At 40.6% G+C, this 60,948-nt stretch overlaps 1 protein-coding gene, 1 non-coding gene and 2 pseudogenes across 2 annotated transcripts; all 4 read left to right on the forward strand.

Annotated features, from left to right (window-relative positions):
• The first annotated feature begins 18,124 nt into the window (after nt 1–18,124).
• Nucleotides 18,125–18,257, forward strand: LOC127491212 (small nucleolar RNA SNORA66). Its single transcript, XR_007919802.1, has one exon. It is a non-coding gene; the product is annotated as a small nucleolar RNA SNORA66 (small nucleolar RNA).
• A 16,812-nt stretch (nt 18,258–35,069) lies between these two features.
• LOC127487424 (olfactory receptor 6C2-like) lies at nt 35,070–36,008 on the forward strand (annotated as a pseudogene).
• An 11,120-nt stretch (nt 36,009–47,128) lies between these two features.
• On the forward strand, nt 47,129–48,058 carry LOC100345228 (olfactory receptor 6C4). Its single transcript, XM_008256715.4, has one exon. It carries the CDS (start codon nt 47,129–47,131, stop codon nt 48,056–48,058), a length of 930 nt encoding a protein of 309 aa, XP_008254937.1.
• Nucleotides 58,609–60,236, forward strand: LOC100339975 (selenoprotein T pseudogene; annotated as a pseudogene).

A 60,948-nucleotide genomic window follows, 5' to 3' on the forward strand; every position in this document is an offset into this window, starting at 1 on the left:
GGCCCAAGTCCTTGGGCCCTGCACCCACATGGGAGACCAGGAGAAGCATCTGGCTCCTGGCTTCAGGTCAGCACGGTGCGCCACCACAGCACGCTGGCCCCATAGATGTGATGATTCTGTTTTTGCTCATTTCTCCACTCAATTTCTTCTGAAGGAGTAAGCCCAAGGCTACCTGAGACCTTGTCTCTGGGTTTCTTCTGAGAGAACCCATCTGAGTTCATTTTGAAAGGTATAGTAAACAGGGGCCAGCACCGTGGTGCAGCGGGTTAACACCCTGGCCTGAAGTGCCAGTATTCCATATGGGCACCGGTTCTAGTCCTGGCTGCTCCACTTCCACCTGCTCTCTGCTATGGCCTGGGAAAGCAGTAGAAGATGGCCCAAGTCCTTGGGCCCCTGCACCCATGTGGGAGACCTAGAGGAAGCTCCCGGCTCCTGAATTCAGATCAGCGCAGCTCTGGCCATTGCGGCCAATTAGGGAGTGGAACTGCGGATGGAAGAACTCTCGCTATCTCTTTCACTCTATCTCTCTCTCTCTCTCTGTCTCTGTGTGTGTGTCTCTCTCTCTCTGTCTCTCTCTCTCTCTTTCTCTCTCTTTCTGCCTCTCCTCTCTCTGTGTAACTGACTTTCAAATATAAATACATCTTTTTTAAAAAGGTATAGGTAAGAATGTGGCCTGCAAATAGGAGAGCTCAGGGCTTGAGACACATGTTAGCCATTGAACAGCACTCAAGCCTTGGGAAGTTCAGAATTGAGCTTCACTTTCTGACACATGAACTGCAAATACAACTATGTTTCATGAAATGAATATGAGAGGTGTGTGTTATTCTTAGCTCGCAGTGAACTAATTCTTTTGGGCTTTTTGCATCAAGCCTAGCACCAAGCAAATATTAAATAAATTCTACTTAATATTTCTAATTATTTCTTGGACTTGCTGTCCCACTCAACGTGCACGGGGTTTGCATACTCTTCCATATCTTCTCTTACCTTAGGCCTATATGTGCCTCCTTTATTGTATCCATGCACATCTTTTGGGTTTTCTGTTTGATTAAGATCAAGTGCAAAATTATAGGGTACTCTTAAGTCCTAAATCTGTCCATCATGAATATAATTGAACTACGTAGTTACGGAACATGTGCCTTACAATTTTCTCAATTCTTTTAAATTTGTAGTCTACAGCGATTACACATTCCTGTGAAATTCCCTTCCCACACCTCTCAGGTCAAACATTTTTCCTTGGATCCGTCACTTCCCACCCTCAGCAACCATACCGGGCATAGTCTCTCCTGAGCTTGTCATAGGACCTGCTTCCTTTATGCCACAGAAAATACTTCCCTTTTGTTCGCCCTAGTAATTTATCAGACATCTCCTCTGTATCCTGGATATGTCACACTGTCTGGTACAGACAAGAAAGGAATCAATCTGTAGCCAGTGTCGCGGCACAGTCACCACCTGCAGTGCCAGCTCCCATAGGAGCATCAATTTGTGTCCCGGTGGCTCCGCACCTGAACCAGGTCCCTGCGAATGTGCAAGCATCCGAGGATGGCCCAAGCCCTTGGGCAACTGCATCCATGTGGGAGACTTGGAAAAGTCTGGCTCCTGGCTTCAGTCTGGCCCTGCCCCAGCATTTGTGGCCACTTGGGGATTAACTAGTGAAGGGAAGATCTATCTCTGTTTCTCCTCCTCTCTCTCTCTGTAACTCTGCCCTTCAAATAAATACAAAATAAACCTTAAAGGAAGAGAGGAAACCATCTTTGTCAAATGGGTGCTAGGTTACTATAAATACAATGATTCAGGCCTGAAGAAGGCTATGTGAATAGAGACTTGTAAAGACGCTTACAGATTATTTTAGCCAGTCCTCTAATTAGGAAGATGTCAGTTAGAGAATCAGTGGCGACCAGGCTTATTAGGAACAAAATCAACAGAAGTAGCCAAATTTCTAAAATACAGAATTCATGCTTCTCCCCCACTGTGACAAGAAGAGAATTGTATGAATTTTTTCTTGGTTTCCTTGGTTTATACTCCCCCATTAAGAAGCTTCTTTCTCCCACTGTGTTTCCTCGTCTCCCAAGGACACCAAGTCAGTGTGTTTCAGCCCTTTTCCTTAGTCCACATATTTTGTTTAGCAAAGCTTGCTCTCTGTGCTATGGGAGATCTGGAAAATCCATTTCCTTAATGTCTTAGAAGCTGATAATTGTATTTATATACTCAATGCAGGCATATTTCTGCTGTTATGGAAAACCTAGTGAGGAACTCTAACAACAGAATAGCAGGTTTGCATGGCAGGTCCCACTTAAAACAACATGCTTTTGCAGTGCTAAATTCTCAAACCTTCTCAGAGAGTAGCAGTGACATCTATAAGGCGATTGTTAACTGCCAGACACTGTAGTATTTAAACATGTTAGGGTACCACATGTAATTCCCAAAGCCGCCCTCTGGGGCTGCATATGACTGAATCCTCCTTTTACAGATGAAGGAACTGAAGTGCAGAAATGTGAAAGATCTTGCCCAGGGTCATCAATTGAGGATTTGGGCAAACAGGATTATGAGATATGGGACTCTCAGGCACTGCAAAATGCTGCCTCCCTAACTGTAATTTGACTGATTCTGCCTTATTTTTGAGAAAATGGCCAACATCCTCTTTCTGATGCCATCAACTCACCACCAGGGGACCCCATGAGTCACTGTCCAGGGCTTTCTTATGGTTATTATTTCATGGTTTCCAAAACAGACGTGGAAAATGAGTATTATGAAAACACTGCATAGTGTTCAAAAGTCTTTATTTTTGCACTAAAATTAACTAATATTTTAATTAACTGGGAGGCAGAGAGAGACAAGATCCCCATCTGCTGGTTCACTCCCTAGTGCCTGCAATGGCGAGGGTCAGGCTGGTCCAAGGTCGGGAGTCAGAACTCCGTCTCAGCCTTGTACATGAGTGTCAGAGGCGCCATCATTTGAGCCACACCACCTGCTGCCTCCTCTCCTCAAAGGAAGCTGGAATCAGGGCGTGAGCAAACCGACAGTGTCTGAACCACTAGGCCAAATGCCCATTTTCCATACACTTTTGGAAGTACCTTCATAGGTATTTGCTTCCTTTTTTCTTTTTCTTTTTCAACTTCTGAAAATTACATAAAGGGAATCTCATGTATTTCATATATACAGATTAAAGAGCAGAATATACTTCCAGATTTCCTTATTCTGAGTGAGAGACTGTTGCAGATGTAGTTATTCTTTCAACATAACAAGTGGGGATCGTGATGCGGTGCAGCCAATAAAGCTGCTGCCCATTACTCCAGCATCCTATACGGGTGCCAGTTCTAGTACCGGCTACTCCACCTCTGATCCAGTTCCCCACTAATGTGCCTGGCAAAACATTGGAATTGGCCCAAGTGCTTGACCCCTGCATCCATGTGGGAGACCCGGAAGAATCTCCTGGCTCCTGGCTTTGGAACAGCATAGCTTTGGCCATTACAGCCACTAGGGGGAATGAACCAGTGGTTAGAAGATTTCTCTCTCTCTTTCTCTCTCTCTCTCTCGCTCTCTCTCTCTCTCTCTCATTTTCTCTCTCTCTTTCCCTCTCTCTCTCTCTCCAACTAAATAAATCCAAAAAAAAAATAGATCTCTCTATATAAATAAATATTTTAAAAAGAAAATAACAAGTAATTACATTTCTTAGTAACTGAAACATTTTTCCACTTTCAGTCCTTAACTCTAGGGCTTCCAATCTGCCTTATTATTGAGATGTAATGCAGCCTTCCCAGGAGACCCCATATGAAAACTGTTCTGCAGTCTTTCACAGCACATTCTCCACAAGCTTGAAGGGCAGTGCTCCTGACACTGGAGTCTCCTGTTGAAAGTGCTGTGCCCATTTCCAACATGTTCCTAAACACACTTCAGAACTAGCCAACCCTGAATCTACTGAAAGGAAACTGACTTGCATGTTTAATAAGTGGTTAGAATACTGGGTACTTCCCTCCCAGGTACTGTAGAATCACTCAGCAAATGATCGATCACACTAGACCAAATGTTGAAGTCGAGACACATTCCTATTGCCCTTACTTGTCCTCTGATCCAGCCTCCAAATGCCTCACTAAGTGCCTCCAATGTGTCCTCAACCTGGCATAAGGTCTGTGCATGATAACACTACTATGACTTCTACTTTTACAAAAGATCAATAGTGATTAGTGTTCCAGTCGTTTTGGAACATACAGAATGAACCCGTGCAGGACAGCATATTAAAGTTAACTGATTTATTATGTTGTCTTACTAATAAAGGAATATTTTTACCCTGTCAAAGATGTTTTTGTAGTACTGTGTATTAAAAAGACCCAGCTATCTCTCCTGGTCTTCAAGTTGCATAACCAAACATAAACATTAGGCAGATATTTTTGTTAGACTGAGACAACAAGAACATTTTCTCAGAATATCATCCACTGGAGACTATAGTCCCTTCCTAAAAGTGTATTTTCCTATCCTTGTAATTTCTTCCAAGAGTACCTTTTAAAAGTCTTGCTCAAATTTGAGTATCACTGCTTAGAGAATAGATTGACATCCTATTGGTTCCTATAGAGTTAGTCCTATGAAGAAACATAGTTCTTCATTATTTAGGACCTGGGTTTTGAAACACATAAGTCAAACCCTTCTGCCTGCAACTTCCAACTACTTGGGCTCTGGATGTGGGACTAAGTAAATCATACTTACCACTCAGATCAGGTTGCTGTCCATGGCTTCTGTGAGCCATCTGATCACAAAATACTGAAGGTATTTCAAAGTCGAGTAGCAGCTTTTCTAGTTATGATGTGTACAGTGTTTCTCACGTAGCCCCCCAGTGCATGCACTGTCTGTGAATGGGCAGAGAACTCTCGGTTTTCATTGCCTACAAAGCTTGGGGACTTTCCCAAATGACCTTCACCTTCAACAAGTCTCTTCAGGATGCCAAATAAAGGGTAATGTCTGACTTAGCACTAGGAAAAATGCTCATTCTGCTTAGTTGAGAGAAATGCAGATCGTTGTCGAGGAGAAAACTCTTTGTTTTGGGCAAAGGCAGTATCCTGACCTGTGTAGGAAGACGGATGTCCCTGAAAATTCTATATTGAAGAGTGGTGTAAGTTATATCTGCTTGGTCCCAGTAGATGGTTAGGAATCATTGATTAAAGAAACAAAAGGTACCCCTTGGGATCCCAGGTTCAACTGTCCCTAATTAACCTAGCGTGGTGTGAACTTGAAGAAATTTTGTGAGGAAAAACGAAACTGCTACCCTTTGGGACTGTGTCCTTGGGGAAAGGACAAGGCAACAGTACAATCAGCAACTGGTCAGGTGCAGAGCCATGTGTCCGATGAAAACTCAGGTGTAGCTCTTTTGCACTGTTCTCCTTGCTTGAGGGATGTTTTAACAGAGATCAAAGAAGTATCATAATTGGAATGTCCAGTCCAACCAGCTACCATAGCACAAGTAATTTCTCCCTGGGCTCTGGTGCTTGATGTACCTGACGGGTGTTTTGTCCATTCATGTGATCCACTATTCTTTTTTTTCCCCCCACTGGGATCTCACTCACAGAGATCTTTCATTTAAGTTTTTTTTTTTTTCCAGAGTGTCTTGGATTTCCATGCCTAAAATACTCTCATGGGCTCTTCAGCCAGATCCGAATGCCATAAAGGCTGATTCTGAGGCCAGAGTGCTGTTTAGGACATCTGCCATTCTGTGACTATGCTGTGTATCCCGCTTCCCATGTTGGATCATTCTCATGACCCACTATTGTAAATACTTCGGAGATTGGGTGCTCATTCTTCTACTTATTGCCATAAACTTTATTTCCAGATCGTTTTATGTCTTAACATATGAAACCAGTAGGAGTCAATTAATTAGAGTCCACTTAGAAACTTCAAGATTAACTTCTGTGCATAGATTTCTTTTTTTTATTTATTTGACAAGTAGAGTTATAGACACTGAGAGAGAGACAGAGAGAAAGTTCTTCCTTCCATTGGTTCACTCCCCAAATAGCCGCTAAAGCCGGCACTGCGCCAATTCGAAGCCAGGAGCCAGATGCTTCCTCCTGATCTCCCACTGTGCATAGATTTCTAAGAGTTACCATGAATGGGTGTTGAATTTAACATGCAGTAAATCATCATGTCTAGTAAATAAAATGCAGCATATATACTAAGCACACAATTTATCTCCTTTTTTCTCTTAGAGCAATAAAAAGATATGAATAAATTTGCTGATATTTTAAACAGATAAAAGTTCAATTTGCAAATGTTTTATTTAATTTTGGCATATGATTTTCCAAAATTCGACTATCTTCAAGTTTTCCATTTTGTGCTTATGAGACATGGTTTGGAGTTGGAGGAAATGCTAATTTTATAAATCAAATTAAGGAGTACTCAACTTTTTCCTGGATGAAAATATTTTTAGTTCCTTGGAATTATCTGTTCTTTGAGAATTTGGTAGGACTTGAAACCGGTGTTGGCTTTGTTGAAAGGTTTTAATGTGTTGATTAGTTATCTAAGTCTTACAGCACCATCTAGGATTTTATTTTTTACCATCAGATTATTTTACTGAAATTGATTCTTTTACTAAAAATGTAGAGTTACTTTATAAGAACATTTTATAGTGTTTTGTCTATGTGATCTCAGCTCTATTTACAAAATTGCATTCCATTTTTAATATTATTTCCTCCTTTATTTTTGAACAAATTTATCAGAAATGTTAACCTAGTTAGTTCTTTGGAGCAAGAGCCTTTCTAAATTCCCCTCATATTAAGTCTTTCTTTTCCATTTTATTGTTTTCTGCCCACATTATTATAGATTAATTTTGTGCCTTCTTCAGGGTTTGTTTTACTCTTCTAAAGCTGAAAGTTGAGCTTCAAAAATCGTTTGCAAATGCATTTACTTATGAATATACAACTGCTCAAAATTATCATTTTCACTGTATCGTACATTTCAACATGTGCTACTGGCATTCACTTTATGATAATGTTTTGTAAGCTCATCTCCTTCTTTATTTTGTATAAACTATGAATGTGTGTTAAATACGAGTCTGAATGAAATAATATAAAATGTGAATATGAGTGAGAGCTACTTTAAATCCAATAAGACTTCATTATTGATGAATACATAATTTGAGTTGCAGGTATACACTATTTGTATATATTTATATGATGAACACATATTTAAATATGACTTTTTTAAAAAGAATGATTTATTAGCCGGCGCCGTGGCTCACTAGGCTAATCCTCCGCCTTGCGGCGCCGGCACACCGGGTTCTAGTCCCGGTTGGGGCGCCGGATTCTGTCCCGGTTGCCCCTCTTCCAGGCCAGTTCTCTGCTGTGGCCAGGGAGTGCAGTGGAGGATGGCCCAGGTGCTTGGGCCCTGCACCCCATGGGAGACCAGGAGAAGCACCTGGCTCCTGCCATTGGATCAGCGCAGTGCGCCGGCCGCGGCGGCCATTGGAGGGTGAACCAACGGCAAAGGAAGACCTTTCTCTCTGTCTCTCTCTCTCACTGTCCACTCTGCCTGTCAAAAAAAAAAAAAGAAAGAAAAAAAAAGAATGATTTATTTCAAAAACAGAGTTAAAGACAGATAGAAGGTAAGGCAGAGAGAAATCTTTCATCTGCTGGCTCATTCCCCAAATGGCTGAAATGGATGGAACTGAGCCAAACTGAAGCCAGGAGCAAGCATCTTCTTCTGGGTCTCCCACGTGGGTACAGGGGCCCAAGGATTTGGGCCATCTTCCACTGCTTTCACAGGCCATCAGTAGGGAGCTGGTGCAGAACTGGAGCAGCCAGGACATGAACCAGTGCCCGTATGGGACGCCAGCGCCACAGGTGGGAGCTTAACCTACTACACCATAGCACCAGCCCCTTAAATATAACATTTTCAAGTTTTCAAATTGAAAGTACTCTTTTTTCACTTTCAGATCTTCATTTTCTTAGTCACCTATGTTTGTGTTTTATGAATCATAAGCATTCACAAAATTTTATTATATATTTTAAGTTTTTAAACAGAATTCTATTACATGTATTTATATATATATTATATTTAATGTTCTACATTTTCCTTTTTTTCCAAAATATTTAATTACATATTTATCAGAGAAACTATTTCTTAGCCCATGAATTTCTTGTTTCATAGTTTAGGAACACAGGTCAGTTACAAACTTCTATGGAACTCAATCTGAAAAAATTTTTCATTTCCCCATATCACTGGGAACTCTGAAAGATACCAGCCTTCTTAAAATCCTTCATGGGATCACAATTTCTGTAGAAATCTGCATATGCCTTCTTTCTTGGTTTAACCACAATAAAGCTACATGGAGTTGCAGCCTCCAAGGAGGCTGATCCAGCCTCAAAATGCCTCCCTAAGTGCCAATCAAGGTGCGGACTCACAGCACAAACATGGACACAACACACAACTCCAACAGCTGAGAGGCAGAGAAAGCACTAGCTTATGAGACTGAGTTGAAATTAGACTGCAGCAGCCCATGCCACTTGCAGTACAGCTGAGAGGAGAATCTGGAATGAGTCTAGCCTGGAGCCTCAGAGGGGACAGGATAACTGCTAATGTAGTGGGTGAACGGGCACATTTTTGTGGCCCCGTTCCACTTCCACAGTGCCCGGTTAACAGGCTGAGAGAGGGTGTGGGCCATTTTGAACATATATAATGCACGCCTGTTCTTATGTAAATACCCAGTAACAGGCAGAAACAAGGCAGATACCACCTTGTCAGCAGCTGTAGCAGTGGCTCAGGACCACACGCCAGGCAGCTGAGGGGAAGAAAGCACCACTGTGAAATGAGAAGGGGCTGTGCCCTTGGCTCTTTCATATTGTGTGATCCAGGAGTTTTACTAAGGGAAAAATCCACATTCCTCATTGACTTTGAGTTTGGCTGGGAGGATTGACAGGAGACTGGACACCCACAGTCTCAACATATCACAGGTTCTGGGGCTCAAAATACCTAGGGGGAGCACCCACAGGCAGCTGGCTCTGGCAAGAATGTGGGGGGAAATGTACCTTAATCCACTGTTGATGGGAATGTAAACTGGTACAGCCACTGTGGAAGACAGTATGGAGATGTCTCAGAATTCTGAATATAGACCTACCATCTGACCCAGCCATCCCACTCCAAACCAAAAGAAATCAGCATATGAAAGAGTCAGCTCTACCCCCACATTTATTATGGCTCATTTCACAATAGCTAAGATATGGAATCAACCCAGATGTCTATTTACTGAAGATTGGATAAAGAAATTATGGTACACATACACTATGGAATACTATACAGCAATAAAAAAAACAATGAAATCCTGTCATTTGCAACAAAATGGATGTAACTGGAAACCATTATACTTAGTGAAATAGCCAGTTCCAAAAACACCAATAGCATATGTTTCCCTGATCTATGGTAACTAATGGAGTACCTATAAGGTAATCTACAGGACTGAAACTGACACTTTGAGATGCTATGATTTTGAATGGCCTTTGTCTCAATTGTTGAGGAATAAGGTTTTTTCTTCATGCTATTTGTTGAAATTTTGATGTAATGTAGAGTTAAACTTATGAGTATAAAGTTAACTGAAAATAGATCTTTGTAAAAAAATAACAATGGGAATAAGAGAGGGGAGAGGAAGAATGGTGGAAGTGTGAGCATGAAGGAGGGTAGGTTGGGTTGGGCCACTATGTTCCTAAATTTTTATATATGAAATGCATGAAGTTTGTGTACCTTAAATAAAATTTTAAAAACAGTGTTAGATGTTTATGGGATACTATCAATCAACCCAACATAAGAGTGTTAGGAGTTTCTGAAAGAGTGGAAAGAGAAAATGGATTATAAGGCCTAGTCAGAAAAATAGAAAATTACAAAAAAATAGAAATTACAAAAAAACTTCTCCAATTTGGAGATTTAACATCAAAATACACAAAGCACACAGACCTTCTATTAACAAAAGCAAAAAAGACCTTCACCATGACACATTGTAGTCAAACTTTCAGCATAAAACAAATAAAAAATATTCTAAAATGTGTAACAGAGAAATGCCAGATTACTTTCATAGGATCCCCAATGAGACCCACAGCTAACTCCTCATCAGAAACCCTACAGACCAGGAGAGAATGAAGAGACATAGTCTAAGCCTTAAAAGACAAAAGCTGTCAACCCAGAATACTCTATCCTGAAAAGCTCTTAATTATGAATGAAGGTGAAATAAAGACCTTTTGTAACGAACAGAAATTGAAAGAATTTGTCACCATCTTTCCAGCCTTACAAAAGATGATTAAGGATGTGCTACTCACAGAAACACAGAAGGATAGTCAACATTATGAAAGAATTTGAAAGCAGAAAAATCACCCAGTAAAAGTACAAAGGAAATCCAAAGCAAATAATGAGGAAATGGCATGGCCAAGTCATTACTTATCAATAGTTACCTTGAATGTAAATGGCCTCAAATTCTCCAATTAAAAGACACAGACTGGACGAATGGATTAAAAAACAAGACCCATGTATTCGCATCCTACAAGAAACACATCTCACCAACAAAGAAACATGCGCACTGAAAGTGAAAGGATGAAAAAGATATTCTGGGGCCAGCACTGTGGTGCAGTGGGTTATTGCCCTGGCCTGAATTGCCTGCATCCCATGTGGGCACCAGTTCTAGTCCCTGCTGCTCCTCTTGCAATCCAGTTCTCTGCTATGGCCTGGGAAAACAGTAGAAGATGGCCCAAGTCCTTGGGCCCCTGCACCCACATGGGAGACCTAGAGGAAGCTTCTGGCTCCTGATTTCAGATCAGCACAGCTCCAGCCATTGCGGCCAAATAGGGAGTGAACTAGTGGATGGAAGACCTTTCTCTCTCTCTCTCTGCTTCTCCTCTCTCTGTGTAACTCTGACTTTCAAATAAATAAACAAATCTTTTTAAAAAAAATTCCATGCTAACAGAATGCAGAAATGAGCAGGTATAGCCATCCTAATATCTGACAAAATAGCCTTTAATACAAAACTTGTTAAAGTAGACAAAGAAGGGCAATATTTAGCAATTAAGGGATCAGTCAACAAGAAGATGTGACTATTATAAACATATAAGCACCTAAGCAGACACAGAGGATTCCAAGATCATGGAATAAGAAGTGGCATGCAGTGCTAGGTGAGGGATTATGGTTTCAAAAAAAAAAGTGTAGGAAGTACACTCTCAGGGGGAGAATTAGAGAGAAAACTGCAGTGGAAACTCTAAGGAAGGAAGAGGAATTCCATGGATCTATGTACAATGTGTGGACACGCAGCACGAAAGCAGACACAACACGTGACTCCTGCAGCTGAGAGCCAGAGAAAGTGCCAGCTTTGGAGACTGAGGTGAGATCAGACTGCAGCAACCCATTCCACTGGAGAGATAGCCAGAAAGAGAGCACGGCATGAGTCTGGCCTGGAGCCCTGAAGGGGAGAGGGTACTCTCCGACTCAGTAAAAATAAGAGCACATTTCTCTCTCACCCTGTGCCCACCTAAAAGACACAAGATTCAGGGCAGAAGCAGCAGCTGTGGAAGCCCTTGTGTGCGTGCACAACAAACAGCTGAAACAAGATGCCATCTTCTCAACACTACTGGCAGTGGCAGCTCCAGTGCAACTAGCAGGGAGAAGGCAACACTTGGATAGCAGCTCTTGGGTCTGCATTTGATCTTCGGATTGGAGCAGCTCTAACCATTGTAGCCATCTGGGGAGTGAACCAATGGAAGGAAACCTTTCTCTCTGTCTCTCCCTCTCACTGTCTGTAACTCTACCTCTCAAATAAATAAATGAAAAATCATTTTTAAAAAAGAGAGAGAGAGAAATCAAAATGAAATCTTGGAAATGAAGAATTCAATAGAACAAATAAAAAATACACTGGAGAGCCTGAAAAACAGAATCAATGAAGCAGAAGAAAGAATATCCAACTTAGAAGACAAAGCACAGGAAATTATACAACCATACCAAACACAAGAAGAAGAAATTAGAAAACTAAAATTCACTGTTGGGAATCTACAGGATACTATCAATATACCAATATATATACCAATATATGGGTTCTAGTAGTTCCAGAAGGCATGGAAAGAGAGGAAGGATTATAAGGCCTTTTCAGTGAAATAATAACATAAAACTTCCCTAATTTGAAGAAAGAAAGGGACATCCAACTACATGAAGCACACAGAAATCATAATAGACACATTGTAATCAAACTCACCATAGTAAACATAAAGAAAAGATCCTAAAATGTGCATGAGATAAACACCATATTACTTTCAGAGGATTGCCAATTAGACTCACAGCGGACTTCTCAGCAGAAACTTTACAGGCTAGGAGAGAACAGCAAGATATATTCCAAGTCTTAGAAGAAAAAAACTGGCAACCCAGAATACCATACCTTGAAAAGTTCTCATTTGTGAATGAAGGTAAAATAAAGACCTTCCATGACAAACAGAAATTTAAATCAGCAATAAAGACCCTCACAAAAAAGAAAAGCACAGAACCAGATGGCTTCACTGCTAAATCCTTGCAGACATTTAAAGAAGAACATCAATTCTTCTGAAGTTATCCAAAACAATTGAAAGAGAGGGAATCCTCCCAAATTCTTTCTATAAAGCCAGCATCACCTAAATTACTAAACCTGAAAAAGATACTACAAAGAAAGAGAACTACAAAACAATTTCCCTGATGAACATAGACACAAAAAAAAACTCAACAAAATTCTAGCCAATCGAATTCAACAGCATATCAGAAAGATGATCCACTCAGACCAAGTGGGATTTATCCTAAGTGATGTGCAGGGATGGTTCAACATTCGCAAATCAATGAATATGATACATCACATTAACAAACTGAAGAACAAAAAAACATATGCTTACCTCCATATATGCAGAAAAAGCATTTAATAAAATACAACAACCTTTCATGATGAAAACTAACTCTAAGCAAATTAGGAATGGAAGGAACATTTCTCAACACAATCAAGGTAATTTATGACAAACCCAGAGCCACCATCCTATTGAATGGGAAAAAATTAGAAGGATTACTGCTGAGACACAGTACCAGACAGGGATGCCTACTCTCACCATTGCTATCCCAAATAGTTCTGGAATTTTTAGCCAGAGATATTAGGAAAGAAAAAAAAATCAAAGGGATACAAATTGGGAAGGAGGTAGTCAAACTATTCCTATTTGAAGATGACATGATTCTATACATAAGGGATCCAAAAGACTCCGTCAAGAAACTATTGGAACTTACAGAAGAGTTTGGTAAAATAGCAGGATATAAAATCAATACACAAAAATCAATAACTTTTGTATACACAGACAATGGCAAGGCTGAGAATGAACTTCTAAGATCAATCCCTTTCAAAATAGCTACAAAAAATAAAATACCCTGGAACATATTTAACCAAGGGTGTCAAAGACCTCTATGATTAGAATTACAAAACATTAAAGAAGGAAATAGAAAATGACACCAAAAAATGGAAAAAATCTTCCATGTTCATGGATTGGAAGAATCAATATCATGAAAATGTCCATTCTTCCAAAATCAATTTACAGATTCAATGTGATACCAATCAAAATACCACAGACATTCTTCTCACATATAGAAAGAATGATGCTGAAATTCATATGGATAAACAGGAGACCTTGAATAGCTAAAACAATCTTATACAACAAAAACAAAGCCAGAGGCACCACAACACCAGATTTCAAAATTAACTGAAATGTGATCCCTGTTAAACATAAGAGTGGGAATAAGAGAGGGAAGAGATGTATAATTTGGGGCATGCTCGGGCTGACTTGCCCCAATTGGTAGAGTTGGAAACATACCAGGGGATTCCAATTCAATCCCATCAAGGTGGCATGTGCCAATGCCATCTCACTATTCCAAGTGATCAATTTCAGTTCACAATTGATCATAATGAAAGGACTAAGAGTCAAAGGGAGCACATAAACAAGTCTAGTATCTGCTAACACTAACCGATAGAATAAATAAAGGGGAGAGTGATCCAACATGGGAAGTGAGATACTCAGCAGACTCATAGAATGGCGGATGTCCTAAATAGCACTCTGGCCTCAGAATCAGCCCTAAAGGCACTCGGATCTGGCTGAAAAGCCCATGAGAGTATTTCAGGCATGGAAAGCCAAGACACTCTGGCAAAAAGATCTCTGTGAGTGAGATCCCAGTGGAAAGAACAGGTCTTCAAAGAGGGAGGTGCCTTTCTCTGAAGGGAGGAGAGAACCTCCACTTTGACTATGACCGTGTCTAAACAAGATAAGAGTCGGAGAACTCAAGGGGCTTCCATAGCCTTGGAAACTCATGACTGGTGCATAGGGAGATTACTGATGCCATAAACAGGAGTGTCAATTTGTAAAGTCAACAACAGGAGTCACTGTGCACTTACTCCTCATGTAGGATCTCTGTCCTTAATGTGCTGTACACTGAGGCTTAATGCTATAACGAGTACTCAAACAGTATATTTCACTTTGTGTTTCTATGGGGGTGCAAACTGTTGAAATCTTTACTTAATGTACACTAAACTGATCTTCTGTAAAAAAAAAAAAAAAAGAAAAAGAAAAAGAAATTATCAATTCCCAACTTGACTCTCACTGGGATTAAACATGACAATAGGTCTGATCTGATTTCATCATCATTTAAAAAAAATCATCTATTATTTTTCACTTTATGTTTCTGTGTGGGAGCAAACTGTTGAAATCCTTACTTAAGGTATACTAAGCTGATCTTCTGTATATTAAGATAATCGAAAATGAATCTTGATGTGAATGGAAGGGGAGAGGGAGTGGGAAAGGGGAGGGTTGTGGGTGGGAGGGAAGGTATGGGGGGGAAGCCATTGTAACCCATGAGTCGTACTTTGGAAATTTATATTCATTAAATAAAAGATAAAAAAAAAGACATACTACAAGGAAGTTACAAACAAAACAACCTGACATTAGTACAGAAACAGATGGATAGACCAATTGAACAGAATAGAAATGCCAGAAATCAATCCAAGCACCTTCAACAAACTTATATTTGACCAAGGTGCTAAAACTAATTCCTGGAGCAAGGACAGTCACTTCAACAAATGGTGCTGGGAAATCTGGATTTCCACCAGCAGAAGTATGAAGCGAGACCACTACCTTACGCCTTACACAAAAATCCAGTCAACATGGGTTGAAGATCTAAACCTACAACCCAACACCATCAAATTATTATAGAACACTGGGAAACTACTGCAAGACATTGGCACAAGAAAAGACTTCTTGGAAAAGACCCCAGAGGCACAGGCAATCAAAGCCAAAATTAACAAATAGGATTACATCAAATTGAGAAGCTTCTGTACTGCAAAAGAAATAGTCAGGAAAGTGAAGAAGCAACTGACAGAATGGGAGAAATTATTTGCAAACTATATAACTGATAAAGGATTAATAACCAGAATATATAAAGAGATCAAAAACTCCACAACAACAAAACAAACAACCCAGTGAAGAAATGGGCAATGGACTTAAGCAGACATTTTTCAAAAGAGGAGATCCAAATGGCCAACAGACACATGAAAAAATGCTCAGGATCATTTGCTGTCAGGGAATGAAATTAAAACCACAATGAGGTTTCACCTTACCCCAGTTAGAGTAGTTTACATACAGAAATCAACAAACAACATATGCTAGCAGGACGTAGGGGAAAAGGTGCCAAGTGCCCTTTACCACTGCTGGTGAGGATATAAACTGGTAAAGCCACTATGGAAGACAGTATGGAGATTCCTCAAAAATCTGAATATAGACCTTCCATCTGACCCAAACATCCCACTCTTGAGAATTTACTCAAGGGAAATGAAATCAGTAAATAAAAGAGTTATCTTTACCCCCATGTTATTGCAGCTCAATTCACAATAACTGAGACATGGAATCAACATAAATGCCCATCAAACAAAGACTGGATAAAGAAATTATGGGATATGTACACTATGGAATACTACACAGCAGTACCGTAAAAAAATGAAATCTGTTCATTTGCAACAAAATGGATTAATCTGGAAAACATCATACTTAGTAAAATAAGCCAGTCCCAAAGGGACAAATACCATGTGTTCTCCAAGATATGTGATAACTAATAAAGCACCTAAAAGGAAATCTGTAGAAGAGAAACTGACACTTCAGGAAGCAATGACTTGAGCTGCCCTTGTCTTGACTTTCGAAGACAGTTTTCTGGATTGTTGTTGTTGTTGTTGTTGTTCATACTATTTGTTGAACTCTTTACTTAGCATAGAGTTAATCATATGTATATAAAGTCAATTGAAAGTAGATCTCAATAAAAAATAAGAGTGGTAATAAGAGAGGGAGGAGGAAGTGTAACTGTAAAGCTGTATAGCTCTGCATGCATTCCTGAGGACTTACTTCTAATGGCACAGTTTAAAAACTTGTCATGGGATCCCAAATCCCATTAAGCTGCATGGTACAAATGCCATCTTATTTGTTAAAGTGATCATATTAAGTGTTAAAGTGAACATATAGATAGGATTAAGTGTTAAGTGATCATATAAATAAGATCAAGTGTCTGGTAATAATAATAGAATTATAAAGGAGAGAATGTTCCACATCAGAAGTAGTCCACACAGTAGACTCATAGAATGAAAATCTCTTAAAGTAACACTCTGACCTCAGAATCAGCCCTTAAGATATCTTGGTCTGGCTGAAAAGCCCATGAGAGCATTTCAGACATGGAAAGCCAAGACACTGTGACTAAAAATGTTCTACATGATGGATCTCTGTGAGTGAGACCCCAGTGGAAAAAAGGTGCTATCAAAGAAGGAGGTACTTTTCTTTAAAGGGAGGAGAGAACTTCCACTTTGCTTATGGCCCTGTCTAAATACTGATGGAGTTTGTGGATTCAAAAGGCTTCCATAGCCTAGGCAGCTCATGTCAAGAGCCTCAGGTGGTCACTGACATCATACATAAGAGTATTCATTGTTAAATTAACATCAGGGGCCGGCGCCGCGGCTCACTAGGCTAATCCTCCGCCTAGCGGCGCCGGCACACCGGGTTCTAGTCCCGGTCGGGGCGCCGGATTCTGTCCCGGTTGCCCCTCTTCCAGGCCAGTTCTCTGCTGTGGCCAGGGAGTGCAGTGGAGGATGGCCCAGGTGCTTGGGCCCTGCACCCCATGGGAGACCAGGAAAAGCACCTGGCTCCTGGCTCCTGCCATCGGATCAGCGCGGTGCGCCGGCCGCAGCGCGCCGGCCGCGCCGGCCATTGGAGGGTGAACCAACGGCAAAGGAAGACCTTTCCCTCTGTCTCTCTCTCTCTCTCACTGTCCACTCTGCCTGTCAAAAAAAAAAAAAAAAATTAACATCAGGAGTCACTGTGCACTTACTTCCCATGCAAGACCTCTGTCCTCCATGAGTTGTATTATGAGAGTTAACTATAAAACTTGTTCTCAAACAGTTTTTTCCTTTGTGTTAGTGTGTGTGTGTGTGTGCAAATTGTTGAAATCTTTACTAAGTGTAGAGTTGGTCTTCTGTGTACAAAATTAATTGAAAATGAATCTTTTTTTGGTGTTTTTTTCTTTTTTTATTTTTTTAACTTTTATTTAGTAAATATAAATTTCCAAAGTACATTTTATGGATTACAAAGGCTTTCTCCCTCCATAGCTTCCCTCTCACTCGCACCCCTCCCATCTCCCGCTCCCTCTCCCATCCCATTCACATCAAGATTCATTTTCAATTATCTTTATATACAGAAGATTGATTTAGTATATATCAAGCAAAGAGTTCATCAGTTTGCACCCACACAGAAACATAAAGTGTAAAATACTGTTTCAGTACTAGTTATAGCATTACTTCACATTGGACAACACATTTAGGACAGATCCCACATGAGGAGTAAGTACACAGTGACTCCTGTTGTTGACTTAACAATTTGACACTCTTGTTTATGGTGTCAGTAATCTCCCTAGGCTCTAGTCATGAGTTGCCAAGGCTATGGAAGCCTTTTGAATTCGCCAACTTCGATCTTATTCAGAAAATGAATCTTAATGGAGAATGGGACCGGGAATGGGAGAGGGAAGAGGAGGAGGGGTGGGAGTGTGGGTGGGAAAGCAGGTATGGTGGGAAGAATTACTTTATTCCTAAATTTATACTATGCAAACTCGATCACTGGCTCTGTGTGATGAGGCAGAAGCAAAGGGAACCAGGTTTGCTAAAATAATTGTGGTGATAGAAATGTTTTAGCCTCAGAAGCTGCTGAGGTGGCCCATTCTAGCCCAGTACAGTGCAAGTACCAGCTACTGCATTTTTATTGGCTACCTAAAGATCATTCCTGTTTTGGTTTTTGGATGGAATAAAATATGATACTTAACAAACATCTTAGCACTATACTAACAAGTCTTATTTATTGGCCATGTGATAATAGGCCATCAGATAATAGGCCAACAGAAGCTGGGGTTTAGAAAGTTAAAGATCATAAACAAGAATAAATATTAGAACTTGGATTATTCAGCTTTCATCTAATAATGTCATTTTCAGTTGAAATTAAATACTGTGTCCTTTTTAGCCATAGATTTAAAATATATATTCCTAACTTTTTCTTACTTCTACTTCATTTTTCAGGTGGAACCTTCCCAAAATGTCCCTTGCCCAGAAGAAAGATGGGGTAGCTCAAAAGAAAGCAAGCTTACTCAGAGCTCAGAAGAGGGCTGCTGAGAGCTAAACCAAACAACTTTCTATGAAGATTTTTCTGATAAAGACAATAAACTTATTGACCAAGCAAAAGAAAAATTCCTAAAGTTATACTTATGAAATTTGTATTCCTGAAATAAAAGGTTTCTTTGGGGAAAAAATTGATATACCAATGGCCCAACTAAACAAAAAAAAGGGAGAAGGCCCAAACCAATAAAGTCAGAGTTGAATCAGGAAATAAAAAAAATAATAAATAGAATAAGGAATAATAAATAAACAAAAAGAAACAGAAATAAAAAGAATCATCAGGAATTATTACAAATTGCTCTATGACAACAATTTGGAAAATCTAGAACAAATGGATAGATTCTTGGACACGTAAAATCTATCAAAAGTCAGTCATTGAAAACCTAAACAGAATAAAACAGAGATAAATCAGTAATAAAGACCCTCCTGAGGGACGGTATTGGGGGGGAAGGCATTGTAATCCATAAGCCGTACTTTGGAAATTTATATTCATTAAATAAAAGTTAAAAATAAATAAACCATTGCAGTAAGGCCCACAAAGAAAAAAAAAAGACCCTCCCAACAGGGTCTGGCACTGTGGCATAGCGGGTAAAGCCATTGCCTGCAGTGCCGGCATCCCATATGGGCGCTATATGTCCCGGCTGCTCCACTTCCAATCCAGCTCCCTGCTAGTGTGCCTGGGAAAGCAGTAGAAGAGGGACCAAGTCCTTGGGCCCCTGCACCTTCATGGGAGACCCAGAAGAAGCTCCTGCCTCCTGGCTTCAGATGGGGACAGCTCGGGCCATTGCGGCCAACTGGGGAGTGAACCAGTGAATGGAAGACCTTTCTTTCTCTCTCTCTTTCTCTCTCTCTCTCTGCCTCTCCTCTCTGTGTGTAACTCTGATTTTCAAATAAATAAATAAATCTTAAAAAAAGACACTCCCAACAAAGAAAAACCCAGGTCCCAATGGCTTCACTGCTGAATTCTACCAGAATTGCTAAAACAATATTATACAACATCATAATACCAGACCTCAAGACATACTATGGGTCAGTTATAATTAAAATAGCCTGGTACCAGCACAAAACCAGATGTGTAGGCCAATGGAGCAGAATAGAAACCCCAGAAATCAATCCACACATCTATAACCAACTTATCTTTGAAAAAGGAACAAAACAACTCCTGGAGCCAAGACAGTCTCTTCAACTAATGGTGCTGGGAAAACCGTATCTTCACATGCAGAAGTGTGAAACAAGACCCTTACCTCACACCTTACACAAAAATCCACTCAACATGGATCAAAGACCAAAATCTATGACATGATAACATCAAATTACTAGAGAACATCAGGGAAACCCTACAAGACACTGGCACAGGGAAAGACTTCTTGGGAAACACCCCAGAAGCACAGGCAATCAAAGCCAAAATTAACAAGTGGGATTACATCAAACTGAGAAACTTCTGCATTGCAAAAGAAACACTCAGCAAAGTGAAGCGTCAACCAACAGAATGGGAGAAAATATTTGCAAACAACGCGACTGACAAAAGATTAACTTCCTTAATCTATAAAGAGCTGAGAAGCTTAACAACAAAACAAACAATCCAATTAAGAAATGGGTGACCTGAACAGATATTTTTCAAGAGAGAAAATTCAAATGGCCAACAGACACATGAAAAAATGCTCAGGATTGCCAGCCGTCAGGGAAATGCAAATCAAAACCACAATGAGGTTTCACCTCACTCCTGTTAGAATGAGTCTCATACAGAAATCAACAAACAACAAATGCTGGTGAGGATGTGGGGACAAAGCTACCTTAATCCACTCTTGGGGGGAATGTAAACTGACACAGCCACTGTGGAAGATAGTACCGAGATGTCCCAGAAAGCTAAATATATACCTACCATATGAACCAGCCATCCCACTCCTGGGAATTTACCCAATCCAAAATAAAATGCATATGAAAGTTATCTGTACCCCATGTTCATTTCAGCTCAATTTACAATAGCTAAGATATGGAATCAAACCTGATGTCAATCAACTGAAGACTGGATAAAGAAATTATGGCATATATACACTATAGAACACTACACAGCAGTAAAAAAAAAATGAAATCCTGTCATTTGCAATAAAATGGATACAACCAGAAACCATTATACTTAGTGCAATAAACCAATCACATAAAGGCAAATACCATATGTTCTCTCTAATCTGTGGTATCTAAAACAGTACTTAAAGTGTAATCTCCCACCCGCAACCCTCCCCTTTCCCACTCTCTCTCCCCTTCCATTCACATCAAGATTCATTTTCGATTCTTTTTATATACAGAAGATCAGTTTAGCATACATTAAGTAAAGATTTCAACAATTTGCTCCCACACAGAAACATAAAATGAAAAATACTGTTTGAGTACTAGTTATAGCATTAAATCACAATGTACAGCACACTAAGGACAAAGATCCCACATGAGGAGTAAGTGCACAGTGACTCCTGTTGTTGACTTAACAAATTGACACTCTTGTTTATGGCATCAGTAATCACCCTAGGCTCTTGTCATGAGCTGCCAACGCTATGGAAGCTCCCTGAGTTCACTGACTCTGATCATATTTAGACAAGGCCATGGTCAAAGTGGAAGTTCTCTCCTCCCTTCAGAGAAAGGTACCTCCTTCTTTAATGACCCGTTCTTTCCACTGGGATCTCACTTGCGGAGATCTTTCATGGACGTTATGGGGGGGAAGCCATTGTAATCCATAAGCTGTACTTTGGAAATTTATATTCATTAAATAAAAGTTTAAAAAAAAGTGTAATCTATAGGGGCCGGCGCCATGGCTCACTTGGTTAATCCTCCGCCTGCAGCACCGGCATCCCAAATGGGCACCAGTTTCTAGTCCCAGTTGTTCCTCTTCCAGTCCAGCTCTCTGCTGTGGCCTGGGAGGGCAATGGAGGATGACCCAAGTGCTTGGGCCCCTGCACCTACATGGGAGACCAGGAAGAGGCTCCTGGCTCCTGGCTCCTGGCTTTGGATCGGCGCAGCATGCCGGCTGTGGCAGCCATTTGGGGGGTGAACCAATGGAAGGAAGACCTTTCTCTCTGTCTCTCTCTCTCTCAGTCTATAAGTCTCCCTGTCAAATAAAAAAAATGTAATCTATAGGAGCGAAACTAACACTTTAAGATGCAATGATTTGGAATAGCCCTTGCCTTGACTATCGGGGATCAATGTTTTTCTTGTTTGTTTTTCTCTACTTCTTTTTTTCTTTATACTAATCAGTGAACTTTCTACTTGGTGTAGGGTTAATCTTATGAGTATAAAAATTAACTGAAAATTGATCTCTGTAAAAAAATAAGGTTAGGAAAGGAAGAAGGAGGAGGAAGAAAGGTAGGAATATGGTTAGAAGGCAGATAGAGAAGGAAGAAGCATCATGTTACCAAATCTATATATAGTAAATGCATGAAGTTGTATTCCTCAAACAAAATAAATTTAGAAAAAGAAAAGAAACCACTCAAGTTTCATCTGACACATTGTTTGCAAGTGACCTGCTTCTGATTTTGTTGTTGCATCTTCCTTTCTCCAAAGACAAAGTCCCAATTGATACCACACAAAGTTTATTAAAGTTAATTATACTATAGGCTAACTGGCAACATTTGGACCTGGAGTCCCAAGGGGTCCTTTTGTTTATTTCATCAGATATTCCTAAAAGCCTGTTGGGGACCAAAGAGATATAACTTGCACCACTCTTTTCAATATAGAATTTGCAATGACGCCTGTTTTCCTACACAAGTCAGGATACTGCCTTTGCCCAAAACAAAGAGAGTTCACCATCACAGTGGTATTTATTTCTTTGAACTATAGAGAATGAGCATTTTTTTCTAGCACTGAAGTCAGAAACTGTCCTTTACTAGATATCTTGATAAGACTCACTGAATATAAAGGACATTTGGGAAAGACCTCCAGGAACTGTGGCCAATGGAAACCTAGGAGATCTCTGCCCACTCACAGATATTCCAATGTGTGCAACTGTGGGGCTACAGAAGTGGCCCAGAAGTGCAGTGGAGGATGGCCCAAGTACTTGAGCCCTGCACCCCATGGGAGACCAGGAGAAGCACCTGGCTCCTGGCTTTGGATCAGCGCGATGTGCCGGCCGCAGTGCGCCAGCCACGGCAGCCATTGGAGGGTGAACCAACGGCAAAAGGAAAACCTTTCTCTCTGTCTCTCTCTCTCACTGTCCACTCTGCCTGTCAAAAAAAGAAAAAAAAATGAAAGACAATACAGTAATTCAGTGTACTTTAATAAACTTTCCTGCATGCAGTCACTTAGTCTGTTCCAGATGACACCAGAATACTAATCAAAACATATTTTTGCAAAAGTAGAAGTTATAATAGTATCACAGGTGCACAGGGCTTAGGCCAGGTTGAAGAGACCTTAGTAAGCCCTATATGTGGACATTTGGAGCATGTATCAGAAGAAACAGAAGAGCGATAGGAAAGCTTCTCAACTTTAATGCCCTCGGATGATTATTTCTTGACTGATTCTGTGGTACCTGGGAGAGAAGCAGCTTCATATTCCATAAATTCAGGATTGACCAGCTCGAAAGTGGGCTTAGGAAATGTTGGATATGGACACCACACCTCAGCAGGGAAGAAAGTACCACATTTCCCCTGCCTCAGGGGAACATCCCTCAGGACTGTTGTGGGAAATGTGTTCTAAAAGGCAGGAGAAAAGGCCTTGTTGGGTTGCCACCATTGTGGCACAGCGGGTTAAGTCTCCCCTTGCAATGTGCAACCTCAGCATCCCATATGGGTGCCAGTTTGTGTCCCAGCTGCTGCACTTCTGATCCTGCTCCCTGCTAATGACCTGGGAAAGCAGTAGACACTGGCCCAAGTACCTGGTGTTCCTGCTACCCACGTGGGAAACCCAGATGGAAGTTCCTGGCTCATGGCTTGGGCTCGCCCCAGCCCTGTCTATTGTGGAGTGAAGATCTCTCTCTCTCTCTTTCTCTCGCTCTCGCTCTCATTCTCTCCCCCTTCCTCCTTCCCTGTCCCTTTCAAATAAATAAATCTTTTTTTAAAAAAAAAGTCAGAAGATAACCACTCCTTTCTCTTTTTCAACTTATTTACAGAAGCTGAACAAATTCCATGTATTTAATATACAGATTTAGGTACATAGTGCTACTTCCCACTCTACTCACCCCCCGCCAGCCCATACTCCCACACTCCCTCTTCTTTCCTTCCTTATTCTTTCTTTCAACTTTTACAATAACATACTTTCAATTTATTTTATAATCATAAGCTTAATCCTCCACTAAGTAAAGAATTCAATAAATAGGAAGGCCCTATTACATCTCAGTAATAAGAGAAATTGAAAGCCCTGGAGATAGAGACTGCAAATGGAAAACATTTCAGTTACCAAGAAATGTAATTAATTGTTATTTTGGAAGAAAAGTGCCTCTGCAATGTTTTGCTCAGAAACGAGGTGTCCCCTGGTGGTTACTTGATGGAATCACAAAGAATCCTGGTCATTATCTCAAATGATAGGAGGAGAAATCACCCAGTAAAACACGCAGTTAGGGAGATTATCTTTTGTAGCTCCTGTGAGCTGGGCTTCTCGTATTCCCATTGACCACATCTTCAATCGATGACCTTGGACAAGATTTTCAGCATTTCTGCACCTTAGTTGCTTCATCTGTCAAATGAGGATTGAATTATAATCAGCCTCAGAGGATTACTCTGAGAATTAAGTGTGCTAATCTGTCTTTAATGTAATCTAGTTTCTGACATTTAACAGTTGCCCTATCAATGTTATTATCACTGCCATTTTTGGAGAGGCTTTCGAATTAAGTTAGTAGAGCAAAATGATTTTATTTTCACTGGAATCGCCAATAGAAACCTGTCCTTATAACATAAATTTCCTCATTAGGATTCTACATAACAACACAAATATGCCAGGAAGGAGCAGCATAAATAAAACTATCAGCTTTGAAGACATTAAGTAGATGGACTTTCCAGATATCCCACATCACCAATTTCAGTTTTTCCAGAAAAAGATATAGATACTAAGGAAAGAGCCGGAACGGACTCACTGGGTATCCTTGGAAGACAAAAGAATGCACTGGAAATAACAAACTTCTTAATAGGTGAGTGTAAATCAGGAAAACATAGAAAAAAATCCTATAATTTTTTTCTGACTTGATCTAGTGGGGAATAAGTACGAATTCAGCATTTGAGGTTTTTTTAACATTTCTCCTAACAAGACTACTTGATTTCCATCTGCATAATTAGAAGATTGGCTAAATTACTTATTAAGTCATTTATATGTCTCTATTTAAATGGCTTTCTTCAGTCCTTAATCATTGTATTTATAGTAACTGGCACCCATTTGGCTAAGCTTTTTCCATTCTTGTTTACAACATAAAAGAAGAAGGCACTAAGACAAGTTCAGAAAAGACTGTGAAGACTATAACTGTTGAGAGGTGAGAAGTGATTGATCCAAGGTACAATGCATGAAATGAGAGATTTGGGTAGGAAATCACAAAAAATAACAAGGTAGACTAGAAATCTAAAAGCTATGCAAAAAAGAAAAGTCAAGTGTTATACAGGCATGTAGTCAACTTATTCCCATGATTAACATGCCTATCAACATATTACTTTTTAGAATGTAAGAAGACCTTTTAATTTTGTATATAATTGTAAGGAAAGCAGAAAACCCAAAAGATATATATAGAATACAGCAAAGGATACAAACCCAGGATAAGGAAGGCGAAGGTATGTGAGAGTGTGCAAAGCCTGCTCACAAGGGGAGGGGCAACAAGTCTCAGAAAAAGAATCAGAAGTATTAAGTAGAATTTATTTAATATTTGTTTAGTAACAGGCTTGATGCAAAAACTCAAAATAACTAGCGCATTGCAACCCAAGAATAAAATACACCTTTTTTTTTTCAATTCACAAAACATACTGTTAGTATTTGCCTTTCATGAACCAGGAAGTAGAGCTCAATACTGAATTTCCCAAGGTTTCATAGCCATTAAATGGCTGATGTAGGTCTCAACTCTGAGCTATCCTATTCTGGGTTCTTAATCTCTACCTCTTAGAATTAACTCAGATGGGCTCACTCCTAAGAGACTCAGGGACAAGGTTTCAAGCAGCCTCAGCCAAACTCCCTCAGGGAAAACAGGGTAAAGAAATGAGCAGAAACAGAACCACCACTGCTAGGCCACCCCCTACCACCCACAATCCTTGCTCCATCACCTTACTCTAAACCTCATGTGGCTTTTAAGAGGATTCCTTCTCATTTATCACTACCTACAGATAAAATCATCTACTTTCTCTCTGATTTCCAAGATGTTCTCAATTCACTGATGTCCTTTAACAGAAAATTTAAAGTTTAAAATATAAATAGATTGATAATGTAATTTTTGTTACACTTTAAATGTAATTGGTCAAAATTGTCAAAGACAATATGTCTGGTCTCACTGATTGACTGAATGATCTGTTGTAGGCAAGGCAAAGAGCTATTTATTCCTGCATATGCTGTGGTTTACAAAAGAGATATGGCCTGTGTTGTCAAGGAGCTTATATTAGAATAGTGGCATAAACTATAATTACAAATATAATTACAAATATTAGTAAGTATCCCAAAGGAAATGGAGCAATTTCTAACAATGGGTGTAAACAGAATATAACTTCAAAAAACTCCCTAGGCATACATCATTGATGAGGTCATAGTTAAGCTGAAATTTTATGAAATAAGATCCATCAGTGAAATAATGCAAGAATGCAAAGAGAGAATTTAAGGAAGAGAGAAAACATTGCAAAAGCCCTGAAGTGGAGAAGAAAACAGCATCTAGAGGAGGTTTCAAGATGGTGGAATAGGGAGGGAGCTTACTGCTCTAGGCTAGGGGAAGATATTTATAAAAAATGGAGAGAGTGCAATCTCAGGGCAGAATTAGGGAGAAAACTGCAGTGGAAACTCTACGTAAGTAAAAGGGATCCATAGATCTATGTGGAGGGTGCAGACACACAGCAGGAGCAAGGACACAACACAGGACCCCAGCCGCCAACAGCCTGAGATAAGATCAACTTTGGAGACTGAGGTGAGATCAGACTGCACCCACCCGCACCATTGCCAACACACCTGAAAGGAGAGCCTGGCATAAGTCCTGCCTGGAGCCTGGGCTTGGGGGGTGGGGCAGGGAGGGGCAAGATATCTGCTAACATGCAGAAGAAAAAAAGGGACAAGTTTCTGCCCACCCTGTCCACCCCCGCCCCCTGCAACAATGGTGACCAGCAACCAGCTGAGAGAGGGAGGGCTCCATTTTGGATATACATAACAGCTGTGCCAGCTTTTGTGCATGCACTCAGCAACCGGCTGAGACGAGACAGATGCTATCTTGTCAGTAGTTGTGCCAGTGGCTTGGGTCCACGCACCTAGAAAGTAGCTACAAGGAAAGAACACTGCGAAATCAGAAGGAGCTGCAACCCACGGCTCTTGTGTATGTATGTGATGCAGAGGTTTATCAGAGGGGAAAATCCACAGTCCCCATTGACTTCGAGTCTGGCTGGGAGGATGGACAGGGGGGCAGGCACCCTCATAGGACTGTGATGTGCCCCAAGTGATCCAACATATCAAAGACTCTGGGGTTTAAATCTCCTAGGTGGACCACCAACAGGCAGCTGGATCTGGGAACATCTCTGTCATTCTGTGGACAGGACAGTCTAGCAGGGCAGAGTGGATACTCTGTACCCTATGACTGTGGGGGCCTTGTGTTCTGAGACTGTGAGAAAGAGTGGGCAGAATGTAGCTGTTTCTCTGGGGAATCACTGTGAGCAGCTCCAAACACTCAGAGCTCCCTGAATACCTGGGGTGTGTTATCACAACAGGATCCACATTCATGCTAAAGACTGCACAGATCCTTTGTGTGGTTCTTACAGAAGTGCAGATGAGTATTTCACCCACTCAGAGGTAACACCTGGGCAGTGATCACCTTGGAAGAGAGGAAGTGAGGGTGTCATTTTTCCAACAGAGGTGATCAAATCATTTCTTCTGATTTAAAGAAGAAGAAGAGGAGGAGGAGGAAGAAGAAGAAGAAGAAGAAGAAGAAGGGCTCTACCACACCCATCTTGGGTATTACCCTGGACTCTCACCCCACTCTGGCCATATCCAGCACATACTTCTGGTTATGCACTGAAACAGCAAACATTTCACTGTGCCAAAGAGGCATAGTGTAAAGACAAAAAGCCACCAGAGGAAAAACCAACAAGTGTCTCCACAAACACCAAAAATAAATGCATATTCAAGAAGCAAAAATCAAGAAGACAGCATGACCCTCCCAAAGGAACACAACAATGCTTCAATATTAGAATGTGAAGATGAAGAGATTGAGGAAATGCCTGAAACAGAATTGAAAACATTAATCATAGGATTACTCAGAAGCAAATCCACAAATTAAAGAAATCCATATATGACATGAATGAAAAATTTTCCCTTGAAATTGAGATATTAAAGAAAAAGCAAAATGAAAAAAAGGACCTAAATGAAAGATCTCTGTGAGTGAGATCCCAGTGGAAAGAACAGGTCTTCAAAGAAGGAGGTACCTTTCTCTGAAGGGAGGAGAGAACTTCCACTTTGACTATGACCTTGTCTAAACAAGATAAGAGTCGGAGAACTCAAGGGGCTTCCATAGCCTTGGAAACTCATGACTGGAACATAGGGAGATTACTGATGCTATAAACAGGAGTGTCAATTTGTAAAGTCAACAACAGGAGTCACTGTGCACTTACTCCTCATGTAGGATCTCTGTCCTTAATGTGCTGTACATTGTGATTTAATGCTATAACTAGTACTCAAACAGTATTTTTCACTTTGTGTTTCTATGTGGGTGCAAACTGTTGAAATCTTTACTTAATGTATACTAAACTGATCTTCTGTATATATAGAAAATTGAAAATGAATCTTGATATGAATGGAAGGGGAGAGAGAGCGGGAAAGGGGAGGATTGCAGGTGGGAGGGAAGTCATGGGGGGGAGCCAATGTAGTCCATAAGCTGTACTTTGGAAATCCATATTCATTAAATAAAAGTTAAAAAAGGCAAAATGAAATATTAGACATGAATAATTCAATAGATCAAATAAAATGCACTGAAGAACCTTAACAACAGACTCAGTGAGCAAAAGAAAGAATATCTGAGCTAGAAGACAAATCACTGAAAATCTTTCAATCGGACCAAAGAAACAGAAATTAGAAAAACTAAAATCAGTATTGGAAATTTATAGGATACTATCAAATGACCCTCCATATGAGGCTTAGGAGTTCTTGAAGACATGGAAAGAGAATGGGTTAGATTGCCTATTCAGAGAAATAATTACAGAAAACTTCCCCAATTTGGAGAAAGAAAGGGTCTTACAAGTATAGGAAGCATATAAAACTCATAATAAGAATGACCAGAAAAGATCTTCACCACAACACATGGTAGTCCAACATGTGTAGAACATAAAGAAAATATTTGAAAATGTGCATAAGAGAAACTCCAAATTACTTTCAGATGATTTCTAATTAGACTCACAGAAGACTTCTCATAGGAGACTCTACAGGCTAAGAGATAGGAGAGACATAGACCAAGACTTAAGCCAAAAAAAACTGTCAACCCAGAATATTATGCCATACAAAATTTTCATTTATGGACGAAGGTGAAATAAAGATCTTCCATAACAGAAATTAAAAGAACTTTTCAACAGTCATTCAGCCTTAAAAATATGCTTAAGGATGTGCTACACGTAGAAACATAGAGGGATAGTCACAACTTTAAAAGAATGTGAAATCAGGCTGGCACCACAGCTCACTTGGCTAATCCTCTGCCTGTGGCGCCAGCACCCTGGGTTCTAGTCCCAGTTGGGGTGCCAGATTCCTGTCCTTGTTGCTCCTCTTCCAGTCCAGCTCTCTGCTGTGGCCCAGGAAGGCAGTGGAGGATGGCCCAAGTCCTTGGGCCCTACACCCACATGGGAGACCAGGAGGAAGCACTTGGCTCCTGGCTTCAGATCGGCACAGCATGCCAGCCATGGCAGCCATTTGGGGGGTGAATCAACAGAAGGAAGACCTTTCTCTCTGTCTCTCTCTCTCTCTCTCTCACTAACTCTGCCTGTCAAAAAAAAATGTAAAATCAGAAGATTTCCCAGTAAAAGTACAAAGGAAATCCAAAGTAAACAATAGAAATATTTATGGGAAAATGACAGAGCTGGTCATTATTTATCAGTAATAACCCTGAATGTAAATGGCCTCAATTCTCTCCAGTTAAAAGATACAGGCTGACTGAATGGATTAAAAAACAAGGCTCATCTATTTGTTACCTACAAGAAATGCACCTCAGTCACAAAGATACTGAAGTGAAAGGATGGAAAAGGATATCCCATGCTAATGGAAAGCAAAAAAAAGGGCTGGCATAACCATCCTACTATCAGACAAATAGAATTTAACACAAAACCTGTCAAGAGACAAAGAAGGACACTATTTAATCATTAAGTGGTCAACTCAACAGAAGATGTGATTATAATAAATGCATATGAACCCAATGCCAGGGTGTGTGGGTATTTAAAAAAAAAATGTTAACAGATCTAAAGGGAGACATAGACTCCAATACAATTGTAATGGGGGATTTAAGCACCCCACTTTCATCAATGTACAGATCAAACAGACAGAAATCAACAAAGAAACATTAGAAGTAATCGACATTATGAACCAAAATGACCTAACTGATTTCTCTAGAACTTCTTATCCCACAGGAGCAGAATACACATTTTTCCCATCAATGCCTGGAACTTTCTCTAAGACTGACCACGTGCTAGGCCATAAAGCAAGTCTCAGCAAATTCTAACATATCAAAACCATACTATGCATGTTTTCTGAACACAATGGAATGAAGCTGGATATCAATAACTCAAGATCTTGAGAAAATATGCCATCATATGCAGACTGAACAACATGCTTCTTAATGAATAGTGGGCCATAGAAGAAATCAAAAGAGATATTAAAAAGATTTCTAGAGCCGGCGCCATGGCTCACTAGGCTAATCCTCCACCTTGCAGCGCCGGCACACCGGGTTCTAGTCCTGACCGGGGCTCCAGATTCTGTCCTGGTTGCCCCTCTTCCAGGCCAGCTCTCTGCTGTGGCCAGGGAGTGCAGTGGAGGATGGCCCAAGTCCTTGGGCCCTGCACCCCATGGGAGACCAGGAGAAGCACCTGGCTCCTGCCATCGGATCAGCGCGGTGCACCGGCTGCAGAGCGCCGGCCGCGGCGGCCATTGGTGGGTGAACCAATGGCAAAAGGAAGAACTTTCTCTCTGTCTCTCTCTCTCACTGTCCACTCTGCCTGTCAAAAAAAAAGATTTCTAGAAGCAAACAAAGATGACAATACAACTTATCAAAATTTGTGGGATACAGCAAAAGCAGTGTTAAGAGGGAAGTTAATAGAAATTGGTGCATATATCAAGAAATTGGAAAGGCACCAAATAAGTGAGCTATCAATGCATCTCAAGGACCAAGAAAACAACAAACCAAACCCAAAATTAGTAGGAGGAAAGAAATAAAGAAGAAGTAAACAAAATTGAAAGCAGAAATGATATAAAAGATCAGCAAAATTAAGAGCTGATTTTTTAAATAAACAAAATTTATACACTAATGGCCCAACTAACAAAAAAAAGTGATGAGATATAAATCAATAAAATCAGAGATGAAAAGGGAAATGTAACAATAGATAAAACAGAAATGAAAAGAATCATCAGGAATCACTACAAAGAGCTGTGTGCCAGCAAATCAGGAAACCTAAAAGAAACAGATTCCTAGACACATACAATCTACCAAAATAGAGCTTGGGAGACATAGAAAACCTAAACAGATCAATAACCTAGGAGAGATTGAATCAATAATAAAGACGCTCCCAACAAGGAAAAGCACAGGATCGGATGGCTTCGCTGCTGAATTATATCACACATTTAATGAAGAACTCATTCTAATACTTCTTAAGCTATTAAAAACAATTGAAATGGAGGGAATCCTTCCAAACTCCTTTTAGGAAGCCAGTATCACCTTAATTCCTAAACCAGAAAAAGGTACAACAGAGAAAGAGAACTATAATCCAATATCTTTTATGAACAAAGATGCAAAAATACTCCACAAAAGACTAGATTATCGAACACATCAGAAACTTCATTCACCCAGACCAAGTGGAATTTGTCTATGGGATGCAGGGATGGTTCAGCTTTCAAAATCAATCAATGTGATACATCACATTAACAAACTGAAGAACAAAAACCATATGATTATCTCAATAGATGTAGAGAAAGCATTTGTTAAACTACAACATCCTTTCATGAAGAAAACCTTAAGCAAATTGAATATTGAAGGAACATTCCTCAAACAATCAAGGCAATCTATTACAACACACAGCCAGCATCGTATTGAATGGGGAAAAACTGGAAGCACTCCCACTAAGAGTCTGAATCAGATAATAATGCTCACTCTCATTATTGTCATTTTATATAGTCCTGCAAGTTTTAGCCAGTTAAGAAAAAGAAATCAAAGGTATACAAACAAGGAAGGATGAAGTCAAACTATCCCTATTTGCAGATGATGTGATTCTATATATAGGGGTCTGAAATCCTCCACTAAGAAAGTAGTGGAATTCATAGAAGAGTTTGGTAAAGTGGCAGGATATAAAATTAACACACAAAAATCAATAGCCTTTGTATACACAGACAATGCCATGGCTGAGAAAGAACTTCTAGGATAAATCCCATTAACAATAGCTACAAAAAAATAGATTTCTTGGAAAAAAATTAATCAAGGATGTCAACGATCTCTGTGACAAAAATTATGAAACATTAAAGAAGTAAAAGACATAAAAATGGAAAAAATCTTCCATGTCCATTATTAGAAGAATCAATATAATAAAAAATGTCCATACTACCAAGAGCAATACAGATTCAGTGCAGACCCAATCAAAATATCAAGGACATCCTTCTCTGATCTAGAAAAAATGAGGATGAAATTCATATGGAAACACAGGAGGACCCGAATAACTAAAGCAATCTTATACAATAAAAACAAAGCCAGAAGCATCACAATACCAGATTTCAATTCATACTACAGGGCAGTTACAAGCAAAACAGCCTGAAATTTGCAAAAAAATGAGACATGTAGATCAATGGAACAGAACAGAAACTCCAGAACCCAATCTACTCATCTACAACCATCTAATCTTGGACAAAGGAGCTGAAATCAATCTCTGGGGAAAGGACAGCCTCTTCAACAAACGGTGCCTGGAAAACTGGATTTCTGCATGCAGAAGTATGAAACAAGACCCGACCTTACACTTTACACAAAAATCCACTCGACATGGATCAAAGACCAAATCTACAACCTGGTACCATCAAATTACTAGAGAATATTGGGGAAACTCTACAAGACATTGGCATAGGCAAAGACTTCTTGGAAAACACCCCGGAAGCACAGGCAATCAAAGCCAGCATTGACAAATTGGATTACATCAAGCTGAGAAGCTTATGCACTGTGAAAGAAACACTCAGCAAAAAGTGAAGAGGCAAATATTTACAAACTATGCAACTGATGAAGGAATCAAAATAAACTGATGAAGGAATCCAAAATAAAGAGCTCAAGAAACTCAGCAACAACAAAACAAACAATCCAGTTAAGAAAAGGGAAAAGGACTTGAACAGGATTTTTCAAGAGAGAAAAATTCAGCTGCCCAAAAGGAGAATGAAAAAACACTCAGGACCACTAGCCATCAGAGAAATGCAACTCAAAACCACAATGAGGTTTCACCTCACCCCAATTAGAATGGCTCACATACAGAAATCAACAAACAAAAATTGCTGTTGAGGATGTGAGGAAAATGTACCTAAATCTACTGTTGGTGGATTGTAAACTGGTACTGACACCATGGAAGATAGAATGGAGAGACCTCAGAAATCTGAATATAAACCTACCATAAGACTAAGCCATCCCACTCCTGGGTATTTACCCAAACAAAAAGAAATCAGCATATGAAACAGTTATCTGTACCCCCATGTTAACTGCAGCTTAATTTGCAATAGCTAAATATAGAAACAACCCAGATGTCCATTTCTGAAGATCAGATAAAGAAACTATGGTGTGTGTGTGTGTGTGTGTGTGTGTACACTATGGAATACTACACAGCAACAAAAATCCTGTCATTTGCAACAAAATGGATGCAACTGAAACCTTTACACTTGGTGAAATAAGCCAATCCTGAAAAAGTAAATACCATATGTTTTCCCTGTTCTTTGGTAACTAAAAGAGTACCTAAAGGGTAGTCTATAGGAATGAAGCTGACACTTTGGAGAAATGACAATTTTGAACAGCCCTTGTCTCTACTGTTGAGGAACAGTGCATTTTTTTTCTTCATACTATTTGTTGAACTCTTTACTTAGTTTAGGGTTAATCTTATGCATATAAGATTAACTGAAAATAGATATTTCAAAAAAAAATGGGAATAGGAGAGGGAGGAGGAAGAAGGTTGGAAGTGCAGGCTGGAGGGAGCATGGTGTGGGAAGAATCACTGTTTCTAATTTTCTATATGTGAAATGTATAAAGTTTGTATACCTTAAATAAAATTTTTAAAAAAAGAGAAAAAAGAACATAGCGTCTTCATGGAACAGAAGACTAGCACAGCTGGACAGATGAGAGACAAATTAGTAGCATTACACAGAAATGTGATCACCAACGACCTCACAAGGCAAAGTGGGTAGTCTGCATGTTATTTCAAGGGAAACAGAACCATGGCTTTCACAGAGTAGTCATCTCACATGTGATTAAAAGATCACTCTAGTTCTGCATTTACATTGACTTGGGAGAGTGTTTTGCATACTTTAGAAAAGGAAGAAAGAAAAAAGACAGGAGATGCTCTATATTTCGATATGGAGTTATCATAGAGAGTGTGGAAAGAGCTGAGAGCAATTTTCTTTAAACTTCACAACCTTAACTAAGTCAGCCCTGTTTACTTTGCGTGAAACCAAGACAATGAAAGAGTGTTTTTCTGTACATTAACACAGATTATGTAAAATAGCTTCATTTCCAAGGAGGTGTTAATCAATAAATGCCTTTCCTCTTAGATGAATACTACGTCAAGACACTGGCAAAGAGGCATTAAAAAGGACCTCTGCTTGATCTTTAGCGTAGCACTCAGCAGTGGCAGTCCTGGAACATCACTGATTAACCTAACACTCCACTAGCATTCTTGATTAACAGGTAACAAAATAAAATGGTGGCTTGACTAACATGTTCACTCACCCTTCACCCACACTAACTCATGTTGACATTTCCTTTCCCCAGTCTAAGTTATCTCATATTTTTATAGAGAGACATACTCAAGAATCTGTGATGAGAAATTACACAACATTAACAACATTCATCTTGGCGGATCTAACAGATGATCCAGATCTTTAGATACCAGTTGCTATCTTTTTCCTTCTAACCTACTTGCTGAGTATTTTCAGGAACCTGGCCATCATCGTTCTCACCTTGGTGGATTCTCACCTCCAAACACCCATGTACTTTTTCCTCCGGAATTTCTCTGTGCTGAAGGTCTCTTTTACAACTCTCTCCATTCCCAGATTCCTGTATGCAATGACAACTGGGAACAATACTATAAGCTATAATGCATGCTTCACTCAACTGTTTTTTGTCTTCTTCTTCAGTGTGACTGAGTTCCTTCTCCTGACAGCCATGTCCTATGACCGCTACGTGGCCATCTGCAAACCCCTGCATTACATGACCATCATGAGCAACAGAGTCTGCATCAGGATCCTCATGGGGTGTGTCATGCTCACTCTAATCATCGTCATCCCACCATTTACTCTGGTCTTTGATCTCGAGTTTTGTGACTCTAACATCATAGATCACTTTGGCTGTGATGTAGGGCCCATGCTGAAGATCACCTGCAACGACACAGAGTTTTTGGAGCACTTTGTCTTCATCTTGGCTGTGCTGACGCTTCTGTTCACATTAGGGTGTGTGACTATGTCCTACACACACATCATCAGGACCATTCTCAGATTCCCTTCCGCTCAGCAGAGGACAAAGGCTTTTTCCACTTGTTCTTCTCACATAATTGTGGTTTCCATCACTTACGGAAGCTGCATCTTCATCTACATGAAGCCATCGGCAAAAGAAGGGGTGGCTATGAATAAGGTGGCAGCAGTGCTCATCACCTCAGTTGCCCCAGTTATGAATCCTTTCATTTACAGCCTGAGGAACAAGCAGGTGATACAAGGTTTCAAAGACATGACCAAAAGGATTGAGGCCATCTCAAAGAAGTAAAGGCCTACCAGATGCAAAAGGACAAATCACAAAATAAATCTTTATCTCTATTTTATTTCTCCCTAGTTCTATATTAGTCATGTTTTTTATGTATCACTCCCCAGTTTGGTTAAACCCAGAGTACACTTTGAAACAGACGTTAATCTTCCTTGGTGCATTATATTCCTTGAAATTCATACAAATGAATCTTCATTAAACACATATAATAATATACCTGTTACTACTTACATAACCAAGAAACGTAAACAGCATCACTTTACTCTCATATTGGTTCTCATTGACTTCTCTTGCACTGACTGATACGGCCTGATTTGAGTCCCAGTTTTCACAGGAACAACAGCAATGATGATCTGTGTCTACAGGAATGACCTTGTGGTCACCCTGTTTGATAAAATTCATTATTCTATGTCTCCTGCTTTCCAGGGAAGTACAAAAGTCATCTAAAATTTTCCTTGACTTCATTTCCTTAGAAGTTGTACAACTTATTTTGATAAAAGCCCAATTCTGTGTAAATAGAATTTCATTTTCCCTTCATCTGTGCGTGTACCTGTGTATGCCTGTGCATTTGTTGCTCTTTTTGTATCTATTTTCAATTTACTTCATATTCAAAAGATTAACCCTAAACTAAGTAAAGAGTTCAATAAACAGTATGAAGACAAATAAAAGCACCGTTCCTTAACTGTAGAGATGGTGCTGCAAACTGTCATCAAATCTCAAAATGTCATTTTTCACCCCAATGCCTTACTTTTTAGGTACTCTATTAGTTACCAGAGATCAGGGGAAACATATGATACCTGTCTTCTTGGGACTGGCTTATATCATTAAGTATAATGGCTTTCATTTGCAACCAACTTGTTGCAAATGATAGGATTTCATTCTTTTTTGGAATAATAATACATCATGGTGTATATATACAATATTTTTTTCTGTTTTGAATTCTTTTTATTACTGTGATGTCTATAATTCTTTTTCACATCCATAAATTTTTATCTATGACATAATTTATGAACACTATAATACTAATGTAAGAAAAGTTAAACAGAAAAAGCATCCAGAGAATGATGCCACTATACAATTAAAGATAAATATTACAATCTAAAGAAGAGATAAGTTATTTAATACTGATTTTGAGACTTTTACAAGTACATGGAAACATATATTTTAATCTTGGACTCTTTGATCTTTTATATCCCACAGGTTTCCAAAATTATGAATGGCTGTTTTTATGCATTTGTATCTACAAACTGGAGTACAATTTATTGAAAAACATATTGAGATGGGGGCTGGCGCTGTGGCGTAGCAGATAAAGCCACTGCCTGCAATACCAGCATCCCATGTGGGCTACAGTTTGAGGCCCGGCTGCTCCACTTCCAATCCAGCTCTCTGCTATGGCCTGGGAAAGCAGTGGAAAATGGCCCAAGTCCTTGGGCCCCTGTACCCATGTGGAAGATCCGGAAGAAGCACCTGGCTCCTGGCTTCGGATCTGCGCAGCTCCAGCCGTTGTGGCTGTGAACCAGAGGATGGAAGACCTCTCTCTGACTCTACCTCTCTCTGTAACTCTGTCTTTCAAATAAATAAAATAAATCTTTAAAAAAATATATTGAAATGAAATAGATATGAACTTTTCAGAGAGAAAATTTTAAAAATGCCCCAATCACTCAAATAAATAATAAACAAGTTCTATTTCCTGACTTTAATGATAGCATAAATATAATATTATATGAACATTCAAAAGATAATTATAAACATACAACACAGTTAACAGCTAAGGAATTTATATAGAATCAGCTTATATAAGATAATGGAGAAACTCCTAATATTCAAATGGAATATGCTGTAAAAAGTCATGAGTATGCAATATTCCTAGAAGAGTTAAATTCAACTGTAAATTAAGAAACAAAATTAAAACACAAAGCAATACTGCTTCATCTGAATACTCTCTCACTGTGTGCTATGACACACAGCCACTGATTGACAAAAGGATCCTTATCTATAGTGATGTTTCTCTTCTTATTCCTGCTACACAAAATCAAGCTCGCTTCTCTTTTTTTCTAGTGCTAACTTTATTTTGATTTTTTAAATTTTATTTAAGTTACACACGTTTCATGTATTTCAGATATACAGATTTAGGAACATGATGATACTCCCCACCCTATCCTCCCTCCAGCACACGCTCCAACCCTTTTACTCCTCTATCATTTCTACTCTTAATTTTTTTTTATTAAAGACTTACTTATTTTACTTGAAAGAGTTACACAAAGAGAGAAGGAGATGCAGAGAGAGACGGTGTTCCATCTGCTGGTTCACTCCCCAATAGGCCACAACAGCCGGATCTGCGCTGATCCGAAGCCAGGAGCCAGGAGCTTCTTCTGGGTCTCCCATGCAGGCGCAGGGTCCCAAGGGCTTGGGCTATCTTCTACTGTTTTCCCAGGCCACAGCAGAGAGCTGGACAGGAAGTGGAGCAGCCAAGACTTGAACCAGTGCCCATATGGAATGCTGGAACTGCAAGCGGCAGCTTTACCTGCTACGCCACAATGCTGGTCCCTCCACTCTTAATTTTTACATACATCTACTTTCAGCTTACTTAATTATCGTAAAGTTAACCCTACTCTAAGTAAAAGGGTTCAACAAATAGTATGAACAAAAAACCCTGTCCTCAACTGAATAGACAAGGGCTGTAAACAATTATTGAATCTCAAAATGTCCATTTCACTCCAATTTTAGGTACCCTATTAGTTATCTTGGATCATGGAAAACATATGGTATCTGTCTTTTTCATATTGGCTTATTTCACTAAGTATAATGGTTTCCAGTTCTGTCCATTTTGTTGCAAATGAGAAGATTTCATTTTTTACAGTTGAGTAGAACTCCATAGTGTATACATATATGTATCATAACTTATTTATCCAGTAAACAGTTGATGGACATCTGGGTTGATTCCATATCTTAATTGTGAATTGAGCAGCAATGAACATAGGGTACAGATAACTCTTTCATATGCTGATTTATTTTGTTCTGGGTAAATTCCCAGGAATGGGATGGCTGGGTCGTATAGTAGGTCTATATTCAGATTTCTGAGGTATCTTTATACTGTCTTCCACAGTGGCTGCACCAGTTAATATTCTCACCAACAGTGGATTAAGGCACCTTTTGTCCCATATCCTTGCGAGCATTTGTTGTTTGTTGATTTCTGTACGAGAGCCATTCTAACTTAGGTGAGGTGAAACCTCACTGTGCTTTCATTTGCATTTCCCTGACTAGTGATTCTGAACATTTTTTTTTCTTGTGTCTGTTGGCCATATTAATTTCCTCTTTGAAAATTACCTATTCAAGTCCTTTGCCCATTTGTTAACTGGATTTTTTTTGTTTTGTTGTTTTTGTTGAGTTTCTTGAGCTCTTCATAGATTCTGGATACTAATCCTTTACCAGTTGAATAGTTTGCAAATATTTTCTCCCATTTTGGTAGTTGCCTCATCACTTTGCTGAGTGTTTCTTTTGCAGTGCGGAATCTTCTCAGCTTGAAGTAAACCCATTTGTCAATTTTGGCTTTGATTGCCTGTGCTTCCAGGGTCTTTTCCAAGAAGTCTTTGCCTATGCCAATGTTTTGCAGAGTTTCCCCAATGTTCTCTAGTAATTTGATGGTATAGGTCCTTGATACATTTTGAGTGGATTTTTGTGTAATGTGTAAAGTAAGGGTCTTTTTTTAACTTTTATTTAATGAATATAAATTTCCAAAGTACAGTTTATGGATTACAATGGCTTTTTCCCCCATAACTTCCCTCCCACCCACAACCCTCCCCTCTCCCACTACCTCTCCCCTTCCATTCACATCAAGATTCATTTTCAATTCTCTTTATATACAGAAGATCAATTTAGCAAATATTAAGTAAAGATTTCAACAGTTTGCTCCCACACAGAAACACAAAGTGTAAAGTACTGTTTGAGTACTAGTTATAGCATTAAATCACAATGTACAGCACATTAAGGACAGAGATTCTACATGAGGAGTAAATGCACAGTGACTCCTGTTGTTGACTTAACAAATTGACACTCTTGTTTATGGCGTCAGTAATCACCCTAGGCTCTTGTCATGAGTTGCCAAGGCTATGGAGGCCTTTTGAGTTCACCAACTCTGATCATATTTAGACAAGGTCATAGTCAAAGTGGAAGTTCTCTCCTCCCTTCAGAGAAAGGTACCTCCTTCTTTGATGACCTATTCTTTCCACTGGGATCTCACTCGCAGAGATCTTTCATATAGGGTGTTTTTTTGTTTTTGTTTTTGTTTTTTTGTTTTTTTTGTTTTGTTTTGTTTTGTTTTTGCCACAGTGTCTTGGCTTTCCATGCCTAAAATACTCTCATGGGCTCTTCAGCCAGATCTGAATGCCTTAAGGGCTGATTCTGAGGCCAGAGTGCTGTTTAGGACATCTGTCATTCTATGAGTCTGCTGTGTATCCTGCTTCCCATGTTGGATCGTTCTCTCCATTTTTTATTCTATCAGTTAGTGTTTGCAGACACTAGTCTTGTTTATGTGATCCCTTTGACTCTTAGTCCTATCATTATGATCAATTGTGAACAGAAATTGATCCCTTTGACTAGTGAGATGGCATTGGTACATGCCACCTTGATGGGATTGTATTGGAATCCCCTGGCACGTTTCTAACTCTACCATTTGGGGCAAGTCTGATTGAGCATGTCCCAAATTGTACATGTCCTCTCTCTCTTATTCAAAGTAAGGGTCTTGTTTCATACTTCTGCATACAGAGATACACCATTGGTTGAAGAGGCTGTCCTTGCTCCAGGGATTCGTGGATTGATTTTAGCTACTTTGTCAAAGATAGCTTGGTTGTAGATGCATGGAAGGGAAAGGAGAAGGGAAAAGGAAGGAAGGGAGGAAGGAAGGAAAAGAAACATCAGCAGAGGTCTAGTTCTCTCCAAGTCACCTCCATTCAGTAACCTCTCCCAGGACTGCTCCCCAGATGGAATGAGTGAGATGCAAGTACAAACTTCCCTAGGAGGCAAAAAGCAAGGGCAACCGCAGCTAGTGAATCACAAACTGAAATAATGTTTTTGGATCATCTTGGGTATAGAAACGTATAGAGACAAATCAGGAGCAGGGGCTTGCAAAGTCGGCGCTCTGCACTAAGCCGGAGAGTTATCAGCTGCAGAGTGTGAATTGCCCTGCTCACAGCAGTGTGCAGGCAGTGATGCCCACTGAGTAATTGCAGCAATTAATAACAGGTAGTGACTGAGGTTATAGTAGTGTAGCATTGATTGATAAGCATTGCTCAAAATCCCATCATTTGACAGAAGAGAACAGAGAATCTATTAGCATTATAACCATAAGTCATTACCAAATCCAGCCCTTTCACAAATTAATTCCTAATCATAACATTTTGATGACATTTCATTTTTGTTTAGGTGTCCTTGATGCGATTTCTGACCATTGGCAGAAGGATTCATTTTCTTTATGTTTGGAAAACTTTTGATTAATTTTTTTCTCCAGCTTTCTGACACTGCTTTTGATTCTTGCTTCCCTTTTATGCTTTTCCAATTTTTGACAGACTCAACATTTCTTTTGTTTTCCATTTCTCTTCAATCTGTTTGCAGAGATCAAGTTTTCTTCTTCTGTGGTCCCAATGTCATCTTTCTTATTTCTTCATACAAATTACATTCTGCTTTTCTGCTGTGTGTTTAGCCTGGCCTAATGTCCTGCAAATCATACATGCACATCTGTGTTGTAGTAACAGTAACAGCTCCTGTTCCAAGGTTTTTGTTTTTTTTTTTTTTTTTTTTTTTTTTTTTTTTTTTTTTTTTTTTGGACAGGCAGAGTGGATAGTGAGAGAGAGACAGAGAGAAAGGTCTTCCTTTGCCATTGGTTCACCCTCCAATGGCCGCCGCGGCCGGCACACTGTTCTGATCCGATGGCAGGAGCCAGGTGCTTCTCCTGGTCTCCCATGGGGTGCAGGGCCCAAGGACTTGGGCCATCCTCCACTGCACTCCCTGGCCACAGCAGAGAACTGGCCTGGAAGAGGGGCAACCGGGACAGAATCCGGCGCCCCGACAGGTACTAGAACCCTGTGTACCGGTGCCGCAAGGCAGAGGATTAGCCTAGTGAGCCGCAGCGTCGGCCTGTGTATCTTCTTGAAATGGCCATTCTTGGACTTGGGCAGCCTTATCGAATGCTCTGCTTTCATGCAACTTATATACTTCTTTTTCAGTCACTTTTTGTTCTCTTGTAGTGTTTCTTTTAAATTCTATCTTTAAACTGAGCAGATACTCCTGTACTTACTCATTGCCTTCAAGAATATAACGTCTTTCCACATAAATGTGTGGTGTAGAATGCAATGCGACTTCCAGGGATATTAGGCAGCTTGGCCCCAAGAGGCCGGTGCTCCTGCCGCTGGAACGAGGTTTCCCTGAAGGACGCTACCACGCTCGGAGCATGGCCGTCTCACGGCAGCTGGTGGGGTACAGCGCCACGGCGGCCACCGTCGGCCCTCAAGGGGCTGGCTCCTGGTGTAGAAGGCAGTCCTAATTTCTTCTCTTCACAAACTACCTGTGGATCAAGTCTGCATCCAAGACAGTGGTCGCCGGGCGTAACTCGTCCTCCAGGCCACGCCCCCTCATAGTACTGAATTCTGCACTGCAGAGCTGATGTCATAAGGGTGTACCTGTAGCAGGCATCACCCCAGATCTTGAGCTATTTCTTATAAATGCCTATATCAAAGAAAACCAGAACTTAACCAATCAGAAGCAGCCAACACATTTCTATAACTGGGGACTTTCCAATGGGATATAAAAAATAAAGCATCTGCATAACTGACCAATAAAATACTGGCTTTGGTTTACTTCTGTGTTTACCCTTTGAAAGTCTCCCCTTGGCATTTCCTCTGTGAAGTTTCAAAACCACTTCTGATTTAGAGCAGCCAATCCATGAATCACTGCTCAAATAAACATTTTCTTGTGCCTTAGTGCAAGAGAGAGAAGTTTACTTTGGTGTAAAAGAATTTTGAAATCTACACAGGCTTTTTCATAACATACATTTCCATGAAGTTTTTTAAGACCTTGTCTTATGAAGGGTTTAAATATTTTTACACCAAAATAAACATCTTTTAATTCTATTTTTCACAAATTTTTGGAAGTACCTTCATATTAGTCTGCTGTTACTATAACAACAAAAACAAAAAAAATTTTTTGAGGCAGGTTAACTTTATAAAGAAAAGAGGTTTCTTTATCTTTCATTTCTTGAGACTCAAAGGCCTGGCCCTGGTACTAAGTTGGCTCTGGAGAGGATCTCATGGAAGCTGTCACCACAAACGTGGACACACACATAGCAGGAAGAGACCACATCTTGAGGCAGGAAACTAGACAGGGCTTTAAGGAACAGGCTTGCTTTTATAAAAACTCACTCTCACAAGAATTCATTCAGGCTCCCATTAGAACTAAGGTTAGTGCCCACACGACCCAGGGAACTCCCTCTGGGCCCACCTTCTAAGGTCCACATCCACTCGCAACATCACTAAACGAGGAACCAAGCTTCCAACACAGGAACCCTTGGTGGACAAATCACATCCAAAGCATAGCAAGCCTGAGTAGGCATTTCTCAAAACAAAATTATAAATGGCTAACAGTATGTGACAAAACAGTCAATATTTCAGTCATCAAAGAAATGCAAATTAAAACCACAATGAGATATCATCCCACTCCAATTGGAATAGCTAGCTGTTGGAGGCATTTGGAGAATGAACCAACAGATGGGATATATAGAGAGAGATAGATATAGAGATAGATATATATCTTTCTCTATGTCCTTTACTAAGACAATAAAATGTTTATTTGAGCAGTGATTCATGAATTGAGCAATCATTCATGAACGGTTTAGAAGCTTCACAGAGGAAATACAATGCAGAGACTTTTACAGGGTGAACACAGAAGTAAAGCAAAGCAAATATTTTATGGGTTACAGTTATGCCATTGCTTTGTTTGTTATATCCTCTCCATAGCCCCTAGTTATGTAATTGTGTTGGCTGCTTCTGGGTGATTGACCTTCAGTTCACTAAGCTTGGGTTTATTAATATCCACATTCTTAATTACTTATTCCACCCAGTTACCAACTGGAAAATTGAAAGTAAGCAATTTAGACAGATTCTGTCATTGAAAGGTCCATTCTTAGTGAGACGCACACAGATCTAAATAAAATTTGTCAACGCGGAACATATTACCTTTGGAATTCAAATAAACACCATAAATGTTGATCCCTCTATTTAGTGAGTGCTGATGAAAGTAGGGAATTCATTCCTTACCGCATGAGGTCCAACTCATCCCTGGGCTGATTAGTAATATCCAGGAATTTTTCTGAAGTGACAAGGCCTTGAATTTTATGCAATGCAATGACCCAATCCCAGTTGAAAAATCCTATGACAAATCTTTGTATATCCTTCAAATTTGCTCACATGAGGATATTATCAATACAATGTCATATCTGTGTTCCTGAAGAAAGAGTTGGATGTAGTTAAGATTTAGTCTGCAAAGACTTCGTACACTGACATAGTTCTTAAGATATCCCAAGGGATACTTTCAATATCCCATGAAAGTGTATTGTTCCTTCAAAGGTAATGGCATGGTCAGAAGCATACATTAGGGGCTGGTGCTGTGGCACAGAGGGTTAAAGCCCCGGTCTTCAGTGCCAGTAGCACATATGGACACCGGTTCAAGTCCCAGCTACTCCACTTCTGATCCAACACCCTGCTAATGTGCCTGGGAAAGCAGCAGAGGATGTCCCAAGTCCCTGGGCCCCTGCACCTATGTGGTAGACCCAGAAGAAACTCCCAGCTCCTGCTTGGCTCCAGCCGCTGTGGCCATTTAAGGAATGAACCAGTGGATGGAAGATTCTCTCTCTCTCTCTCTGTCTCTACCTCTCTCTGTAACTCTTTCAAATAAATAAAATCTTTTTAAAAAATCAGCATACATTAAATAGGACAAATTACTTGAATCTATAACAGCCAACTATTTTCCAGTTGGAAATCGGATGGATTAAGCAATTAGGAATGTGGACCTTGATGAAGGATACGTTGACCTTAAGGTTGGCATATTTCACTATGAAGTGTCATTCATTTATATTAGATATGAGCACAAATCAAACAGCATTATTAAAGGGAGAGACAATGACTAGGCCAGGCACATCCATTCCCAGGAGTCTCACTGCTCAAACCCATCCACAAACCACAGGCTAGGGCATATTCTCATGGAATTTTTATCTCGTGTTATCCGTGGGGATTTCTCTTTGAAGGCCTCTAATTTATTCTCTTTGGAGGCCTCTCTTCTCAACCATATGTTTTCATTTTGGTCTCAAAGTTGTCAACAATTGAGGTTCATTAGTACCATTTGAACTTGAATTTGTAGGGCATCTTTAGTTTCTTAAGAAAATTGATCCCCATGTGCCTGCTCTAAAAAGAGCAGATAAAAAAACATGTCACTCTAGCTAACACAGAAACTGCAAGAAAGCCCGTGCACTGCCATCTTAAAGATTTCCACGTAATTTCTCTTAGAGCAAAAATATTATAGAATTTTCAGTGTATTGAAGTGTCTTCTAATTCTGTAGCTGTTGGGTGGGGTATCCCTTTTTCTTTTTTATTGCACATGTAAAGGATTTGTATCTCTCAAGAACTGTGATTTCTTTCTACTTGGATTCTTATAACAGAAGATATTGTACTTTTTTCCTAGTTAAGTCCTACAATCTTGGATATTTCTGTTAAGAAAAGGAAAGAATGTGAATAGGAAGCCAACAATAAATGTTAAACTTTATACTTCTTGGCGATTCACATAGTACATCTCATTTTTTATTTATCCCTTAGAAACAACAAGGTACACAGCCCACCACAGCCTTTGTGGTTGTCCAAATGTGAGTACTGCGTTTTTAAAATCACTGAGGTTCTAAAAATATGGATCATTAAACCAATCAGCTGCAAAATCTGGAGGAAAATGCAGTTCCTGGAAGAGACCACAGGTTAGTACAAGCAGGGAAGTGAGGGAGGGCTGTGGGACATCCAGGTCAACGTTTCACATCACCTAGTACCCCCAAAAGGTACCTGGAAAAATGGGGCAGTTGACAAGCATGATTATAGTTATGTGATTTCTCTAACTCATGTCCATGTGAATTAGAAAAGCCCTTCTATACGACCTTTACCTCCTCATCAGAAAAATGCAAAGATTCACACGGGATACCATCACTTTAGTTTTTTCCAGGAATTACCAAGTCATCTACAAAGAGCTGGTACTGAGTAACATGTAGGTGCTTCTCTTCTGGGTTCCTCTAAGCCAGGAATTGAGAACAAGAAAGTTTGGGTCATGATGAGCTGTTATTTTTCATTACCATTGAGGACTCTTTAACACTTGGAGCAAAATCCTCCTATGGCTCTCTCAGGGATATATCCCAACTCAGTGCCTTACAAACCCTAAATGTGGCAGAGAAACATATGAGAAAATACTAGTTAATATGACTTATCAGTGTCTGCAGTTTTTTTTATGTAGAGGAAAAAGCCACAATATAAAATGAGACTGTCTTTGGCATTGCCTTCATGGGGTAATTTCTCCTTGCTTGTGAGTCAAAGATGTTAGATGTGTGGGCAGTGACAGAGATGGGAACCTGCAGCAGGCATCCATGAAGCATTGCATAGTACAGGAAAAGAAAGAAAGAGATAGGAGAGCACAGAAAACAGAATCATGCAGAGATATTCCCACCAAGAGCAGAGAAGCAGGAGCGATTAATAGAAGAAGCATTTTAAACGTAGAGATTTCAGGAAATTTTGAGAGGAAAGAATAGAGTTCGATACGTATTCTTCTGGCAAAAATGTTGAGTAATTATTGTATATTACATTTTGCTAAATGCCAAGGAATAGATCAACTTGAGGAGTTGGAGAAACCTTAGGAATGAGGTCACTTTCGATGCAGGCTCCCATGGAGTCAGGTGCAGCCCAACAGGACACTGTTTGGGCTAATTGAAAAAAGTGTAATATATGACCTGATTCTGTTGATTAAAATAAGATTGATCTCTTCTACTATGAGAAATTCTCAGTTTTCACTGTTTTCACCTTTCTCTTTAGATCTACTGGAGGCAAACAATGAAAAACAGGACCATGCTTTCCGAGTTTATTCTGTTGGGGCTCACGAATCAGCCTGAACTCCAGGTAGTGATATTCATCTTTCTGTTCCTCACTTACATGCTAAGCATCCTGGGAAATCTGGCTATTATCACCCTCACCCTTCTAGACCCCCACCTCCAGACCCCCATGTATTTCTTCCTCCGGAATTTCTCCTTCTTAGAAATTTCCTTCACATCCATTTTTATTCCCAGATTTCTGACCAGTATGACAACAGGTAATAAAGTCATCAGCTTTTCTGGCTGCTTGACTCAGTATTTTTTTGCTATATTTCTCGGGGCAACTGAATTCTACCTGCTGGCATCCATGTCCTATGACCGCTATGTGGCCATCTGCAAACCCCTGCATTACCTGACCATCATGAGCAGCAGAGTCTGCATACAACTCGTGTTCTGCTCCTGGCTGGGGGGGTTCCTAGCCATATTACCACCCATCATCCTGATGAGCCAGGTAGATTTCTGTGCCTCCAACGTGCTGAACCACTATTACTGTGACTATGGGCCCCTCATGGAGCTCGCCTGCTCAGACACCAGCCTCTTAGAACTGCTGGTCATCCTGTTGGCTGTTGTGACTCTGGTGCTTACGCTGGTGCTCGTGACGCTTTCTTACACACACATCATCAGGACCATTCTGAGGCTCCCGTCTGCCCAGCAAAGGACAAAGGCATTTTCCACCTGCTCCTCCCATATGATTGTCATCTCCCTCTCTTATGGCAGCTGCATGTTTATGTACATTAACCCCTCTGCAAAAGAAGGGGGTGCTTTCAACAAAGGAATAGCTGTCCTCATTACCTCCGTTACCCCCTTGTTGAACCCTTTCATTTATACGCTAAGAAATCAGCAAGTAAAGCAAGCCTTCAAGGACACTGTCAAAAAGATGGTGAAGTTTTAAAAAAAAAAAAAACACAGAATACATTTCGATGAGAAATACTTTTTTATTTAATAAGCCTGAATTGAATGTCTGCTATATCTCAAATGCCAAACTGGCCTGTGAGGAAACAAATGAAAACCATATGCCCTAATTTCAAGGAACCTATAATCTAGGGTGAAAGAGAAAAAAGTAAACTATAATTTTTATGTGATAAATTTATCAAAAAATAAAATAACATGGCAAGTATTATTACATAGGGTGAATGAAAATCCATAAAGAGCAGCTGGAAACAATTAACTCTTCTTTCCTGAAAGGATTTGAAATTTAAGAAGCAAAACATATCACTTATTGAGGAGAGTGGTAGGGTAAGAATTGAGAGTGGAAAAGGAGGCCAAAGTATGGAATGACAAACTGTGGAGTTTGTTGTGCATTCGCTAGTCGAGAGAAGTTCTGAGAAGGGCAGTGTTGCAGGGAATACAGTATTGGTGTTGCTCCAGGGCTCTGTCTCCAAGGAGCCATCAGCAGAGTAACCTACACTGGTCACCAGGCTTCCATCAAGGTGTCAGCAGTTGTAATTCTCCACCCTGTCTCCACTTCCATTTCAAATGGAACCATCACAACTTTCATCATTCAGTAAGAAGAAATTAAAAGAATACAGTCGTGTAGTCCACTTTTCTCCAAATGAGGAGAAAATTCTCAAGAGTTTGCTTACAACTGCATTTTCTACAGGTTATTATTAGACAAGGTCTCCAGAGGCAAGGCTGGAAGCCACTCACATCCACAGGCAGGATCTTTGGTTTATTTTCTTAGCCAACATCTGTTTACGATAATGGCGTGAGATCTGCTTTCTCTCTCCCTTTGGTGGGTTCTGATGACTTTTTTCTTCCTCTTGTAATTCTCTTTTCATCTTTTTGTTTGCTGTCATTGGATATTAGAAAAGACAAATTCTATGACCTGACTCCACTCCTTTAACTTTTACCCCAAACTTTTGCTTTTGGTTTTAATATAAACTATGGATGACTATCTGTAAAGTAAAAATGAATGGAAAGTATCAACACAGTTTTATGTCTGAGATGATCCAAATTATGAGTCTTGGAAACCATGTGGGAGTAGGTTACCCCACCAAAAACTCTACACAGGTGGATTCAAGGTTGCAGAAACTTGGATTTGAACAGGTAATGATAGAGCTCAACTTCAACTCAAGCAAAGGCACCTGTTAACGTCTGACTTGTACATAGTTTAATAATATCATAATGCATTGTAGGATGTTGTTTTTTACTTGAATTCCAAGTGAAACATAACCTAATTTGTATACAGTAATGAGTTGGGTGAAATAGTGGTTCTCAAACACATAAGGAACAAACTAGATTGTACGAAAAATGAGAGAAAATTTTCAGAACAAGAGAAAAATATTGAGATTGTATAGTATTTTTAAATAAAGACTCTTTTATGTAAACCTGCTGCTTTTTGGAATATTTGATTGTCTCTGATGACCAGCTAGAGATTAGTGATCAGTTTCAATTTATTCCAAATTCACTGAGATATTTTGGATACTTTTCAATTAGTAGAAAAATGTTCTTGAACAGCCACAGCTAAATTATTATGTTCCTCCACATCCACATTTCTACCAAACCTTATTGCAAAGTGGAAGCAAAGACAGAATCACAGAGGAGGGGCCGGCACTGTGGCCCAGTAGGTTAAAGCCACAGCCTGCAGTGCCAGCATCTCATGTGGGTGCCGGTTCAAGTCCTGACTGCTTCACTTCCGATCCAGCTCCCTGCTGATGTGCCTGAGAAAGCAGAGGAGGATGGTCCAAGTTCCTGGGCCGCTGCACTCACATGGGAAACATGGAAAAAGCTCTGGGCTCCTGGTTTCAGCCTGGCCCAGCTCCAGCCTTGCAGCCATCTGGGAAGTGAACCAGCAGGCAGAAGATTCTCTCTCTCTCTCTCTCTCATCACTCCCCATGTGTCTCTCTGTAACTCCAACTTTCCAATAAATAAATAAATCTTCAAAAAAAATCACAGAGGAACAGTTATTTACCCTGAGGCTTACCTTTCTCAACTCTAAAATAGGATAATAATAATAATAATATCTCTCTTATAGGGTAATTTTGAGCATTGCATGAGATCATAGATGTTAAATATTAAAAGCCAGCCAGTACTTATTAAGCTTTAAATGATGATCTCCTTTACAGCCACACAACAATTGTAAGTAGTATCCTTTTCAAGGAACTAACTATAGCTTAACTAGATTGAATATTTATAAAATGATTGATTTAATATAACTGGGACTGCAAAAATATGGCTATGTTATCTGGGATCAATTGGCAACAACACCAGCATATTTCCACACCCCTTGTGTCCGGTTGCTTCCTTGAACAACTAGGTCAGTGACGGTCTTACCTAAACTTCAGATGAAGCCCTCAGAATACTTGGCACCAGTATCAGAATTAGAATTGGTAGTTAGAACGGGGTCAACATCACCTTCACGTGCCCTGGAGATGAAGGACTGTGCTGAAACAGAGGTCAACGCCTTGTATAAGCCAAAGTTTAAGGGCACTAATTAAGACTTCACCCATCCTTCTTAACCTTAGCATTTAAAAATGAATTTGGGGCCGGCGCCGCAGCTCACTAGACTAATCCTCCGCCTGCAGCGCCGGCACACCGGGTTCTAGTCCTGGTCGGGGTGCCAGATTCTGTCCCGGTTGCCCCTCTTCCAGGCCAGCTCTCTGCTGTGGCCCGGGAGTGCAGTGGAGGATGGCCCAGGTGCTTGGGCCCTGCATCCGCATGGGAGACCAGGAGAAGCACCTGGATCCTAGCTTCGGATCAGTGCGGTGCGCCAGCCGCAGCGCGCTGGACACGGCAGCCATTGGTAGGTGAACCAACAGCAAAAGGAAGACCTTTCTCTCTCTCTCTCACTGTCCACTCTGCCTGTCAAAAATAAAAAAAAAAATAAAAAATAAATTGAACTATTTGATATTTTAATTACTAAATAATTCATTAGATATTCCATCTATATCTAACAGTAAATAAGAATGTGTCATTTAAAAGCCATTGAAGCAGCCGGCGCCGTGGCTCACTAGGCTAATCCTCTGCCTTGCGGCGCCGGCACACCAGGTTCTAGTCCCGGTCGGGGCGCCGGATTCTGTCCCGGTTGCCCCTCTTCCAGGCCAGCTCTCTGCTGTGGCCAAGGAGTGCAGTGGAGGATGGCCCAGGTGCTTGGGCCCTGCACCCCATGGGAGACCAGGAGAAGCACCTGGCTCCTGCCATCGGATCAGCGCAGTGCGCTGGCCGCGGCAGCCATTGGAGGGTGAACCAACGGCAAAAGGAAGACCTTTCTTTCTGTCTCTCTCTCTCTCTCTGTCCACTCTGCCTGTCAAAAAAAATTTTTTAATGAATTTGGGGGGGCTGGCATTGTGGCACCAGCACACTAAGCTGCCACCAGCAGTGCCAGCATCCAGTACCAGTTTGAGTCCCAGCTGCTCCACTTCTGATCCAACTCCGTGTTAATGTACCTGGAAAAGCAGAAGAAGATGGCACAAATGCTTGGGCCCCTGATGCCCACATAGGAGACCCAGATGAAGCTCCTGGCTTCTAGCTTCAGCGTGTCCCAGCCCTGGCTGTTGTGGCCATTTGGGAAGTAAACCAATGGATGGAAAATCAATCAATCTCCCAACCTCAATCTCTTCTCTCTCTCTCTCCCCCCGCACCCCGCCTCCTATAACTCTGCCTTTCAAATAAAGAAATAAACCTTTTTAAACAAAGAAGAAGAAAAAATTGACTTGGAAAGGAACATATCGCCTTCTAAAGAGCTCATTCCAAAAGAAAAAAGGAGATAAGTCATAGGCTTTTGAAACTGTCCCTCCAGCTGACGTTACATTAATGCAAACTTACAATATGACCTAAAGCATAAACAATCAAAAGGAATGGCTTCTGTCATTGTGAGGCTCAGCTTCTATAGTGTTCCACAGCTAAATACATGAACTGGGGAGTTTATTCTTCCTGTCACTATCATATAGACAAGTCAAAAGACACGCCTTTAGCAACCTAATATCATAGCAGTGCAAACATGAAATGTGAAATCATGAAAATGAGTGAGCCCTTTAGGCCACACCTGGTGTTCCTTTTTCCATTGCTTCTCCTTGAAGCAATGAAGCTTGTGGAATTATAGATTTCAAATCCAAAGAGGTTAGTCTTCTCCCAAGACCACTTTCTTACAAAGTGTTTAAAACAAAATTCGAAAGAAAAAAAGTGGGGTGGGGGCCTATTTTTAAGAAGTGAAGTATGTCGTTACAAAGAGGAGCAATTCTGCAATGGCCTGGGCTCTCTGGCCTGAGGATCATTTCTTTAAATTTATTCAGGTCATAAACCAGGACGCAGGCTTTCTCCCCGTCACTAGACAGCATAGTTCTGGATCTAAAACAACCACCCATGTGAGCAACTAACCCACTAGGACACACTGGACAATTTATTAATAAAAGGTACTTTGAAAGTTTGGGTGGCAGGAAAGGCATCTGTCTGTCTCCCAGTGGCTAGGAAGCCTGTGTCCCACATCAGAATACCAGGGTTCAATTCCCAACTCCAGCTCCTGATTTCAGATTCCTGCTAACATTGATCCTGGGATGCAATAGTGATGACACTAGTAATTTTGTTCCTGCCACCCACATGGGAGACCTGATACTGCTCTTAACAGCCCCAGCCACTGTGCATATTTCAGAAATGAACCAGCAGATGGGAGCACTCTCTCTCAAACAAATAAGCAAATAAATCATTAAAAATATAATTGGGAGATAACTATTAAATAAAAGAGAAAACATTAAAAGTAATGAGGTATGCTCTGGTTAGAATGGTTGTCATATAGAAACGAACAAGCAATAAATGCTGGCAAAAATGTGGGGGAAAAGGTACCCTAATCCACTGTTGATGGGAATGTAAACTGGTGCAGCCCCTGTGGAAGACAGGATGGCGATCTCTTAGAAATCTAAATATAGACCTACCATATGACCCAGCCGTCCCACTCCTGGGAATTTACCCAAGCAAAATGAAATCAGCATATTAAAGAGTTATCTGTACCCCCAAGTTGATTGCAGCTCAATTCACAACAGCTAAGATATGGAATCAACCCAGATGTCCATCAACTGATGACTGGATAAAGAAATTATAGTGTATATACACTATGGAATACTACTCCGTGATTTTTTTAAAAGTGAAATCCTGTCTTCTGCAACAAAATGGACACAACTGGAAAGCATTATACTTAGTGAAATAAGCCAGTCCCAAAAAGACAGACATCGTATGTTTCCCCTGATCTGGAGTAACTAATAGAGTACTTAAAATGTAAATATGTTGGAATGAAATCGACATTTTGAGATTCAATGATTATTTACAGCCCTTGTCTCAACTATTGAGGAGTAGTGGTGTTTTTTTATTTCATACTATTTGCTGAACTCATTATTTAGTGTAGGGTTAACCTTATGAGTATAAAGTAAACTGAAAATAGATCTTTGTAAAAATTAGGAGTAGGAACAGGAAAGGGAGGAGGAAGAGTTGGAGCATGGGTGGAAGGGAGGGTAGGGTGGAGAGTATCACTGTGTTCCTAAATCTGTATATATGAAATATATAAGAAAATATAAGAATAGGCCGGCGCCGTGGCTCACTAGGCTAATCCTCCACCTAGCGGTGCCGGCACACCGGGTTCTAGTCCTGGTCGGGGCGCCGGATTCTGTCCCGGTTGCCCCTCTTCCAGGCCAGCTCTCTGCTGTGGCCAGGGAGTGCAGTGGAGGATGGCCCAGGTGCTTAGGCCCTGCACCCCATGGGAGACCAGGAAAAGCACCTGGCTCCTGGCTCCTGCCATCATCGGATCAGCGCGGTGCGCCGGCCGCAGCGCGCCGGCCACGGCGGCCATTGGAGGGTGAACCAACGGCAAAGGAAGACCTTTCTCTCTGTCTCTCTCTCTCACTGTCCACTCTGCCTGTCAAAAAATTAAAAAAAAAAAATACAATAAAGAATAAAGCAAAGGAGACTAATAGCAGGAGATATAAATCAAAGCAAAAATAATAAACTGGAAAATTAGATCTGATGAACTTTCCTATAACACAATAGAGAACTATAAAGAGTTCAGATGGGCCGGCGCTGCGGCACACTAGGCTAATCTTCCACCTTGCGGTGCCAGCACACAGGGTTCTAGTCCTGGTCGGGGCGTCGGATTCTGTCCTGGTTGCCCCTCTTCCAGGCCAGCTCTCTGCTGTGGCCAGGGAGTGCAGTGGAGGATGGCCCAAGTACTTGGGCCCTGCACCCCATGGGAGACCAGGAGAAGCACCTGGCTCCTGCCATCGGATCAGCACGGTGCACCGGCCGCGGCAGCCATTGGAGGGTGAACCAACAGCAAAGGAAGAACTTTCTCTCTGTCTCTCTCTCTCACTATCCACTCTGCCTGTCAAAAAAAAAAAAAAAAAAAAAAAAGAGTTCAGATGGATAGGAAAAGAATAAATAATAATGATTGGTTGATTGATAGCTAAACTACAACTTCAGATACTAAAGTAAATCTAGATAATCAAAATCACAGGTGAAAAGAAAGGGAAAAAAGAAAAAGAAGTAATGTTTCCTATAATGTGGAAAATGGCAATTGAAAACTTACAGCACACGGGATTTATTAAATATACACCTTAAAAATCAGGCATTTCCACTTGAAGTGAAACTAGTCCAAAAAAAGGTGTAAAATACTTATACATAGCAGATTACAATGATCACATGTTAATACTTTGGATACATTTTGGATACATTGGGTTAAGATAAATTTAATCTGTTCTTTCTTAAAGAAAAAAATTAGGCATTTAAATATGATAGTAAAACAAAGGAATACCTCAGAATGCTTGTAACACAAAGTATGCATTTGAAAACATTTTTAAAGGAATTATTCAAATAAGAAGAGAAGAAAACCCAGAAAATGATGCAAATAATATGAAACATTAAAATAATAATATAATTTGTATTAACTATATAAAGTATATTTTTGTCTTTTTATTTTTTAAGATTTATTTATTTACTTGAAAGTCAGAGTTACACAGAGAGAGAAGGAGAACCAGAGAGAGAGAGGTCTTTCATCTGCTGGTTCATCACCAAAATGGCTGCAATGGATGGAGCTGCACCGATCTGAAACCAGGAACCAGGAGCTTCCTCCAGGTCTCCCACGTGGGGGCTGAGGCCCAAGGACTTGAACAATCTTCCACTGCTTTCCCAGGCCACAGCAGAGAGCTGGATTGGAAGAGGAGCAGCCAGGACTAGAACCGGAGCCCATATGGGATGCCAGCAGAGCAGGCAGCGGCTTTACCCACTATGCAACAGCACTGGCCCCTTTTAAAAAAAAAAAAAAAGTAAGACTCAAAGAAGAAAAAAAAAAGAAAATCTACATCCATATCCAAAATAAAATTTATAAAAAATATATTCATGGTTTCATAGGGAGATCAAAGAAGCACACAAGAAAGATAATGACTTATGGTTGAAGGAAGAAATAAAAATTTATAAATTTAAGAAATTAACAGATTAAAATAGACAAGCATGAGTGTCAAGTTTAGGTATCCATTGTGAAAATATGTCAAGTTTAGGTATCCATTGTGAAAATAAAATAAAATGGAATTTTTTTTTCCCTGTACTATTTATTGAACTCTTTAGTTACTGTAGGGTTAATCTTATGAGTATAAAGGAAACTGAAAATAGATCTTTGTAAAAATTAAGAGTGGGAATAGGAGAGAGATGAGGAAGAAGGTTGGGAATGTGGGTGGGAGGGAAGGTAGGGTGGGAAGAATCACCATGTTCCTAAATTTGAATATATGATATGCATGAAGTTTGTATTCCTTAAATAAAATTAAAAAAAAAAGAAAAAATTCAAAATCTGTATTTGGAAATAGTTTATTTTTTCAAATATGTCTACAGAGAAGAAAACCAAAGTTACTAGTGGAAACTATTAGTAGAAGACAAATTATAAATGCCATTTGTTTAAAGGCCTCTCTTTCCCCAAGATTATTTAAAATTTCATAGATATATAAAATTTATTTATGGGATCCTACATGCTATTTAATGTTGAATCAGGGTAAATACATTTATTTCTTCAAACATTTAACATTTCTTATGGTTAAAAATTAAATCTCCAATATTTTTGCTTTTTTTTTGGTAGAGAAATATATATAAATAAATAAACATTTTTTAAAGATTTATTTTATTTATTTGAAAGACAGAGTTACAGGGAGAGGTAGAGACAGAGAGAGAGAGATCTTCCATCCTTTGGTCCACTCCCCAATTGGCCACAATGGCCAGAGCTGCACCGATCTGAAGCCAGGAGCCAGGAGCTTCCTTCAGGTCTCCCATGTGGGGGCTGGGGCCCAAGGACTTGGACTATCTTCTACTGCCATCCCAGGCCATAGCAGAGAGCTGGATCGGAAGAGGAGCAGCCAGGACTAGAACCAGCACCCATATGGGATGCAGGCACTTCAGGCCAGTGCTTTAACCTGCTGCACCACAGCGCCAGCCCCATAAACATGTTTTTTAAAAAAAAAAAAAAAGTATTTAATCCTAACTTAAAGTAACTAGGCACAACTTTATAAAACTAAATTTGAGACACTAAAAACCATTTTTTCACAAAACATCTTGGAGTTTGCCCCTTTGTTCAGTCTTTTCTCCTAACTTCCCACTTCATTCCTGCAACAGTATGAGTCATAGTAATTTCAATTTATCATCTGCTCCCAGAATAGCTCTTGCGCATGAAAAGAGAATTGGTTTTCCAATTATGACTTCATCTCTGTTCTCTTAGATCTAATTTTTATCGAGTTTCTACACAAAATGTCATATCCAGCCCCAGACCACTCTAAGAGACAAATACCATTACCCCAACGTTGGGAACCATCCCTTGGGGGTGCTCCTGCCACATTCTTCTCCATTCTCCCTGGAACTTCTCTCCCCTGGCAACTGTTTTAGTTTATTCCTAAACAGTCATCAAAGGAATGTCATTAGAGTTCTCTGTCGCTAGATCACAGAAAATCCGCTGTTCATTTAATTACTCTCTTGTGCTTTCTCTGAGCAAAGCAGATGGGAACGGTGTCACTGTGGAGTTGCATCCAGGCTCCAGTGGGGAGAGTGTTCCTGTGGTGGCTCAGCCTCCACTGCTCTGTAAACGAAACCGAGACAGCAAAAGTGGGAAATTGTATAATTCTGGACTCCTCTCTGTGTTTCTAACACCAAGGAAAATGACTAAATCACGACAGAGACTAGAAGAGACCCATGTGTGCTGTTTCTTGCCACGTGGTGCCCTGGGCCACCTCAGCATGCTGCCAAAGGCGGCCCTCAGCACATGTCACTCCTCACGCTTTGACCAGAAGCATGGTTGAGAGAACACACTGTAAGATTTCCAACTTGAGACTGGCACTGTGGCTCAGCACATGTTCTCTCACAGTGTTGGGGGCATTTGAGGACGTGGCTGTGAACTTCATGTGGGAGCACTGGCAGGACCTGGACAGTGCTCTAAGGCTGTGCAGGACTGTGGTGCTGGAGGGCTATAGCAGCCTGCTGGCCTGTGAGCACTGCATTACCAGACCTGAGGCGATCTTCAAGTTGGAGAAAGGCACGGAGCTGGGATGCTAGAAGGATCCCTAAATCAGAGGCTCCCACATCAGTATGCTCCCACTAAGCAGGAGACAAGAACAGTCTCTTCAACAGATGTTATTGGGAAAACTGGATCTCTGCATGCAGAAGTATGAAACAAGATCCCTACCTTACACCTTTCACAAAAATCCACTCAACATAGATCAAAGACCTAAACCTATGACCCGATACCATCAAATTATTAGAGAACACTGGGGAAACCCTGCAAGACATTGGCACAGGCAAAGACTTCTTGGAAAAGACCCCAGAACACAGGCTCTCAAAGCCAAAATGGATAAATGAGATTATTCAAATTGAGAAGTTTCTACACTGCAAAAGAAACACTCAGCAAAGAGGCAACTGACAGAATGAGAGGAAATATTTCCAAACTATGCAACTGATGAAGGATTAATCTCCAGAATCTTTAAAGAGTTCATGAAACTCAACAACAACAAAACAAAGAATCCAGTTAAGAAACAGACAAAGGGCTTTAACAGGCATTTTTCAAAGAGGAAATCCAAATAGCCAACAGACACTTGGAAAAAATGTTCAGGATCACTAGCCATCAGGGAAATGCAAATCAAAACCACAATGAAGGTTTCACCTCACCCCAGTTGGAATGGCTTTCATACAGAAATCAACAAACAACAAAGGCTGGTAAGAATGTGGGGGAAAAGGTACCCTAATTCACTTTTGGTGGGTATGTAAACTGGTCCAACCCCTGTGAAAGACAGTATGAAGATACCTCAGAAATCTGAATACAGACCTACCATATGACCCAGCCATCCCCCTCCTGGAAATTTATCCAAACCAAAAGAAATTAGCATATGAAAGAGTGATCTATACCCCCATGTTTATTGCCGCTCAATTCACAATAGCTAAGATATGGAATCAACCCTGATGTCCATCAACTGCAGACCGGATAAAGAAATTATGGGAGCTGGCTGCAGTCTGTCTGAGGGCGGCCAGAGCAGCTGGCTTAATTAACATGAGGCTTCTGGCTGGCACCGCGGCTCACTAGGCTAATCCTCTGCCTTGTGGCGCTGGCACACCAGGTTCTAGTCCCGGTCGGGGTGCCGGATTCTGTCCTGGTTGCCCCTCTTCCAAGCCAGCTCTCTGCTGTGGCCAGGGAGTGCAGTGGAGGATGGCCCAAGTACTTGGGCCCTGCACCCCATGGGAGACCAGGAGAAGCACCTGGCTCCTGGCTTCGGATCAGCCGCGGCGGCCATTGGAGGGTGAACCAATGGCAAAGGAAGACCTTTCTCTCTGTCTCTCTCTCTCACTGTCCACTCTGCCTGTCAAAAAAAAAAAAAAAAAAAAAGAAGAGAGATGAGGCTTCTGCTGCTTCTCCTGGTGGTGGCGTCGGCAGTGGCCCAAAGCAAGGCCTCGGCCAACCAGGGCGGTATGCCCAGCAAGAGATTGAAGCTGCAGTTTGCTGCTGAAGTTCCAGATCTGTGTTTCCTGAGGGTATAGGCCTGAGGGTGTTTGAGGAGTACATGCGGGTTATTAGCCAGCGGTACCCAGACATCCAAATTGAAGGAGAGAATTACCTCCCTCAACCAATATACAGACACATAGCATCTTTCCTGTCTGTCTTCAGACAACTATTAATAGGCTTAATAATTGTTGGCAAAGATACTTTTGCTTTCTTTGGCATGCAAGCTCCTAGCATCTGGCAGTGGGACCAGGAAAATAAGGTCTATGCATGTATGATGCTTTTCTTCTTGAGCAACATGATTGAGAACCAGTGTATGTCAGCAGGTACATTTGAGGTAACTTTAGATGATGTACCTGTATGGTCTAAACTGGAATCTGGTAACCTTCCATCCATGCAACAACTTGTTCAAAGTCTTGACAATTAAATGAAGCTCAATGTGCATATGGATTCAATCCCACACCATGGGTCACAGCCCCACCTATCAGCACTGAAAACTCTTTTACACTAAGGGATTTTGCAAGAGCAGCGTGACTGACGTTATGAAGGCCTGTACTAAAGACAGTTAGTACAGACCAGATGCTTTTTTGGCAGGCTCTTTGTACCACTTGGAAAACCTCAATGCAAGATGGTTTTTCAGTGCTAGCACATTTTGGAATTCTGCACATTTCGTGGAGTGCAATAATACTGTATAGTTTCCTCCCCCTCCCAAATTCACCCAGTTGAGTTTTTTTTTTTTAATGTAGACATTGCTTGTAACTTTCTTAGTCATACTTGAAAAAGTAGAAAATTGAGTTGCAATTTGATTTATTTTAAAGATGTCTGTTAAATCTGTTGTGCTTTTACATGAATTTTCATTTTTTATGGTTTAAAAAGCAGTCTTTTGGGGAATGTAGCTGAAGTTCCCAAATACTTTATAAGACTTCAGTCAGACATCTCTAATTTGGCCATGTCCAATTTACGTAGTGTTCAAAACACTGCAAATTGTGAATGGTGCATTATACAAGATTACAGGGAGAAATCTAATATCCAGAGTACTCTACCAATTTGTGTGTATGTGTGTGTGCATATGTGTGCGTGATTACCTGAGAACCACTATAACACCAACTGCTTTTAAAGTCCTATGATATAGCCGGCGCCGCGGCTCATAAGCTAATCCTCCACCTTGCGGCGCCGGCACACCGGGTTCTAGTCCCGGTCAGGGCGCCGGATTCTGTCCCAGTTGCCCCTCTTCCAGGCCAGCTCTCTGCTGTGGCCAGGGAGTGCAGTGGAGGATGGCCCAAGTGCTTGGGCCCTGCACCCCATGGGAGACCAGGAGAAGCACCTGGCTCCTGCCATCGGATCAAAGCAGTGTGCTGGCCGCAGCGCACCGGCCACAGCAGCCATTGGAGGGTGAACCAATGGCAAAGGAAGACCTTTCTCTCTGTCTCTCTCTCACTGTCCACTCTGCCTGTCAAAAAAAAAAAAAGGGCCGGCGCCGCGGCTCACTAGGCTAATCCTCCGCCTAGCGGCGCCGGCACACCGGGTTCTAGTCCCGGTCGGGGAGCCGGATTCTGTCCCGGTTGCCCCTCTTCCAGGCCAGCCCTCTGCTGTGGCCAGGGAGTGCAGTGGAGGATGGCCCAGGTGCTTGGGCCCTGCACCCCATGGGAGACCAGGATAAGCACCTGGCTCCTGGCTCCTGGCTCCTGCCATCGGATCAGCGCGGTGCGCCGGCCGCAGCGCGCCGGCCGCGGCGGCCATTGGAGGGTGAACCAACGGCAAAGGAAGACCTTTCTCTCTGTCTCTCTCTCTCACTGTCCACTCTGCCTGTCAAAAAAAAAAAAAAAAATCCTATGATGTAGTTC

This window comes from Oryctolagus cuniculus, chromosome 11 (assembly GCF_964237555.1).
Source record: "Oryctolagus cuniculus chromosome 11, mOryCun1.1, whole genome shotgun sequence".
Classification (NCBI taxonomy): domain Eukaryota; kingdom Metazoa; phylum Chordata; class Mammalia; order Lagomorpha; family Leporidae; genus Oryctolagus; species Oryctolagus cuniculus.

Excerpts from the sequence above, each read along its gene's own strand:
- LOC100345228 (XM_008256715.4), top strand. The coding sequence starts at position 47,129 with ATGAAAAACAGGACCATGCTTTCCGAGTTTATTCTGTTGGGGCTCACG.